Below are 72089 nucleotides of genomic sequence, written 5' to 3'. Positions count from 1 at the left end.
GTATCTGAATCTGTAGACATTTTAATTTTTATTATGAGATAACATATGCATTCATGAAGATTTTAAGGTAAATTTTTTTATAGTAACATATCCAATGGCATTTTATATCACATATATCCAATAGTGTTCTGACAATGATTTGAAGGATTATCCTGGGACTTTTTTTTTAGTTTTATAACAGTATACAATAAATACAATTACTGCAAATTAAATCCCTTCACTTCTTTTTCTTATGCTTTTGAAAATATCTCATATGTATTCATTAAATAATAATATAACATATTATTATTATATAATATATATTAGATATATTATTATTAGTTTCCTTTTTTGCTTCTTTCATTTTCCATAATTTCACCAGATCTTATATACCAAACCCACACAGTATTGGTATTCACTTTAATTTTCATATAGCTGTATCAAGATTAGGTCTGAGGATATAGTACTACTTAGTACCAATTACCCGGCCACCTTGGCATCGAGCAAGCCCCTGTAGGGTCATAGAAGGAGGTCCCTAGAACCTCCACGTCTGTATACAGCAATGCTAAGGGAACCATGTGGTCCCAGTCATTTAACTGGGTTTAGTCACAGACTTGTCATAAACTGCTATAACAAGGAAATAATCACTGAGGGACTTTGCTAAAAAATGTGATAGAAATGAAAACAATATATACCATACACATTTTTTACTGGACTTGATATTGCTAGGCTCTTAACAATTTTTTTTAGCAGACATGTTTTTAACAATTGTTTTTTCTTTTTTCAGGGCCACACATGGTGGTTCTCATGTTCACATGTTCTACTGGAGGCTCTGTGCTCAGGACTGACCCCTCATGGTTCTTGGGGACCATGTACAGTTCTGAGAATCCAAACTAGGTTAGCAATGTCTAGGGTAAGTGCCTTACTTTCAGTACCAGCTCTCTGGAACAAAAAAGTGTCTTTTTAAAATAGTCCATATCTTGACATATTTCTGTTTCATTTTTAAAATTTTAATTGAGGTAAAGCTTGTTTATAAGATCGCATTATTTGTTTTTAATTTTAATGTAGCATTTTACTATACAATACCAGGAGAAAACTTATTTTAACAATATGTGATACATTGCTATACTGTGTCTGAATTTGTACTCTTTTTCGATGTTCTAAACATATCTATACAAAATCTACTAGCACCTTATTTTTTAGTTGGAAATATAATTGATATGTAATATTATATCATATTCAACCATGTGTGAACACAATTTAATATACTATGGTATATTTTGAAATGATCACTATGGCAAGGGTAGCTAATATCCATCACCATACAAACTTCACAATACTTTTTTCTTATAATGAGAGTTATGGAACTACTTTCTAAGCAACTTTAATGTGTGTAGCATAACCATCCTGTGAATATCATTTCTTATCCATTTTAGTTATACTACTACCTATATTTTATGTGTCTATTTCTTTTTTCTCTATGATTCATATATAATACAATGTTTTACCCTTTATAACATTCTTTCATTTTTAAAGCATTTGTGTCATTTCAAATATTTTGAAATATAGCCCAACACAAGACATAGCTATAAGCTCTCCAATGACTAAACCAGGCACATTTTTTTCACTTTTACTGAAACTATCTTATAGTAGAATTATGTGCCATGACTTGAACTTATATCATTTTTTGTTAACAGTATTTATCTAATTGAATCTAATTCAATTCTCTATCATTTTTGTCATTCACCATCGTTCAATCCTCAAGTGCCTTGTTCTCCCATTCTCATGGCCATTAATGCTTGCCAGTCACCAAATCTACAATTCCATTTTAGAAAGTTATTAAATATGCATTATCTGCAAAATCATGTCATTTTATTACCTCATATTAGACTCTTCACATCTATGTAATCGTGCACTTTTACTACCTTATATTAGTCACTTCACATTGTGCCAATATATCAAATCTATTTTCCCAATTATATCTTCTTTTCTACTTCTCTTGCAAGATTTCTACTGTGCTTATAACCCAATTAACTTTCAACATTTTCTGCAATGGAGTTTTAAAAGCTTAAAATTATCTCTAAGAAATAAAATCTTTACAGAGATTGTAGATGCCTAAGAAGTCTGACTTCTTAGTCATCAGCACTATGATATGTATACAATATATATTAGATAAAAGATGTAAGATATCTATATGATATATGTATAGGTAATGATATTTATCATCAAGGTATGTAAAGTAATATAAATAAGTCATTTTATCAGAGATATATTTTCTATCCTATTTTCAGTAATTTGATATTAATTGTATTCATTATTTAATTTACATTCCATCAAAAAGTGAATCTGTGTTCATTTAGAATTTCCTATTATTTTATTCTTCTCCATATTTGGATTTGGTTCAATTATGATATTATATTGCCAAAGCGAGAATGCATAGATAAAGATGGATTTAGTTTGTGACAGATGTCAAAAGCTATTTTTATGTTTTTACCTCATTTTCTTGGGTCCATCTAGTTTCCTATTAAAATCCCCCTAGTTTTGTTGACTCCTCTGAGATTTTGTTGGTCTTTGTGTACACGTTGTTGCAATTACAACCTAACTTGAGTATCATGATAGGTAACGTTACTGGCGCCCGCTCAAGGATATCAATGAGTAACAGGATGACAAGTGATACAGGTGATACAAGTGATTATGATAGGTAATGTGGTCTCTAAGTTTGGTTTCAAACGTAGGCTACTTGGTCTTCCCATGCAAACTTTCTTGTTCGATTTCTTCACATACTATGGGCTCTCCTGCTTTCTAATGATCCAAATATGTTGGCATACTTCTCTTATACTGGAGCCAAGATTCACAATTTATCTCCATTTTAACCTTAATGATATTTATGATCTCCTGGTTTCTCTACGTCTTCTACCCTACCATAGGAAAGATGTCTCCCTCGCCCACCCCAACTTAGTGTGTAAGAGACAGCTACTAATTAAATCAAATCCACTAGTAGTGCAATGTTGATTTCCTTCATTTCTTTGAATGCCATCTGTTGTTGGAAGAGGATATTTTCTTTTATCTCTGCTTTCCCCTAAAGGAATCCTTTGAGGATGAATAGCTTAGTTAAATAGATCAGGGAGAATGAAAAGACCAAAACAGTGATGCTTATCTGAGAAATAAATAAATAATTTAAACCACCTTCTAAATTCATTTTACCTATATCAATTAATTTTACATATTTCCCCTAACCTTAACAGGATTCGTTTTCCCAGTTGTATTTTAATATACTTTCATAGCTTCTTCAGTAGCAAGCATTATAATTCCTTTCCTGTCTCAGATCTTCAATTTTGGTGAAGATTTCTTATGACACTGGATTAAAGAGAACAACTCTTTCCACTAAACACAACACTTATAACCTTATGATTTTCTTCTGCACCTGGCATGCTCTCTTCCCTACTTGCAGAAAATACATGTCACAACTGACAGATCTGAAATTCACCCATATCTGGTCACCAGGAAGGAAGAGGATCGCCCTACCGAGCAGATGTAAAACCTGTAACATTTTTCCAAAGAACATATACGTGAACGTATTTGTAATTTAAGTCATCTCATTATGTAGCCAGAAATTTTCTTCTGGGTTGCTTATAGATCTAGCTACAGAAATATTATTTCTGACTAGAGCTTCTGCATCCTTAGTCTATACCAAAATCACAAGTCAATAAGGTGGAGCCTATTTTCAATAGGATAATTGGTTATGGGTAAAGATTAAATGGTACAGTGGCTTGAGACATAGTTCTTAGAATATAAAATGACTTAAAATTACAGAGGACTTGTGTTATACTTATCAGGTTAAAATTGTGTTCCCAAGTATACATTTATTTTCTTTCTTTTATGGGTGCAAATTGTGTAGGTCAGGTTGTCAGGTAAAATCTCCACTGCTTGAAATACAAATTCTAAATCTTTCAAAAGGCGTTTCTTTTCATTCCTTATAATTAGGCAATTAATTCTTCTGGGGTTTATAGACACCATGTAGTGAGAAAGAGAGAAGTAAAGAAAAGTTGTAAAATAAAATATTTCAATTTTACTTTAAAGGTCACTGAATCATGTAACTAGCTCAGAAGTATTTAACTGGAAATAACTCAGGAAATAAACAAGCCTGGGTGACTCAAATTATTATCAAGTTATGTTATTTTAATTAGTACCAGCGGGTTTGCTCTTACGAACTTTACAAGTGTGTTTGAATAAATAATTTTGAACTATTCTGCAAATACCTTGCACTATGCCTTATTCAGTTTTCAGGTATTTATTTTTGTTTAAATTCTACATTTCTCTTTCTTCCTGAGGAGGTGTAGTCCTGCACTGTCCCCAGCTGGTTCAGGACCTATTCCTGGCTCTAAGCTCAGGCACCACTCCTGCCAGTGCTCAGTGAACCTTATGCAGTGATGGAGATCAAATCAGCACCAGCAGTATGCAAGGCAACATTTCACCCTATGGATTAGATCTCCAGCCCCGATATATGTAAACTTGTGTGATTCATGAAAGCTTTCAATTATTTTTATCATGCAAAATAAAAAGAGAACTGTAGCAATTTGTGCACTTAAAAAAAAAAAAACACTGACATATTTTTTGAAAGCTGTTAAAGTCACTAAGGTTTGGGCATCAGTACTTAGATTTTATTGCCTAAACAACAAAAGTTCTATTAAAAGGTTTATGTTTTGTAGATTAGAAGGAATATAATCTAGTAAACTAAAAGGAATGCTAGAAAGAGTGGTCAGCAGTTAGGGAAAGTCAACAGATATCATGCTTGAGTGATGTTAACTGAGTGTGTAGCATTAAGTATTTCCATGAATGTGTAAGTCACATAAGTAAAAAAAGACCAAATATTTTTATGTTTCATTTTAAATATGCCCTCACCGTGCAGGGCTCAGGGCTTCTTCCCGGCTCTGTGCTCGGAGATCACTCCTTACCATATTGGGGACCATGTATGGTACCAGGGATAGGTCTTGGCTCACCTGTTGGCAAGGCAAGATTCCTACCCTCTGGACTTCACCCTAGCCCCCCCCAATCTACATTTTTAATATGCATATTAAACATTGTGCCGCAATAACATTCTTTGGTGTCATTTTAAATGAAATTTCTTTCTGAGAACAAAAGAATTATTTTGAATGATTTTTGCATATTTGTCCTGAAAACCCGAAAAAGCAAAAGACGTTCAACATATACATAAAAATTGGAGTTGCTATCAATATAATATTGTAAAATAAAGAATGACATGGAGAAATACAGACAGACAGACAGATAGATAGAGAGAGAGAAAGAGAGGTTTCCTTTACTTCATAACAGGAGATGGCAGTATTTGCTCATTATTTAAAATATAAAGATATTGAACAGATCTAGTTATTAAATCCTTAGAAAGTGCCACACATATGCACAATTCTCCTTATTATTTTGAAATTCAGAATATGTCATTATATACTTGATCTGAAGACGCTAGAAAGGAATGCAAAGATGCCATTTACCATTTTTCATAGATATGCTCAATTACAGTACAAAAATCATGCTTATAAATTAAAATAACAAATATTTGAAATATTCATAAAGGTATCCAGATATAAATTTGCAAGTTTCAGTTTATAGTTTTTATTCATCTCATATATGCACATATATTCATACATACAATAGTCATACATACTTGTTAAAATTAAAGCCATTTAACAAGGCCTTTAAAATATAAAAATAGTTCAATTTAGCTAGAATGGTTAACAATTGGCAAAGGAAAGTTAACAGAAAGAAAATGTGAATGCCTTTGCCAACAACTTGCTATTTTTGTCCCTGTAAGTTAATGGGTATTCATCGCAGTGGCACATGTTGTTGATGATCTCTCAAAATACTTTGCCCTTGGCTTTTTTTCCCCCTCTAACAATATCAGACTTTCAAACCATTGTCTTTCTTTTTATTAGAACTTGAATTACTTCCTAGGAGCTCTTACTTCCTAGGAGCAGGAGGCTGGTTGACTAGGACTTCTGAGAATGAATTTTCTTTTCATTTTTTTTGGACAGACAGAGCTTTAATTCACCTCATGGGCCATGTTTGTGAACAGTTTCACCAGCAGTTAACAGACCTTAGTTTGTTTTGTTTTTTTTAATACATAAATTCTTTATTTTACTATTATTATTTTTTATTTTTTATGAATCATCATGAGGTACAGTTACACACTTACAAACTTTCGTGCTAACGTTTCAGTCATACAACAATCGAATACCCATCCCTCCACCAGTGCCCATTCTCCATCACCAATGATCCCAGTATCCCTCCCACCACCCTCACTCCTTCACCCCACCCCACCCCGCCTTTGTGGCAGGACATTCCCTTTTTGCTCTCTCTCTCCTTTTGGGTATTGTGGTTTGCAATATAGGTATTGAGTGGCTATATATTTGGTCTATAGTCTACTTTCAGCATTTATCTCCCATCCTGAGTGGATCCTCCAAGCACCATTTACTTGGTGGTCCCTTTTCTACGAAATGGAATTTTCTTCCTGATAAAAAAGAAAATCATGGGGCTGGAGCGATAGCACAGCGGGTAGGGCGTTTGCCCTGCACTCAGCCGACCCCGGTTCTAATCCCAGCATCCCATATGGTCCCCTGAGCACCGCCAGGGGTAATTCCTGAGTGAAGAGCCAGGAGTAACCCCTGTGCATTGCCGGGTGTGACCCAAAAAACAAAAAAAAAAAGAAAATCACATAGGAAGAAGTTTATTTCCATGTAGGTCTAAAATAAATGAAGACATATTCTTGTAAACTTGATAGCCATATTATGATAATAGGAGAGTGGTAGGCCATATAACTCACAAGAACTTACTTATTCTAATATCAAATTTTTTTGTGAGCAAATTTTGTTGGTCTAGGTCTTCCACATTTGTCTCTTAATTTTTTCCTGATGGTTTCTGCCATTTGATGCAATTCAAAGTAAAGGTAAATGTTTTGATTTATAATTTTGTGATGTTTATTCTTATACATTTTTGTTTAAATTGCAAATAAAAGGATATTTACTATGTATAAAGAATCACTAAAATTACACAGTTTATGTTCCATAGCTTATTTGTATATATATTTCCTACTGGCCAAAAAAGTGAAACCATTAAATAAAACTATATTAATTGTTCATATTTCATTGCATCATTGGCACTCATCTTACCAACACTTACTTCGTCCATTTCTAAAGGAGTAAGAAAATACTGAAAAGGAAAATAACTGTGGTCATCCTATTGTTCCAATTCATTCTGTCATAATTTTATATAGAAGTGGAACAGGATAGCAGTTTAAATAAGGAAGGTCTGAGAGGTTGCATTAGGCATATATGTTTCTTGAAACGACTCATGTTTTGTTTTGTTTTAATGCAAGCATGACTTCTTGAGATTGTCAACATCCTCAATTATAGCTAAAACTTCCATCTGCTTGTTTTGTCTTACTGATTTTCCAGGTGTTGATCCACCATATTTCTGCAGTGTTTTGCAAGTTTTAAAAATCAAAGCTGTAAAGAGAAATATTTATTTTTTATAGCTAATGCAGAATGAAAGTTTAAAGAACAAAGTAACTGAAGAAATAAAATTTGATATAAAAGTGAGAGCAAAAAAATCCAAAGCAATAAATAACACAAGAGTGCCTGATGTATAATATAAATTAAATGAAATATTTATCATAATTATAGAAAACTATAAATAAATACAGAAAATATTACAGAAACTATCTTCAATTTTTAAGGACAGGGAGATGATTCAAAGGGCTGGAGTACATGAAGCACTGATTATATTAAAATTTATATACATATATATTACTCATGCCACTTATCGTTTCATGACAAAATGTGAGAGAACTTAAAGTATCTCTCTCTGACTGTTTAGAACATGCATGGTCTGGTGTAGGATAACATTAGGTTTGTCCTTTTAGCTTGCTGCAGGGAACTTAGTTTACCTTAAAGCAATGTCCTTTCTGCATGGACACAGGAAGACAGTTAATATTATGCTTTGTAACTTGGGAGTTGATTGACTCCAATAATATTTACTCCTAGGCATCTGCTTTCTCGACTCAGTTGCTCTTAGTTGTAGCACCCCAAAAGCAGGGTCCCGAGAGGAACGGAATGGACCCAGCACAAGCTATGAGCTACCCGGGCACCAAAATGGGCCAGGCCAAAGAGTCACAATACTAAACTATAATTTGAGAGCATGGTCATAGACAAATGTTGTCATGATCCAAAAGTAACAACTAGACTAGGACCCTGCTGGGGTTAGAAAGACTAACCTGGCCTGAAGACTGTGGTCTGGAATATAGAGTGAATGTCCTCAGGAAGAACCAAACTTTGAGTTTGATATCTCTCTTACTGTGCTCACACAGACTGACATTGCTAGAAATGTTAGAAGTAGATTTACTACTACTATTTAACTGGATTACTAGCTGAGGGAAGAAGAAAGCAACACACCCTGGATGAGATCTCCTAGTAATCTGTAGGTAATCTCCTTAGATGAGATTTTGTTAATCTCCTGGAAAAGTAGTTTTACCCCTCTTTGTTAATTTGTTAATGTTCAACCCACCTTTGTGTCATCACCCAATGTGATTGCTATATAAACTAATACTGTAAGAGAAGTAGGGAGAAGAAGACACAAAAGCAGAGCACAAAGCGAGAGAGAATCATCGGAGTCATCGGAGCCAGAAGCAGGGTAAAGAAAGAGCACGAACTGAATCAGAAGCAAGAGTGAATGCAGCTCCAGAGGGAGAAGTTGGAGGGCTCTGGAGAGAGAGAGATCAGAAGAAGAGAGATGGGAAGACCAGAAGAGAGACAGAGACAGAGAGAGGTCAGAAGAGACCAGAGAAGAGAATACAGAGACAGAATCAGAGATAGAGTGATACAGAGAAGAGAGCACAGTGGCACACACAGAAGCAGAGCACAAAGGAGCCATCCCCCAATCCGGTCCATACGCAGTGCCTTGAGAGCACCAAATGTGAGTGGCGAGAGAGAGAAAGAGAGAGAGAAAGAGAGAGAGAGAGAGAGACAGAGAGAGAGAGAGACAGAGACAGAGATAGAGATAGAGACAGAGAGACAGTCAGAGAGAGAGAGAGAGAGAGAGAGAGAGAGAAAGCCACCCAAAGAGCTCACAAACAAACATCATTGCACCCCTTCTATGCGCACATTTATATTTTTTTCTGGGACATGTATGTTACAGAAAATGTTTCTTGACACTGAACTGGGCTACAACTCTGTACTGCCAGGGGGTGGATTTTTTTCCTCCCCACCCTGTCTTCCTGCACAGAAAGCAGCTGCCTGGCAGCACCCACGTGGCAGGCGCCATCTTCTGTGACTCCAAACCCACAGGTATTCGGTTTTTACTTTTGGGGCTCCCAGGAACTCATGGGAAGGGGGCGTAACCGGCACGCCCTCGGCCCAGATAAATCTGGAGCCGTTGAGCGCGAATCGGACCCTCTGTGCCTAAAGACTTTGAATTCAGAGATTTCTTACAGCAATGCACTGGGACTGTGAGCTGGGCTATGTAATTTCTGGCAGAATTTTCCCTGGACTTGATACAGAAATCCAAAACCGCACGGACATTTATAATTGTCAGCAATGTGAAACCGTTCCTTTTGAACAGGTCTGACTTGGGGGGGAAACTCCAAATAATAACAGTAAGTTTTTGTTGAAATATTGAAGGTTTTTAATGTAGCAGCCACCTCTCTGGACTGTGAAATAAGCAAAAGCCCCATGCTGGCCAACGCGGCGTGGCGTACACCATGCTATGAGGCGCAGGAAGGGGGATGAGGGGGAAAAAGAAAAAAAAAAAGAGAAAAGGAAAAAGGAAAAAAAAAGAGAGAGAGAGAGAGTTATGTACTTGTAGCAGTGGGGCTACATATCTCTCCATTTCCAGCAATGAAAAACTAATTATCAAATGTAGTAGGTCTGTCTCTCTTGGTTGGAAACTCCAACAACTATAGTGAGTTTTGTGTTGAAATATGGAATGTAATCAAGGTAAAGAAAAAATGAAGTGAAATTCATTAGTTATACAGTAGGGGGTAGGGGGTGGGTGCGGGGGGTATACTGGGGTTTCTGGTGGTGGAATATGGGCACTGGTGAAGGGATGGGTGTTTGAATATTGTATAACTGACATATAAACCTGAGAACATGGTAACTTTCCACATGGTGATTTAATAAAAAGTTTTTTTTTAAAAAAGAAAATATTTCTTATTCTCTATAGGTAGATCTTTTCTGAATCTTATCAGGTCCTATCTTGCACATACATGGATTTATACAAACTCTATTTTCTGGGTAGATCTGCTAGCAATCTCTGGAGTTTTCCTTTTTTATTTTTTTAACAGTAAAGAATCATATTTAATTAGAAAAAAATATTTTACTTTTAAAAAATATCTGTATTCGGGGTTGGAGCTATAGCACAGCGGTTAGGGCAATCTGACTTCACTTGTACGTGACCGACCCAGGTTCAATTCCTGTCAACCTATATGGTCCCCCGAGCACAGCCAGGAGTAATTCCTGAGCATCACCGGGTGTGACCCAAAAAGCAAAAAAAAAAAAAAAAAAAAAAATCTGTAGTCTTTCTAAAGATATATATGTCGCTACATTAATCTTTTGTGATTAGCTGTTTTACCCAAAGAAAGTATATAAAAAAATCTGATCTAATGCAAACATTATTGGAAAAAAATAACTTTAATCTTTATAAATATTTATTACATATATATATATTTTGTATAGTGCCAGGATTTAAATGAAGTAGTTTAAAAAAATAGTTGGAATGTGAAATCTGACTTCACACATGAACTTTTGCTTAACTCAGTTGTATTAAAGCTGGCTGGTCTATTGAATGAAAATTTTACTCATGCATGATCTTGTAATATGCACTGATTTGCTAAAGTATGCAGATCTTCAAAATTTTGACATATTTTATTATCCAATTTGAAAAAAATAAGTCATAGTTATGAATGTTGCCACCAATCTCATTAGAAAAATCTTCTAATATTTGAGAAGCTTTCAAGACACTCTTAGTGGATACAATATTCCAAATGATTATATTTGAATTGCAAGTTGGAAATTTTTTTATCTGAAACAAGGGGATTTTGAGAATAAAACAAATCAGTTATATAACTTTTACAGTGAAGCATAATAAAATGTATATAGATTTTGATTCATAATGCTCTGTATATTAAACTTATATTTTGACACTATATTACTTCAGTATTTTTTTAAGTGATGTAGAACCAGGGCAGTGACTCAGTGGTAGAGCCCTTGCCTTGCATTTGTGAGGTATGAGTTTGATTCCTGGCACCACTTGTTACCTAAGTACCCAGGACAGAGACTACTGACCATAGAGCAGGAGGTAGCCCCACAGGCCAATGGGTGTGGGCCAAAACTTTTTTAAAAAGAGAAAAAAAATAAACATTTTTAGTAAAGAAAGTCATTTAGGACGCAACATAAGCAAATGAAGTTAGTCTGTTCCTTGGTGGAGTTTTGTTCCCTCACGTTCTTCCTCTGGACATTCCCTTTGGAATAGCTGCTGTTCTTTCCAAGCTCTTATCCCATTTTCTTAAGTTCCAGAGACTTCCTGAATTCGACTTTCCTCTGTTAATCTATTTATTCATTTTCTCTAAACAATAAATTTAGGTACTTGTTAAGTTTACCCATACTGTTTCTTTTCCCTCTTGATTCAGTACATTTTCTTTCCTTTTCTTTTTGCTAAATGAATACATGAAAATGTTCTATATTTTTAAATGCAAGTAGGTAAGTGTACATGTTTTCTATTACTCTACCTCAAACACTAGAAGGCATGTATTACTAATCTTTGAATCAAAGATACTTAATATATTGTGGCATTACCAACTATGCATACCCATAATGTTCATCACAGAGTAAGAACATGAAACATAATATAGAAAAGAATCAATTTTACCCAATATTTGCCAGATTCTAGTATCTGATAATATGGATACTTAATTTTCTAATCTCAGAGCTTTTCGAACCTATACAAGAGCATTCAGTATAGTTCTTTTATGTCTGCATTCTAATTTCCCACCTGGGGACTGAAGTAATAGTACAACAGGTAAAGCACTTGCCTTGTATGAAGTTGGCCTGGGTTTTATCCTCGGCACCCCATAGCAAACCCTGAACCTGCCAGGAGCAAGCTCATCACACTGTCAGATGGGTCCACTCCTCAAAAAAGAACTCCATTATTTTTAAGTCTTTAGTACACAGAAAAAAATGCATATAATCTGGACAATGTAAAATATAAGTTATTTAAGAAGATAGATTGGGCTGGATAGGTAACTTAGCAAGAAGGACACTTGTCCTGCTTGTGGTTGGCCCTGGTTTAATCCTTAGCATCCCATATGGTTCCCGGACTCTGCCAGGAGTGATCCCTGAGTGTAGAGCCAGGAATAAACCCTGAGCAACTCTGGGGACAACCCAAGAACAAACAAAAAAAAGTACATATATAACAATTTCATAATTGTTATAGTGATTGTATATTTTTTTAAATATTGTAAAAACAATAAACTTAAAGTAAATAATTAAATCATTGTATCTCTAGTCTCCTCGTAGTCATAAATTACCATTCCTGGATGCTTGCACTTTTTTTTCATTTTTTTAAAATTTATTTATTAAATAGTGAATCATCATGAGGGCACAGTAACAGATTTACACATTTTCATACTTGTGTTTCCCTCATGCAATGTTCCAGCACCCCTTGTTCTACCAGTGTCCATTCTCCACCACCAGTGAACCCAGTATCCCTCCTACCTCCCAATCCCATCTCCCCTCTCCCTGCCTCCCCCTCCCCTCCCTGCCTCTGTGGCAGGGCATTCCCTTTTGTTCTCTCTCTCTCCTTTTGGGTGTTGTGGTCCGCAATAGGGGTATTGACTGGCCATCGTGTTCAATCTATAGTCTACTTTCAGCATGCATCTCCCCTCCCTAGCGGGTCCTCCAACCAGAGCTTACTTGATGTTCCCTTCTCTATCTGAACTTTGGGGAGAAAGGGACCCTTCTACACTGTTGGTGGGAATGCCAACTTGTTCAGCCCTTCTGGAAAACAATATGGATGCTTCTCAAAAAATTAGAAATTGATCTCCCATTCGACCCAGCAATACCACTACTGGGAATATATCCCAGAGAAGCAAAAAAGTATAGTCGAAATGACATCTGCTTTTATATGTTCATCACGGCACTGTTTACAATGCTTGCACTTTTAGAAGTAACTATTAAACAAAAATAGGCTGTCAATTACATGGATTCATATTGCTGTGATGTAAAATTATTATGTGTATTTTGACAGCTATAGGGCAATGTACTATCCATAATTTATAAAAAGAAAAAAATACTCTGTGCCCTTATTTGGTTTTATTTATCTGCAGCAATTATAAATTCCCTTCTCTACTGTGGTAAAGCTTGCAAAATTGTCTCTTCTTCCCCAAACATTAGACCACAGATATGAGGCATTATAATTACTGATATGCATGAACCAATTAAAATTTTTGTAATAGTACTTAGACTCAGTGAACTATAATTTCTATACTTCCTTGGAATGAACTAAAATAAGGAATTCAGTAATAAATTCATGGTAATAAATATTACAATTATTTTTGTCCATATTAGTGACTCTTATAATGTCCATCTAAAATACAATTATTTCCAAGGCATTACGTATATTAGTGAGAAAGAATGTTGGGCACTGTCTACTGAAAATACTCATGAGTTTAATCTCCTGCAAGTAGTGGGATGTTAGGTTTAGCGATGTGTTCCTGCTGTGAATTCTGAAGTTTTTGGTTTAGTAATAAAGTCTGTAACTCTTATTCATCCCTCTCAAAGTCTCATTGTCTCAAGAATTATAAATAAACTCTAACATGGTTCAAATAAAAACTTGAAAAGTGTAACCTGCACAAACGGTATGGTGCATTTTCAAGGCATAGCAAGATTTCTTCACTCATTCAATGACATAAAGTTGTATACTATAAACTAGAATGTCGAAATGGCCAGAAGGATAATAATATTGTAGCGGTTCAAATATTTTATTCTGCTGACAAGTTGGAATCTATTGATAGTTAGCAGGCAAATTTTTAAATGTTAATGCTAGAATTTCTGTGAAATATTGTAGAGAAAAAATGTCTAATGGTTGCAACATATGACTGCATAATTAATTCAACTTACATTAATTAAATTTAAGACATGTCTTCATAAAGGTTTTTAGAAATTTATTATTGAGTGGAGTATCGTAGCTTTTCAGTTTTCTCACAAAATGGGGGTCTCTACGCAGGAAAAATCATTGAATTAAGTGGAAATGATTGGAATCCCAGATGTTAGAGAATGGCTACTGATTTTTCACCAATGACAAAGAAGACGGTTTGTTTTACCAAAGTATTAGCACTGTAGCAATGTCATCTTGTTGTATCAAAGCACTAATAGAAATAAATTTAATGCAAAGAGATCATTTGTGGTAGTCAAATTAACAAAATGTTTCTAGTGAAATACCATTATTTTATAAAGGTCTGACTTATTTGCATAAAAATAAATATGTAAATAAGAAAGAGTTAATACAGTTGAGTCACAGGTCTTATCACATCTCTAGAAATTAATTAATTACAGACTCAAAATCATTAGACTTATTAATGACTGTGTTCCTTTGAAGGAGAGCCTAGCCGTATTTCCAAAATATTTCCAGAAAATAGTCATTCTGATCCCCCCGAAACATAAGAACAATATTATATTTTATGAAAATTTTACAAATTAGCATCTCCAGTGAATATTTACTTTTTACCCGTAGGGGAACCCTATTTCCCAAGTGTTAAAACTAAATAGTAGAAATATGTGACCACTTACTAAGGACACTGAAGAAAGAAACATTGTATATATAGTTGTGTTATTGGACACTTGTCTTGGATTGACAGATTCCTGGTGTTATTATTAGTCAATTTAAACAAAATAAGGATTTTAGGAAGATTATTACTGGGATTATTTCTCAAATTAAACTCATTTGTAGCCAATAGCATTCTTAATATCGTACAACAGTTTGTTCCTTACTTTCAGAATATATAATTAGATACATGCAACTAATGAAAGCATCGGTAGATTAAATGAATCATATATAAACATTTTACAAAAAATTTGCAAATTAAAACACCCAGCAACATATAGCATGGGTAATTTCCCTCACATATACTTAAAATCAAGCTTTCTTTGGTTTCTGAATATAATAGAATATCTTTAGAGTGGATTATCATAATAAAGTTGTGATTCTGTTTGTAAATGGAGTTTCATATTACTTTATTTTTCTTTTCAAATTATAGCTGAAGTGTAGCTATTCCTCTAGAGAATGATTTTTATATTCCTGCTCATAAAGAATAATGAGAATAATATATTTGCACTTGAACAGGACTCATCAATTGAAACCCCAGAAGTATATAAATTTTATAAACCCCTGATATGATTTTAGAAGCAGACATTTCTTATATGCCCTTCTAGGTAGGATATGACATGAATGACTTTGGGTATTTCTTTGTAAAAAGCAAATAAAGTTTAGATACTCACTGGCAACCTCCTGCTCTTCTCCTACTAGATGATGGAACACTGACCAAACTTAGATAAAAAGTAGTATATAAATCAGAACATATATATTTTTTATTATTAATAGTTTATTTTTAATTAGTGAGTCAACGTGAGGGTACAGTTACAGATTTATACATTTTTGTGCTCATGTTTCCCCCATACAAAGTTCGATAACCCATCCCTTCACCAGTGCCCATTCTCCACCACCCGTAAACCCAACATCCCTCCCCCCCTCCCCAGTCCCGTCTCCCCCCACCCCACACTGCCACTATGGCAGGGTATTCCCTTTTGTCAGAACATATATTTTTAAATATGATTCATAGGACAGCAGGTGGGGCACTTGCCTTGCATGCGGCTGACCCGGGTTTGATTCCTCCATCCCTCTCGGAGAGTCTGGCAAGTTACCGAGAGTATCTCATCCACACAGCAGAGCTGGGCAAGTTACCGGTGGCGTATTCGATATGCCAAAAACAGTAACAACAAGTCTCACAATGGAGACATTACTGGTAACCGATCGAACAAATTGATGAGCAATGGGGTAACAGTGATACAGTGATATTCCCCTCAAATTCATGGATCAGAATATAATATTAATATGTTCTTAATTAGATGCAATACATATCAATAATTTACTGAACTAGAAAGACTATGAGCTTGATTAGGGCTAAAATCAGAAGAAAGCAATCCAACACACTTGGTCTTTTCTCCTACATATTTCCTATTGATAAAGTATTAAGTTTTGTGACAGCAAAGCACGCTCATGGAGACCTTGACCAGGCTCTGTATTTGAGTCACAGTGCAGGACCTTAGAATTTTTACAACAAATCTATTCCATAATCTGTCACTGTATCACTGTCATCACTGTCATCCCATGGGGGGGAGGTATACTGTGATTCTTGGTGGTGGAATATGTGCACTGGTGAAGGGATGGGTGTTTGAGCATTGTATAACTGAGACTTAAACCTGAAAGCTTTGTAACTTTCCACATGGTGATTCAATAAAAGAGTAAATTAAAAAAAATTTGCTCGAGCGGGCGCTAGTATTGTCTCCATTGTGAGACTTATTGTTACTGTTTTTGGCATATCGAATATGCCATGGGTAGCTTCCCAGGCTCTGCCGTGTGGGCTGGATACTCTCAGTAGCTTGCTGGGCTCTCTGAGAGGGATAGAGGAATTGAACTTGGGTCGGCTGCGTGTAAGGCAAATGCCCTACCTGCTGTGCTGTTGCTCCAACCTGATTTCATAATCTAAACAAAATAATTTTTCTATCAAATTACGAGACTTTTGTATGTGCTTTTGAAAAGACTGACTGCTGAATAAATGCCACCAAATGAACATGAAACCGAACAATCATGAACTGTACATTAAAGGCTACCCAATGGAAGCAGGAATGTTTTATGAAGAAACTTGATAGGTTCCTCAGTTAATTTATTATTGCACATGCTATTCCTTTCCAAACTATGTCTATAGCCTCAGGAGAAGTTTCTATCACTAGTTAATTCAACCAGAAAAAATTTAGTTTGGATATTTGGATTTTTATATAATACCAGGAATTACTTGAAATAGAATTTGTCTTTTTATAAGCCGGATCAACAGTGATCCTAAAGTATAATGATGACTAAAAATTATTCAAGTACATGAATTTTAGCAAGTAATCTTGTTATCTCTCACATAAATTAATGGATGATAAAGAATGTACTTTAATATTGACTTATAGGTTTTTGTAAAACTTTGAATATCAAGACCACAGAAGGAAAATTTGGGCAAAGGGTGAATGAGCTATTCAAATAGTCATAAAATTAAGAATATTTCTGTTCTAGCTAAATATTTAACAATTGTAATATTTAAAAAAACCTTCTTAATTACAAGCTATATTAAGAAATCAATTACCAGAACACCAGAGTATTTTTTCTGCATTCCTTTCCTCATTTATGTGACATTTTTAGATTATAGGAGCACAAATGCAAGTATAAATGAGTCTATAAATTGAGATTTCAATGTAATAAAGTTAATTTGACTTCCCAGCAACAAATAGTAAAACTAACTGGACTCTAGAAAAATGACCATTCTCCCTTATTTTACAGAATAGTCAACTCTGGTTCATTTCCTGCTACTACATACAGTCGCCTATAATCCCCTAAGCTCAGTAGCAGTGATGCCTGATTATGAGCCAAGAGTAATGCCCTGGCAGAGATGAGTGTGGCCTGAAAACTGGTGCCCATGGCAATGATAGTTGAAGATGATCATTGAATAAGAACTGTATACTGAAATTAGGGAAAGAAACAAGCATGATAACCTCTCAGTATCTGTATTGCAAACCATAATACCCAAAATAAGAGAGAGAGAGAGAGAGAGACAGAGAGAGACAGAGAGAGACAGAGAGAGAGAGACAGAGACAGAGACAGAGAGAGAGGGAAAAGAAAGTGGCTGCTATACAGACAGGCTGGGGTGGGGGTGGGGAAACTGGGGACATTAGTGGCGGGAAATGTACAATGGTAGAGGAATAGATAGATGAACTTTGTATGACTGAAACCAGATCATGAAGAGCTTTGTAACTGTGTGTTTCACATTAATTCAATTATTTTTTTCTTTAATAGTTTATCCAGAAGGAGATTTGTTTTCATAAAATTTCTTCACACATGAAAGGGGAATGCTTTGATTGTTCTTGAAATGATTAAATTTGGTAGCTGGAGCAATAGTACAGAACTGAGTGCAGAACCAGGAGTAACCTCTGTGCATCGCCAGGTGTGACCCAAAAAGAAAACAAAATAAAATAGAAATGATGAATTTGGATATTGATTTACCTTCCCCAAATTCAATACTTCAGTAAAAGTCATCATCAATAAACTTAAAAATATCCTTCTCACCACATGTCTGATAAAAAGTTAATTTCCAATCCTCGATCAATAATGCAGGGCCCAGGGCATTTTCTTGGCATGTGGCCAATCTGGGTTCATCTCCGGTAAACGATATGGTCCCTTGAGCCTGACAGGAGGGATCTTTGAGTGCAGAGTCAGTAGTAAACCCTGACCAACCGGGATATGTTCACCTTACCCTCCTCACTAAAAAGAAAAAAAATCATCATTTTAATTTGCAAGACAGATAAAGCCCTAGTGAAGCTTTTAAAATAGATAGAAGGAATTAAATGGAGCATCAACTTTATCAAAATATATGATGGAGATGAATAGAAATATCATCAAAGAAGATATATAGATGTCCAAAAGGCATATAAATAAAGTTCATCACCTTTTATCATCAGAAAAATACAATGAAAACAACTATAAGACATCACTTTAAACCAATAATATTAGCACACAACAAAAAGAACAAAAGCAACCTGCATTGACCGGGCCTGAATTTGGGTGAAAGGGTCTCTCATCTAATGCTGTCGGAAATAGTCCAGCTGTTTCTTTGCTTGTGGTCACCAGTATAGCCCCATTCTCCTTCCACTCTCTGTTTTAGTCCCAGGATTGACAAAGCAGCAGAGGAAGCATTTCCATAGTAGTATGATGCACAGTCATGCAATGCAACATTTTTCCAAGTTTTACACAACTTCCTTCCTTCCTTCCTTCCTTCCTTCCTCCCTCCCTTCCTTCCTTCCTTCCTTCCTTCCTTCCTTCCTTCCTTCCTTCCTTCCTTCCTTCCTTCCTTCCTTCCTTCCTGCCTGCCTTCCTGCCTGCCTTCCTGCCTTTCTTTCTTTCTTTCTTTCTTTCTTTCTTTCTTTCTTTCTTTCTTTCTTTCTTTCTTTCTTTCTTTCTTTCTTTCTTTCTTTCTTTCTTTCTTTCTTTCTTTCTTTCTTTCTTTCTTTCTTTCTTTCTTTCTTTTTTCTGTCTTCTCTTTTTCTGTCTTCTCTTTTAAATTTTTTCTCACACAGTGGACCATGGACTACTTCTTTTTTTTTAATTTTATTGAATCACCATGAGATAGTTACAAGCTTTCATATTTGGGTTACAATCTCACAATGATCAAACACCCATCCCTCCACCAATGCACATTACCCACCACCAATATCCTGGGTATACTCCCCTTTCCCACCCTCCCCCTGCCTCCATGGCAGACAATATTCCTCATACTCTCTCTCTACTTTTGTGCATTATGGCTTGCAACACAGACACTGAGAGGTCATCATGTTTGGTCCATTATCTAATTTCAGCATGCATCTCTCATCCCATCATTTTCTTAGTGATCCCTCCTATATTCCATCTGCTTTTTCCTCTCTGCTGATGGAACAGTCTTCCAGCTATAGGGCAATCCGCCTGGCTCTTTTATCTACTGTCCTTGGGTGTCGGCCTCACATGTGGTGATTCTATACTTCACAAATGAGTGCAGTCCTTCTATGTTTGTCATGGATTACTTCTGATGTCACTTTGTCAACCAAACCAGGTGATTCAGAGCTCAGAGTGACATTTGCAGTGGGCACCACACTGGCTGTTGAGGGTCACTAGGCCACACTTGGTGAAGCTCATGTTCCACTAGGGGCTAACAATTGAACCCGAGGTCTTGCGTATGTATTTTAGCCCTGTGCGCCATATCCCCTACCTAGAACTTAACTATCTATCCCAGTACTTTGGAATTTTATACTAGTTTTTCTGAATCTCTAACTCTTCTTCAAATGTTTACTTCCTAAGCTCTAATATGCTTTTTAACCTTCCTAATCACATAACACTTGAAATCTCCCTGTTGCTCTGAATGATAGAGAAGATACAATCAACAGTTTTGACTTCCATGAATATTAAAATAAATTTACTAAAATTAGAAAACATAAATATGTCAACTTAGAGATAGATGAAATTAGTGTTGAAGTTCTTTGGTGACTTTTGTTGACATACTTTCAACAGCTGCTTTCATCAAAACTATACATTTAGAAACTGCTTAGCTACATTACCTATACTGCAATGGTTAAAAATAAAATAAACCAAAAACCAAAAACAGAAGGAGGTAGTACTCTTTCTTTAAAAGTGTCAAGTGACAATAGTAGTGGTGACACCATTAATATCCCAGCCAGAAAACTTGATGTGAGACTTGACACATCTAGTCCCAGTTGGGAGAAATTTTGCAATAATAGAATAATCATATTCTTTTGAAAATTCTTCTTTCATGTAAGTAGATTGACTTATGTAGATTGAATTTCTCTTGATTCAAGCAAAGATTAAGATTTTTATATTTTACTGTGTTGTGATGACATTACATCACTTATATTTTATGTTCTGATACATTGGCAGTTATATTTATTTTCCCTAGTTATTCTTTTGCCTAATACATAATGTGTGCATTGGCATTGTCAGTGCCTTTTGTAGAGATTTTATTTTAATGTGTATGCTACTTTTCAAATCTGGACTTGTAAGATTAATGGCATGTGTTAGTTTAATTGCAATAGTCAAAAATGTGGAAAAGGCTTTGAGCCAGTAAGAGCTGAAAAGTTTCAAGTGGAGAAACGTGTAAAATATAGTTTCCACTGGCCTTGAATCTGAAATAAATTGGGCAACATTTATCTCCTTATTTCAGAACACAAAATTATAACCTTTGTGAAGAGCAGAGTTAAATCTGAACAAATTAGAATGAAATTGGAAAATTACCACAACAATTAACAGACAACTTGAAAATGATTCAATAAGGTATTTGAAAATATTAGTTTCAGGAATGTGATTTATTAGATATGTTTTGAAATAGCTCTTGAATTTTCAAATTTCCCCTTCTAATATCTATGATTATCTGCATATAAATTAACATGAAAAAAGATTGCTATATTCAATTACTTAGGTAATTATTAAAAAACTATCACAGAATTGATAGAGCTTTATGAATCAATTTTAGTACAGAAATTTGATTATCGTCATTCCTGATTGTAGTCATTACTACTTTCATAGATATTAACATATAGCACAAGTACACATCGCAGTAGAGAGGAGTAAAACATTTTATCTATTTACACAAAATCAACCGAACAAAAACTAGATTGCTTTAGCTGTTTCATAGAATTCTTAAAAGCAAATATAAATGAACAAATCTGAGATATTACATATTCACTGGGGAAAATGAGCATTGTCAAATAAATGTATTTTGAACTTTGCTATTAGGAAATTAGATGATGTAATAAAGCTATTAGCAAGATTAGAAATTTCTAAATGCTCGCAAAATCTCAAAACGTAATAAGCTTAATAAGTACGCATTTTGAGTAACCCAAATGTAGAATTGAGATTCCAGAGACAGATACTCAAGTATATGGACAGAAAATTTTTTAATAAATGAGTAAACATGTATGCAGAGAAGCAAAAAAATTATCTTCAACAAATGGGTTTGGAATACATGCAAGAAAAATTCAGATAAATTTTTAACATCATGCACAAAAATCAAGTCAGAATGCGTAAAAGTCCCCTATATTAGAACTAAATCTATAAATTGAGGAAACTGCAGGTAGAACACTTAATGACATTAAAATAGTATTATTAATGATTCAATGCAGTTGTCAAGCAAACTGATGCAACAATAAATGGAATTATGTCAAAGAAGAAGCTTCTGCACCACAAAGGAAACAGTGAACAGAATAAATAGATACGCCACAGACTGAATAAGTCTATCTGCCCACAACTTATCTTATAAACAGTAGCTATACAAGGTATCTAAAGCTCTGCTAGAACTTTACAAGAGAAAAAGATATAAACCCCACTAAAAAATAATGAGAGATGAAAAAATTTTCCCTCAAAGGAGAGAGTGGCTTGGAACGCCTTCAAGAGTATCGAAGAAGTTGTTAATAGGAGGAAGAACCTACGAGTCTTGGCACATCTTGTTGACTCCACCGTTCTTCCTGCACTAACGTATGCCTCAGAGACCTGGGCCCTACGAAAACAGGATGAGAACTACTCTATTTGGGTCTCCCAAATATTTAAATAGGTTTTCCCTATTCTAAGCAGGATTGGTGTACATATATATATGTATATATATATATATATATATGTGTGTGTGTGTGTGTGTGTGTGTGTGTGTTTGTGTGTGTGATTAAGCTGTCTGCCTGAAAAAATAAAATCTATGCTCTTCATAAATAAGTTTAACTCAATCCTGCCCAAGCCACATTAGTATACATTAATGCTATATCTTACCAGATAGAGAATTAACACAGGGAGAAAAGGAAACATGGTTTTCACATGTCCTCTGGCTTTAGTTCCAAACTCATAGACTGCAGAATTGTTCATTAATTCAGGTGGGGTTCTGTTGAAAGAAAAATACAAGATTGATTTAAGCTTAACTTGTTTATGTATAAAGACATCTATTTTCTCTTTATTAGTCATCTAATAAAGCAGGACATTGCTTTAATTCCTCTTTATAGCACAAGCATTATATGTTATTCAACAAGATTGTTTTGGTCATTATTGCTTAGTGAGTAAGTTCAAATCTAGATATAATTTTATATAGACTAAGTCCTAAATCCCTGTAGCTACTGAATGTAACAAAAATTTAAATTTTGAGTTTTATATATGATTTGAATCCAAAGCGCTTAATTATTATTTTATATGTATTCCTTCATATTAAAATATATAAGATGAAAGATGTATAGATGTTGGTTAATCAGTCAGAGGCCTTATATAATATATTACATAATCCCAACTGTAAAAGAGTAATACATGATAATAAGGAATAATTTTATGGTCTAATTATGACTGAGATAGAATCTTTCATGTCTGGATCTAATTTAATTAAGGGTGTGTCTCATATTTTAAAATATGGAGATATCCAGATCCTAATATTTTTATTCATATAAAATTTAGCTCAAGATTAAAGTAGTTTGCATTTAATTGATATAATAAAATGCTCATTTAAATTATATTTCTGTAGCATTCTCAGTAATAGGAATACATTTAATTTGAAATGTTTATCAATTGTTCTAAGGACAAACTTTAAGTAACCCTGTACAACTTCCAATACATTTAAACATCTTCCCCCAAATATTCAATTTTGTATATGTATATATGTATGTGCATATGTATATATATGTGTGTGCATACATGTGTATATGTATACACATATATATACATTTATTTATATATATTTAGAGAAATACTAGATTATAAAAACTCAATGATAATGCTAAAGACAATCTTTAGATTGTTTATCTATATGTATATATAGAGAGAAGAAAAAGTGATCTTTCGACCCTTTTGTAATTTATTTAGATAAAAACTACAATCAAATTTCTAACCACGGAATTTTTTTTTAATAATTGTGAAAAATTTTGTTTTTGTAAAGAGCGCTACTCAAGTACTTAAAAAGGGGTTTATTGTAAGAAAGAAAGGATGGTTCTTCTCTTCCATGATAACAAGTACTCTATGTCCCAATTTACAGCAGCAGGGGAGGGAAGATGTTGCTAATATGCAAATTACCTATCCAGGTGCAGAATGTGCATGCAAAAAGATAAGCTGGTCAGTGCCTGAATAATTACAGTAATTCAGGACATGAAAATATATCCCCTGGACAAAGAAACATAAATAGGTATAAGAGAAGTGGTGCAATTAAGAAAATATGCCTTTAGGTTAAATTGAAAGCATTCCAAACAAAGGGCCTACAGGCTCCCAGGACAATCTAAAGGGTAATATGCTCATTTAAATAAAAACTTTTTTAAACCTTATTTCAAAGTCAAATGCAAATGAGAGACAAGTTAGTCGCCACTGATTATGTAAGATTGAAACACATAGAATATTCCTTTCTAAAAATTGCTTCTAAGCATCAATTCTTGCATATTGCCTAGTTTTGTTGGTGGATAATAATGAAACAATCAAGATGATTTTATCAGAATGAATTTCAGAAACAATGGAGAAAAGTGGAGTAGCGCTTCATTTTCAGGAGTAGTGCACTATATTATCTGGCAATTAGTACGCTACTTTTTGCAAGTTAATGTTTACATGGCAATCTAAATAGACAATTAAGCCTATTGCTTTGCCAAACATCTTTAATTGTATACATATTAGAATACTGTGTATTCTATTAAATTTTCTACTTAAACCAAAATCATCTCTATTATCAATCATTAAGAATATTTCTGCTTAGTGTTTTAATAACTTTTTGTCACTTTTATGAATGGAGAGAGACTACCCACAATATATACATATACAGTGATAGAAAGCATTTGTAATAACAGACTCTAAGATAGGGTCTTGCAAACAAGAGAAAATATCCTGACAGTGCATATTTCATGTTTTCTGTAGCAGACCTCACAAAGAATAAATTCATATAAAAAAATCACCAACACATGTTCTTTTTGCTCAAATCTACAGGAACATTGTAAAATAGAACTTCTGAATATGATCCATGACTCTATCAGTCTTTTATAGCCTAATGAGTAACAAATAATGGGCTCTCTCCTCATGGAAGTAATATGTTTGTTAAAATGCCATTAGGATACAGTAGAAGCTTCCCACTAATCTTTCCCTAAATAATTCCCATGGCTGGAAAGCATCAACTTATCTCCTGAAAGAATCAGTGTATTGATGCTTAATCTTGATTTGGGAACTGAAATTGATTGCTCTATATATTAGGGCTTAGGTCAGTTTCTATGAAGCTTGCAGGGAAACTACTTTAATAGGAGTTGAATCTATAGATTTTCAATCTTGAACAAGTTGACCTATAATCACATATAGTTATTATGCCAACAGCATTTGTAACAGTATGCCATGCCTCCTTAATAATGAAAGTATTTAGATTTTGAAAAAGTCAATCTTTGTGTCATTCCTTCAAAGAATGCACATGATTTTATAGAATAACAGTAAAGAGGAGGAGCCATAAGAGTAGTTTTGAGGTTAATCCACTTGCCTCTCGTGCAGTTGATCCTGTTCAATTCTTGACACTGTGTATGGTCCAGTGAATGCCATGAAAAGACAACCCTGAACACAGGGGTAGCCTTGCGATTGACTAGGTATGACCAAAAAGACAATGAACAAGGAATAAGAGTGTAACAACCTAGTTTAGACAATGAAAAATGTTGGGGATCCCAATAGAAAAAAAATCATTAAAAAGATCCTTAAGATTATATGTTGTGGTACAACCTACAGCAGTGATGCAATAAAATGAGCTAATGTGAGCTCACTGGAGCTAACTGTTAAATTTTCAGGGAGATTACAATCAGCTGTGATCATAGTATTTATACCATGCAAATTGAAAATTCTAAAAATCAGTGTTTCTTTACCAACTTTTAGAAGGCTAATTGTTAAACATTTAACAGCATATCTGTAAGTACAAATTTGAAATCAATGCCGGAATTCACTAGTTCTGCAGTTTTCATTTCACTCCATTTTGATTCAGTTTTTATTTCAGAAGCAAGGAAAATTTATATAAATGGCCTATATAATTTAATCAATATTTATTAAGATTTTTCCAATAATAAGGGGTTATTCTTTGATTAAAATTTGTGTACATTTCCAAACCTAATTGGGTATGATGTTTGCAGAATGAAAGCAATATACCTCATCGTAAATCTCTTTAGAGTAATTATGATTCTTAACATTAATAAATGTCAATAATTAGAATAAAGAGATTTTTATTTTATTTTACTATTTCTATAATAATGGTGTATGATATATAGTGTGCTTTTAAAAAAAAGGTAAATTACAAAGACGTCTGTAACAAATTAAATATTGCATCCAAATAGTTTTTTTCTTTCTTAAAATTTCCTGACATTGACAGTCCACACATAAGGAGTAGACATGAATCGTGAAATTCAATTTACAGTTTTTCTGGATAAGCCAGTATAAGAGCAATAACCTACTTTTGGGTGGTTTTGCTGCCAACCTTGGCACGTGGTATCGCACTGATTCAGTTAAGATAATGACAGCTGAGTCTGCAATTGTCTAAAGTCTGGTCTCCTCAGCTCAGCGGGGTACAGGATTCAGGCAAGCAGCGACTAACAAATTTTGCTTGATTCCAAGCAGGTCAAGCCACTCAAATGTGAAAAGTAGACAAGTATATTAATTGACATAATTTTCTTAAAGGGACTTTTACAGTTTTGTGTGTCCCTTCAACAAATTACAAATTTCCCAGTTACTTTGAAATATACACATAGTGATGCATATGTATATATCGTTTATGTATATAAATGTATGTAAATGATATATAAATACATCTATATTACCATGTGATATATGTGTCTCTTTGTCTCTCTCTCTCTCTCTATATATATAGGTGATGCAACATTATACATCTAAAACTCAGCTTTAGGTTCTAAGGCTTGTGTATGTGAGTGTATATATATAGAGATTTATATATATGTGTGTATATATACACACATATATGTGCATATATATGCATATGTGTGTGTTTTGTTTATAGATAGAAATATCTAAAAGCATCTATAAGCAAAGCATACACACAGACACACACACATATATACACATATATATGTGTGTGTTTATATATGTGTGTGTGTATATATATATACATATATATATATACACACAGAGTTATTTTCTGGGGCAGGAATTTTTTGTTGTTGCTTTGTTTTAAGGGCATGCCCTACCAGCTGTACTATCTCTTCTCTGGCTCTGGCCCCAACCAGTAAGCATATGTTTAAGTCTGGCTGCAGTTTGGATCTCAAGCTTTCAGCATTGTTGCCTCTCTGGTTTGGATATGTAGCAATATCACTGCTCGACTCCTCGATACCCAAGGCCTTGAGCCTTCCCATGCCCGTTACCTTTTAGTGTGCATCTTTTACTTCTTTTCTTGACTTCTTATCTTCTATGCCCTCCTCTTCCTATACTCTGCGGTTAGCTATTGGGAACTAGGTAGATAGATAGACAGACAGATGGATAGATGAAACAGCTGGGAGGACAGTTTATGGGAATCTCCTATTCAGAACATTGGGTCTAGAGGTGAGATGCTGCCCTGGAATGCAATCCGCAGTAGAGGTCCTGCGGACCTCTGTTCCTTGACTCCTTCCTTTGGAGAATTTTCTATTGTGGATGCCCTTTACAAACACAATGATTGCTATATATTAATTTGACTGAAGAATGTTGCTCTACTTTTTGTGATAACTGCACTGTAGCACTGTAGCACTGTTTTCCCATTCATCAATTTGCTCAAGCGGGCAATAATAACGTCTCCATTGTGAGACTCGTTACTGTTTTTGGCATATTGAATATGCCACGGGTAGCTTGCCAGGCTCTGCCGTGCGGAGAACTTGCTCTCAGTACCTTGCCAGGCTCTCTGAGAGGGACGGAGAAATTGAACCCAGGTTAGCCGCATGCAAGGTAAATGCCCTACCCACTGTGCTATCGCTCTAGTCCTTTGTGATTGTTAAGCAATAAGGACTATGTGTAGAGGACAGCCAGTGCTCCCAGTCCACTAGGCTGTTAATCCCCTGATACCATACTTTTTTCCTCTTGTTTCTGTCTTTTTTCTTAATATTTGTAGCATGCTTACTTCAGAATGTTCACTGGGGGTCAGTCCCTGCAGCAAACGGTGTTCTAGGTTTTCCCCCTGTAATGCACTACATTCCCTTAGTTAATCTATAAACTACATACGTGAGATGATCCTGTGTTTGTTTTTAGAATACTACTAGATATAATATTGGCTATATTTTAATCTATGAATATTTCATGTTGTAGGTATAATTATAATCTAGGTATTTATTCTAGAAATTAGTCTAGGCAATATGTTAACTATGATGTGCACTAGAAAGACAAGTGCATATCACAATCACTAGTTTGTGATATGACACACACTTAGATTTTGCTGATAAAAACAGTAAGTAGTGAAATAGGGGCCAAAGAGATTATATAAAGGACAAGGTGATTATCTTGCAAACAACCTATTATAGAACCACATATGGATCCCCAGGAACCACTAGAAATGATCCCAAGAACCAGTAGGAATAATCCTTGACTACAGAGTCAAGATTAAGGTCTGTGTGCATCTGGAAGTGACCCAAATCTACCCCTTCTCCTTAAAAAAAAAGTAAATTATAAAGAGAAGATTGAAAAGGATTCATTATAAAGCAGTATTAAGACATAGTTATTTAAACCATGCTGCATTAATTACTGCAATAAAATAATTTTAGTGATGCTTTCTCCAAAAATTTAATGTATATCCACTGTATCACTGTCATCCCGTTGTTCATCAATTTAATTGAGTGGCACCAGTATCGTCTCCACATTGTGAGACTTGTTTTCACTGATTTGGGCATATCAAACAAGCCACATGTAGCTTGCCAGGCTCTGCCATGCAGGTGGGATAATCTAGGTAGCTTGCTGGGCTCTCCAAGAGGGATGGAGGAATCAAACCCAGGTCAGGCGTGTGCAAGGCACCCTACCCGCTATGCTATCGCTCTGCCCATAATGTATATGAAAGAGTATAACTATTAATTTATAACAATTCTCATGTTTTCTTAATTCAATGCTAAAACTCTTATTTCTCCTTCAGTTTATTTATTCCCCTTTCAACTCAGCTTTAATCAATATTTATAGACCAATAAATTGTGAACTCTGTGCTCTGTTAGGTCACAGAGGCATTTGCAATACGTTATCATGCATCAGGGTTTTCTCTGTTAGTCCAGTAAAATTCTGATTTTCTGACACAATGATAGATAGTCAACTTTTCACTTTCACCCCATTCTGGGTAATAAATTTCATGATCATGCTAAATACAAAGCACTCTACTATGAACTTTTTTGCTTCATGTGGCTAACATTGCATATTTTTTATGAAGCTCTAATAAAGGTACTAGAAAAGAAATGTTCACATGTGTCTGTCGGACCATACCTGTGCATATAAAATAGAAACAATCACAAATTCTAGTATTCAATTTTTGAAATGAACTTATTATATTAAGCCAGGGATTCTGGTTTCCCAAGAGGCAAGAAGAACAGAAACACTGACTCGATAATGAAAAAGCAGAAATTTTTTTCCAGTATACTGGGGTCAACTATCTCACTTACAGTGTGGTCTCTTGATAGCGACCCCAACTTCAGGCAGCAAGCAGTTTATACAGTGTTTGATTACATAAGCAGTACATGCTTTATTGTTTTAGAAAAAACAACCTTACCTAGTTACCAAACAAAGATGTTTGGGCAAGTGTCTAGGGTTGTAAAAAACTAACGCTCGCCAAGGGGAGGGTGCACTCGTGGGCTCTCCAGGCGGCTGTCTCACCACCCGCGTTCAGTGCTCTGGAACCGCTGTGTATGGGCTGAATCAGGACAGCCGTTAGCAAAGGAGAGGCAAAGGAAGAACGAAGACCAAGCTGGTTGCTGAGTAGTTACCATTTTTTCAATCTTCCATCTTTTTCCTCTCCCATACTCCCAGCTAGGTCCTCTCTATGGATCTACTGCAGCATCTCTCCCATCTCTCTCCTCCCCTTTACCTCTCTCGCCCTTGCCCCTAGGTTACACACTGCCAGGTAGCAAAATCAACATAAGAAAGCCCTTCCTGAGGGCAGTCAGGTTCAAAGGGAACACAACCTTGGGGCATTCCAAAGCCCTTCCAGACTGCCAGTAGGCAAGATACCTCTTAAGGGTTTTTTCCTCTCCTTATTCCAAACACTCATTAACATCTTAATATTAGTTATTTTTGTATGGATATAGAAAGAAATATATTGAGGCTTGCAAGGCAGCTCTCCTGGCAACATCTTGCCACAGACTCAGAACACAGCACTCAGGCCAGATTAATCATTCCTCACCCTAGCAGAGTCCAAATCTAGTTATCACTATTTGGATCATGACAACATTTGTCCATGATCAAGCTCTAAATTTATAGTTAAGCATTAGGCACTTTGGCCAGGCCCATCTCTATGCCAGGGTAGCACACAACTCACCGCTTGCCCTGGGTCCATTTTGTCCCTCGTTGGGACCCTGCTTTTGGGGTTGCTAGGAAGTAAGGGCAGCTGAGGCTTAGGTCGAAAGAACAGATGCCCAGGAGGAAAATACCATGTAGAGTCAAATGACTCCCAGGTTACAAAAGCATGGCATTTGCTAAGTCTTCCTGTGTCCATACAAAAGGGCATGGCTCTGAATAAACTATGCAAAGGACTCAAGGAGAAGAGAAAAACAATATTTACAAGTCAACAGAACACTAAGAAAGAAGTTACAAATAAACACAGAGGAATGGGAGCACTGTGATGGGAGTAACTCAATAAACCTAAACTACCTGAGGCTATGTAATCCTACATAGGATAACAATGGTTAGGCAATAGTTAAACAATAGTTTCCAGTAACAGTTCATGGCTACATAAGCTACTTATTCTTCTAGGGTTAGCAAAATACAATTTCTGGGCTTTTGGGTTGGGGGCATAGTGATTGATTGAGTCCACTTGCTGGGCCCAGGAACGTTCCCAGGTGAGTTCAGGTTGGCTAGTTACACATTGTTTTGTTGCTGGGAAACTGAAACTGTTTTAGTTCCCGTAACTGAAACTGAGACCAAGGTGATTTTGCTGATTTCTGCTGCCTGTCATGGCGTCAGTTTTGCCCTTACAATTATAGTTTACATAAATATAATAGATATTATTTTTAATTAATTTCCAAATAAGTTCAAACAGGAAAATATTCATTTAAAAGTATACTGCACATTATTCAAAAACACACATTTATTCAGACATTATCAGTGTCTCTGTCACTGTCATCCTGTTGCTCATTGATTCGACCGGGCATCAGTAACGTCTCCATTGTGAAAGTTATTGTTACTGTGTTTGGCATATGGAATATGCCACAGGTAGCTTGCCAGGCTCTGTCATGCAGGCGAGATACTCTCAGTAGCTTGCCAGGCTCTCTGAGAGCGGGGGAAGGAATCGAATCCCGGTCGGCAGTGTGCAAGGCAAACACTCTACCCGTTGAGCTATCGCTCCAGTCCCTCATACAGAATAAACATACAAATTGTTCCTTAAAGACTTCAGCATTAATTTTTTAAGTGGCAGAAGTAGTATGCAGGATTTAAAATATCATATGCAAATATTGAATCATTTAATCAACATTTGGCAAAGTCATTGGCTTAGTTTTATATGCTGGAATGTGTCTGGCTTTGTGTAGTCATTTGTTTCCAGATACTGTTATTGACCAGCTTTAATTTCAATGCTCACTGGCATTTCAGTCACTAGCCTTGTTATATTTCTTGAATATTTTTCTTGGGTATCCTCAGTTCCTTAATTTCTCCACTATCTTAGTTATAAAAAATTCTGGTGATCTTTCTGGTTCTGATCAACTGCATAGTGTCGTTAAATGGCAGGCTCGTTTCTCTTTCTCCTCCTAGCCTGTTTTTCTGTAGACTACATTTTTCCCAATAAATTTAGAGTTAGTCAAGTGATAAGGAGGCTGACATAAAAATCTGCTTCACTACTCTGAAGGTTTCTATTCATCTATATGGATCTGGTTGCATATAAAGCCGTATAGCTTATTTTTTTCTGTTAAAAGATTCCTTTCTCCATGTATTTCTGGGTCCTAGTCATTTCTGATCCTCTGCAAGTTGTTTCATTTTATACACATTGATAAATCTGAAAAACTCTTCTAATGAAAAGTCATTATATTAAGAAACAAAAATAGATAATAAAACACCTTTGGAATTGATAGCAAACAATTCTTGAAATTAGGTGCAAGAATCTAAGTTGTACTTTATACAACCCCCTCAATGGTTCACCACCTCATCATGGTGAGGGGGTGGCAATGGTGACAACTGGGAAGAGCGAACCAACCTGCCACCCACATGGCAGAGCCTGGCAAGCTACTGATGGCGTATTCTTGTATTCTTGTATCACTTGTCATCCTGTTGATCTTCGATTTGCTCAAGCTGCCTCCAGTAACGTCTCCATTCGTCCCTGTTGTGTGCTAGTGTAGCCCAGTGGTATCTGCTCACTTCAGGAACAGGAAGAGCCTCAAACTGTTCATTCAGGGTTTTGACGAAGAAGTCTTACCATCTCATAGGTGGGGGGCCACACAGTCTTTTGACCGCCCATCATAATTTCTGTGAAATCCAGTCGGTAACAGCTCTAATCCAAGGGTCGGCTCTAAATCGCCTTACATGTCTGGTCCATCTGATTTTTGATGCCTTGGCAAATGAGACAACGTCCCTGATTCTTGATTGTCTATGTATTCCTTCTCTTTTGGCATATTCAATATGCCAAAAACAGTAACAAAAATGGGCCAAATGGGACCACAGGGACATGACAACAATGAATGGAGGCGTTACTGGTGTACGCTCAAGCAAATTGATGAGCAACGGGATGACAAGTGATACAAGTGATACTTTATGCATTACATCCATATCACATGAATATACATATTGGGAATATTTTATTAATACTGTTTTTTTCCATTGTACTCAACACAAAAAACAGTATATTTAGGAAGTTGTATAAGAAATATTAAACTTCACATAAATTTTTTAATTGATTGTGCTAGAAACAAAATGCTCCAGTTTTCTAGAAATTGATATGCTAGATGGATTCTACATAAATTCAACAAAACATACGCTACAGATGAGGATACTGTATTTAAAATGCTTTTACATGATTTTAACCGAGTATCCAACTTTCTTAATTTTTTCCCATTAAACATTTGATTTGTTTGTTTTGGAACCTCACCTGGCTGGCTCAGGGATTACTCCTGGTTTTGTCCTCAGAAACTACTTGTGGAAGTGTGATCTTGCAGACATTGAGCTATGCTCAGCCACAAGAAAGGCAAGCACACTGCCCGCTGTACTATGACTCAGATAAGACCTTACACAATAATTATTTTTAAGATATTCTATAGCACTGTAGCACTGTAGTCCCTTTGTTCATCGATTTGCTTGAGCAGGCACCTGTAACATCTCTATTGTGAGACTTCTTGTTACTGTTTTTGGCATATTGAATGCGCCACGGGTAGCTTGCCTGGCTCTGCTGTATGGGCGTGATACTCTTGGTAGCTTGCCAGGTTCTCTAAGAGGGACAGAAGAATCAAACCTGGGTTGGCCACACGCAAGGCAAATGCCCTACCCACTGTGCTATTGCTCCAGCCCTTTAAGATATTCACAGAAATAATATTTATAGACAAAAGTTCAATGCCGCTCTACAATTGTAGGTTCTCATTTCTATTTACAGAGTCTACAGTTGGCTCTTGGCAGTTCTTGGGGGACGATGCAATGCTGGGGATTAAACCCAAGTCGCTTTCATGCAAAACATATGGTCAGGGTGCCCGGTACTCTCTTTGGCCCCAAATTCAGGCATCATTTATGCTTCAGATGAATTCTGGACATAATTGGAGATATACTAAAGAATGTTCAAAGATATCAATGTGGTTTTAAAGTGGAAAATATATTTAAAAATATTGTCTTAACTTACATATTAGGTATGTATTAAATGTACCCTGTATATATTCTTTTCAAAAGTTAGGTCATTAGAATTATTTAAATGAACTCAATTTTATTCACTTTTTTAAATAAAGGGCTGGAGTGATAATAAAGTGGGTAGTTTACTTGTCTTGCATGTAGCTGACATGAGTTCAATTCATGGCAATCCCTACAGTCTGCTGAATCCACTAGATGTAACCGCTGAATGCAGAATCAGAAGGAAGCCTTGAGCAGAACCAGGTGTGGCCCAAAACAAAACAAACAAATTAAATAGGTTAATGATTTTATAATCTAGTTATATATCAATCAATTATTTCCATGCAATAAATCATATATTCAATACTATAAACATTTATGAAGTTATTTTATACTTAATTTTTATTTAATTTTTATTACTTTTAGAGTAGTTCAAATCTTATTGTATATTTATTTAAGTTATATACTATATTCACTCAAATAATAAAAGCATCCTTTGTTCCCTTTAAATGATTTAACTCTATACATTCTCAGTCAGCTTGTCTTGAAACAATTTAGCAATTGGGACCAGAGTGATAGTACTTTTGGTTGAGCATCTGCTTTGCATGTGGCCAAACCTGATTCTGTCCCTGGTACCATCAATGGTACTCCAAGTCCACAAGGAGTGATCCCTAAGTGTAGAGTAGCCCCTGAACATTATCAGGTGTGGCCCAACAATAGCAGCAACAACAACAAACAAAAAAGAAGAAATATCAATAGTATAATAATAAAAGTGATTATATATATGTTTTTATGTAGACCATCTACAGATTATGTGACTCTCTATACAGAAAATATTGAAATATCAAAAACGATCCCACTTGAGGTAATAAACAATTATAGTAAGATAATAGTATAGTATATTAAGTATATAAGTATAGTAAGATAATAGTAATAAATACCTAAGTAAGTTTATTTTCCCTGTTATAATAAAAATGACTTCAAAATTAGATATGAAATACAATAATAGTATAAAGACACAACATATATTAATATGACATCAAATATTTAATAATATTTTATAATAAAATTTACAGATGTCTGTTATATCAAAGTATTGCATATTTTTCTTTACTTTCACCTTGATTTTTCAGAAATAAACCAATTAATTTACTATTTTGTTATAGATTACTCACACTTTATATTAGTGGCCATTCTTTTAAAAAATCTCCATTCTAATATCATATTTTATGATATGAGCATTTCACCAGTCTTAGCTTTTTCTAAATTCTTCCCAATCTAACATTTTTATATTGCGTTACCTAGACTCTTATTTATCATTATTGTAAGGAGTAAAGTGGATTTTTACTCTTGGTTTTTATAGCAGACACCTAGACACAAGTCATATGAGGAAAAGGCATCTTGGACTGGAGTGATAGCATAACAGTTAGGGCGTTTGCCTTGCACTCGGCCAACCCAGGTTTGATTCTTCTGTCCCTCTCGGAGACCCTGGCAAGCGACCGAGATTATCCCCACCCGCAAGCCAGAGCCTGGCTAGCTACCGTGGTGCATTCAATGTGCCCAAAACAGTAACAAGTCTCACAATCGAGATGTTACTGGTGCCTGCTTGAGTAAATCGATGAGCAACGGGACAACAGTGATACAGTGATGGAAAGATGGATTATTTGACTACTTTTTAACGTATTGACTGCGATTTTTCTATACATTCCTTTCCTTGTGAACTGTACCAGAAATGGTTTTGACTGATCAGATGAAGATTTGTAGAGTTTAGGAATTCAAGGATAAGAATCTAAATCTTAGGTTAAGGTGAAGGTTAAATGGCTTAGTGCATGCCTGGAACCACAGGATCTTGAATTAAGTCTCAGGACCTTAATTCACGTGTCCTTCATGATCTCTAGCACTGCTGGGTAGGCGTAAACAGGAAATAGAAATGCTATAAATATTAACACATTTTAAATGAATTTGCTAATAGTTGTCTGTGCGTTTAATGAATATTGACCTTGCATGATATTGCATTATCTGAACATACAAGACAAATCCTGGTAGAACATTTCATAATTGGCCTTTATTCCTCAGTGATCATTGGGTTCATAGTGGTAGAAAGTGCTCAATATTAGTGCTCAACTCAAGAGCTCAATTCACTGTGCTGAATATTAAGTTCTATTTACAAAAATTCTTTAGCTAAGCAGTATAAGGTCTGAATGACAATTCTGATACTCACATTGGATCACTGGCTCTTGGAATATTAATCATGGCCAACCAAGAGATTCCAATGTGGATCTGGAATGATTCTTAGAACTTTCAAAGTCAAATCCAAAGCTTCGCTTTTGAGTTCCCTTAACTGTTATTATTTTTTTTTATTTTTAATAAAAGCTGACATCAGTTGATAATTACTTAGAAATTAAGCTAACATAGAGAATTACTAAGAGGTATAAAATTAAGTCTGAAGAACATTTGAACAAAATGAAAACTAAGTAAGACCAGTCTAACTACAGAAGGTCAGAGGGAAGGAAGGAGAGAAGAAAATGGATGTTTATACATTTTGTTCGGATTCGGAGCAAGTTGTTCAGGCATTTTCTTGAACCAACCCCTATTCTGATAATTATCGCTTCTCTACAGGACATATTAACCTGAATTACAAAATCCTTTTTCGAATCCTAGGAAATCTCTCATTAAGGTAGGATAGCTCTAATAGATTACCAAAGACCATAAGCTGAGGTCTATACAACAAAAAACTACTTTCTCACAGTTCTGGAAATTGGATTTGTGAGATCAAACAGTTGCCAGGTGCAATCTTTCTTTAAGGCCTCGTCTTTGGCTTGAGGGTATCCTCATGGTCAACTGTCTCCTTTCCCTCTCTGTCCTAATCAAAAGGACTACAGACACACGCATGACTATAGTCCCTCCCGAGTGACCATTTTAAACTATCTACCAGTAAAAGAACATCCTGTTGATGCAAAGGAGATAGTACAAAAGATGTAATGCTTCTTTTGCACGTAACTGACCCAGGTTTAATTGCTGACACCACATGACATGGCCCCAACCAGCCAGACATAAACCCTATTCACTATCCTGTGTGTCCCCAAGGCTTTCCCAAATTAAAATTTTAAAATATGTATTTTTTTTCTCTTAATAAGTAATATTTTCAAGTACTCTGTGTTGAAAGTTCAACATGTGAATAAGGAACAGAAAAAATTGAGCTGGTCTTTGTCTCCTGCATATTCTCTCTCGGGTTCTTTGATAGTGTGGGAAAACGAAGGAAGACACAGTCCCAAACTCATTTCCTGCACTGCCATGCTCCTGGCATTCGCTCTTTATTTGTGAAGCTTTACCAGTCTCTGCAGAGAGCATTTGTTCCCCACTAAGCTTAATTAGCAAGGACTTTAAAAACCATTTGATAGAGAAAATCAGGCCTCATCTGAGCTTCTTTATGAGGCAGAACAATTCTTCATTTGAAACATAGATGAGATAATGTTCAGATCACAAGAGATCATTGAAAGTTTAGGAGACACATTCATCTATTAATTTTTTTCCTTCATCTTTATTTCTCTTTTTAACACAATTTACAGTTCTTGCTTTGTAGGATATGTGCCCTACCAGTGCATATGAAAACGGGAAATAGAGTGTTCTAGATAGAAGAGCCTTAAGAAAGTGCAATGGTGTTATTACATATATTAAAAATAGAACTGGGGAATGGCACAAGGCTCATAATTTGTTTGGTGGATTCTGAGATTTGATCCTGGACCAAAAAGTACCCCGAGCAATACCAGCATTGGGTCACGCCAAAAATTTCAAATGCACTCTTTAAACAAGAAGAGTTTCTTGTCATAAAAGAAGTTACAAGTGGATAGCGATTTATTGGTAGTAAGCAACTCATTAAACCTAAGGCAACAATGGGAGTCTCTAGCCTTTCAAGTAATTAAGATGCGAGTCATTAGATGACCCTGGGATTCAAGCTGACTAAATCTTTGTAAATCATCAGCCCCTTCATCTGAGCCTCAAACTCACATTTTAAATGAAGTATCTTGTGTTTCATAGACTTAAAAAATCTTTTTTGTTCTATTTTTTTCTGCTATGCTAATATAAAGCTAATTTTCTTATTTCTAAAAAATCTTTTCTTCTTTTCTTTGAACAAGCTTTAATTTAAACAAGCTTAATCGGTGATTTGGGGTGTTTGCCTTGCATGTGGCCAACCCGAGTTCAATTCCTCCAATTCCTTTGTCCCTATCAGAGAGCCTGGCAAGCTACCGAGAGTATCCTGCCCACATGGCAGAGCCTGGCAAGCTACCCGTGTCATACTCGATATGCCAAAACAATAACAACAAGTCTCATAATGGAGATGTTACTGCTGCCCGCTCAAGCAATTGGTGATTTACCTTAAAAATGAGTTTTGACAATAATACTACTATCAGTGGATTTTGAGCTTTTTTAAAGAAATGCTGATAAAACATCTGGCAAAACACTGCATGGCCTTGGAAGATAATGTTGTAGTTTTATAACTGCTATGTGTATGTATGTAGACCCATAAAAATAGTTCTAAGGGAAGTTGTCCTATTCTGCCATTCTTCAGAAAGAGGAAAACAATCAACTACACACACACATGCACACACACACATTCATACACCTATATCTATATATCTCTCTATACATATATGAAACTCAAATCATTAGATTTCACTACGTTCTTATAGATGATATAATGATATTTTATCATTTCTATGAAGATGTATTCTACATCATTTTGAAGAATAATAAATGATTTTTAATCTTCCAAATTTTCGCCACATCACTACATGTTAAAATTAGTTTTCATCAAAATTTAGCTGGTCTTTTTTTTTTCTCTTTTAACTTAAAAAAACGTATTTTTTGTTTAATTTTGGTTTTGGGACACATCAAAATTTAGTTGGTCTTTGTTTCTTTTAATTAAAAAAGAAGTACTTTTGTTTGTTTTGCTTTTAAGGCCACATTCGGCTGTACACAGTTCTAACTCTTGGCTCTGTACCCAGGGATCATTTGTGGCAAAGCTCGGGGAACTGCTTGGAGAGCCAAGAAAAGAACCTAGGTTGACCATGAGGAAGGCAACCACCCTACATGCTCTACTAATATTCTGGCTACAAGCTAGCCTTTCAAAACTTCAAATGTAGTGATCCTCTTGCCTTGATATTATTAGATACACACTAGATAGATAAACTCACTCAGCATAGCCAATTTAATTAAAATTCAATTAAAAAAAATGAGGATAGGAGAAATAGTACAAGACAGTTTAGCTCCAAGAGTAATTGCCTTGACTTCAGTCAGTCGGGGTTCAATCATTGGCATCTCAGTTGGTCTCCCCAACCCAGAAAGAAGTGTTTCCTGAGCACAAAGCCAGGAGTAAGCTCAGAGCACTGCCAATTATGGCACCGCCAATTGAAAACAAACAAATAAATAACACAAAGATTAATAATTTCACTTGAGGAAACTGAAGCTGCCCTGTGTAAATTTTCTCCTATTTAAGATTTTTATTAGAAATTTACCTTCATTTTTCTTTGCTGTTTGAATAGTTTTCTAAACAAATGAGTTGTGTTCCCCTTTTCTGAGTGTCCCTATAAACTTTTCTATAAATAAGCAATCTTGTGTTTCAGAATATAGGTTGAGTTGCCGTATAATTAAATTATAATGCCAAATGGAATGATTAAGAAATTATTTTCCACTTTGTTTTACTGTAATATTCAGCATTCCTACAAAATAACAGTGATGCCATTGTCTGAGTAATGCATTACTACACCACTGTTCTCAGAAGGCAACTTTGTGCTTCACAAAATTGATTTTAAAACGAAGAACACAAAAGAATATTAAAAAATTAAAACGAAGACATTTTTATTCTTCAAACTCTGTACTTAATGATCAGGATATTGTCAGGAAAGATGCACCTTTTTCCTTATTTTTTGCCTGTAAGTCCCCAAATAGGAGATTCTTGATTTAACTGCTAGTGAACCTTTCTTCTTAAATTAAAGCTCATTCAAAGATGTAAATTATCTGGTAAGCAGACTTTGATGAGAGAGTACAAACTGAACTGCTTTTCCAGCAGTTGATTTGTGATAATTCAGATTGGGTGCTTTCAAAGAATTGCACATTATTGTGATATCCATTCTTGTCTTCTCTTTTTTTTCTATCCTCTCACTAATTATTTCACTTTACCTTTTATGGTTTTTAGAAAATTTTTGAAAAATTGCATTAAAGGAAAAATGATTATTTTTTATTTCTGTGAATAAGAAGACTGAAAAGAATATAAAAAAGCTAATGTGTAAAATTGTGAATGGTTGGTATATTGGTATTGTCATATATAAGGTTCACATAGCGAAAAGATTTTTCTCTATTTATGATCACAGAAGGAATGCATTGGGGTATAACTAACATCCTTGAAACTGGCATCTTAAGTATAATCTGCAAAAAAGGGAAAATGAAGAGAAAAAGTATGCTGAAGTCATGGGATACTGAGGAAGTATTTTGCAATTAAATTTATTCAAACTTTTAAAGAAAACTGTAGCACTGTAGCACTGTCATCCCATTGTTCATTGATTTGCTTGAGCAGGCACCAGTAGCTTCACCATTGTGAGACTTGTTGTTACTGTCTTTGGCATATCAAATACACCATGGGTAGCTTGCCAGGCTCTGCCGTGCGGGCGGGATACTCTCGATTGCTTGCCGGGCTCTCTGAGAGGGACGGAAGAAAGAAAACAAAAGCATAAAAATTGATTGTCTGGGACACATTATTTAAGGTTAATGGAGATTATAAGGAAAAACCAGTGAACATGAGATTAATTAAAAGCTACCACATTTTGAAATTAGTTCAAGAGAACCAAAATAAAATTCATTGCTTAGCATCAGTGAAGTGCATGAGAAATGAAAGAGAGAATCTTAAAGACAAATTCTTCAGTGTAGTGAAAAACAATGCATCCTTACTAATATTATTTATTCTGAATTTTATTTAGGACATATAAAAAACAAAAAAAATGAATATAGCATGTTAAAGTTTCCAATAACATGTTAAGATATAATATGGTGAAAATGATAAAAAAAAATGTGTATAGTTCTTGCTAACAGAGAGGCCTGGTTCAAATCTCCAGGTTCACTGCATGATAAGTGATGACCTTTGTTTTTCAGTTACTGAATTTGCAAGAGTGTTCAATGCTCAATTACATGTGGCTGACATTCAAAGCAATTAAACAGTAAAATTGGTGTTCAAAGTGTTTGGTAAATGGAATAGTACGCCTATAAATGGCAAGAAATGTAATTGAATCAACTATGAAAATTAAGCCTAGTTTAGGTGTTTCATTTGAATGCTTCTCAACAATCAGATACAGTATAAACCAATCAAATAATATGTCAGAAAATGAATGTTGGAATGGAGAAATAGTAAGGCAGATAGGGTACTTGCATTGCACAAAGCTGACGTAGATTCACCCCATAAAATCCCCCTGACCCCTGCTAGGAAGGATGTTGAGCACACAACAAGGAGTAAGTCCTGAGCTGAGTCCCCAAACAAAACAAAACAAAACAAAATAAATGAGACAACTCAATATGGTCTTGAAGTTATTCACAGATTCTAATATCACTTCAGATGTTGATTGTTGCCAATTTACAACTTTAACTCCTTTTTCTTTTATTGGCCCTGGTATTCTCTTCCCAATGTCCTATACACTTCTATAGAAGTATCAACATCAGTTCTATAAAGATAAGGAGTATACTAACAAGAAGATTTTTATGTTTGCTAAGGTACTTTAACATTTAAGCAACATTTACTACTAAATTGTCTTTAATGCAGAGAATGAACAAGTTGGATGAAAAAAAAAATAACTAGAATTGGAGAGAGTGGGGCTGGAGCTATAGCACAGCGGGTAGGGCATTTGCCTTGCACGCGGCCGACCCGGAGTTCGATTCCCAGCATCCCATATGGTCCCGTGAGCACCGCCAGGGGTAATTCCTGAGTGCAGAGCCAGGAGTAACCCCTGTGCATCACCAGGTGTGACCCAAAAAGAAAAAAAAAAGAAAAAAGTTGGAGAGAGTATGATGAACATTTTCAGTAACATGCTATGTAGAACTGGGCATTTAGAAGGCTTGAGGGAAAAGGAAAGAGGAGACTATGGGATTGTAGTGGAGGGAATCTTAAGACATTGGTGAAGAGATTGATATAGCTATGCAATATCAAACAGCAAATGTAATAGTACAATAGCTATGATATCTCAATAAAATTAATTTAGAAATCAACTGTGTTGCACAAAACATTTTGTGCCTCAATGAAAAGATATCATTATATAGCAATTCATAGATACTCTGAATTTGGGCTTTCAATTATGAAAGATAATAGAGATAAAAATGCTGGAATTAGAAAAGGGTCTTAGCATTTGAGAATCAACAGGGAAGAGAAATTAAGGAAGGTTGTAAGGGGAAAGCTGTTTAGTCACAGCAACATTTGTTTCTAGTTAAGTTAAAACATATGCTTATTGATGTAGGCAAGTTTTTGCAAATTTGTAATGAAAGAGACATAAGAGCTATTGTTCCTTACTAATAAAATTGTTTTCTTTGGATGTTGCAAAATGGAATCCCTGGCAACAATTAATTTTGAAGGAAATTTTGGGGTATGACATTGTAATTAAAAGTGGGTGAAGTGAAAGAATCAGAACTGGGTACAGAGATTAGTGAAGCTACTCCCAATTGACTTGACCTTTTAATAACCCAGGGGTACTTGGGAATGGGGTCAAGCTGTATTGGAAAAAGTGATTTGGACTTTTAGAACAGCATATTCATCAGTAATTGCATGAGGGCTGTCAATAATGAAGGAGAAACACATTTGCGTGTGATATAGGACAACTCAGAAGCTGACCAAATAGTTCTTTCAGGTTTAGAAGTGGATAATGCAACAAATCACAAGTCAGAGATTGAATACGAAAATGAAGAATATCAGATCACAGGTGGCAATAGGATTGAACTCGCAGGAACAGTTTCAGAAATTCAAATCATAATTTCTGCAACATTGGTCAAAGAGTAACAGGACTCTTTGTAATTATTAATGTAAAATAATTACATTAAATCAGTTATTATTAACCAACAGGACTTGGTTAATAATAACTGATTTAATGTAATTATTTTACCCCATTATTAATTGCAAACTTGTAATGAAAGAGACATACGAGCTATTGCTCCTTACTTATAATATTGTTCCATTGGGAAAACAATGAAAACAAGGGATCAACAAGAAAAGAGAACTTTGCTTTCAAATATTAATGGTGTGATTCTGAAAAGGCCAACCAGCTACATAGCACTGCCTAAAGCCTCTCACATATTCTTTTTTTTTTTTATTAGTGGATCACCATGAGACAAAGTTACAGACTTACAGGTTTTCATGCTTACGTTTCAGTCATACAATGATCGAGTACCCACTCTCCACCAGTGCCCATTCTCCACCACCAATGGTCGCAGCATCCCTCCCACCACCTCCACCCTCTCCCCTTCACCCCACCCTGCCTCTGTGGCAGGGCATTCCCATTTGCTCGCTCTCTCTTTTTGGGTGTTGTGGTTTGTTACAGAGGTATTAAGTAGGCATCATGTTCAGTCTATAATCTATTTTCAGCCTGTATCTCCCATCCCTAGTGGGCCCGCCAAGCACCCTTTGCTTGATGATTCCTTCTCTATCAGAGCTGCTTCTTCACCTAGCATGTGAGTTCAGCTTCCCAGATGCTCTAACATATTCTTGCTATTTTCCTTTATCACTGTCTAGATAGACATTGAGACTGTGAAGGGAAAATGATAGTGGTTGAGCCCTTATTATAATTACCAGGCTTTTGAATATCTGCTCTCATGTGTATCATCATATCAATAACCTGCTCAAATTTCAATCAATCCTAACCAAATATCCCCTTTGTTCTTCCATTCAGGTAATATGCACAGATTTTGTCAACATAGGAATTTATGGTAAATAAAGGTGATGGAACATGGTTACCATTATTATAGCAATTGTGTAATCGCCATGAGTCTAGGGAACCTGCGGCTCTCTCTCACCATCTGTGTTTGGTGGTCTCTCACCTGTCTCCCACCAGGGACGGCCAATGTCATGGGCGGATGAGAGGGAAATGAAGGCCAGGCTGGTTGGTGACCAGTTTCCATTTATTCCATTCTCCCCACGTGCCTGTTCCAGTCTCACTAAGCCCCTCATTCTACTCTCTGAAAGCCCCTCATTCCAATCTCTTCCCCTCATTCCAGTCTCCTCCCGTGTCCCTTGCTCATCTCTTTACATTCATCTCTCTGCCTTTGTCTCTCTCTAGCTTCTCTCCAACTCCACATTGGGGATAGCCAATACACCCCATCTGGTAGCACAATCAACATATGAAAGCCCTTCTTTAACACTCAAGGGCAAAATACCTCCAAGAGGTGTTTCTCCTCTCCTTAGTCCAATAACTTAATTAACATCTTAACTTACATCTTAATTCTACTTCATAATATTAGCTATTTTGCATGGACACAATAAGAGATACATTAAGCTTGTAGGGTGGCTCTCCTGGGGATATTTCACTATAGATCTCCTACTGCAGTACTCAGGCCAGATTAATCTTTCCTAACCCTATCAGAGTCCTAGTCTAGTTGTTAATTTTTGGATCATGGCATAATTTGTACATGGCCATGCTCTTAACTTATAATTAAACATTATGTATTATGGCACCTTGGCCTGGCCCATTTCTAGGCCAGGGTAGCTCACAGATCCACCTAATCCCTCATTGGGATGTTACTTTTGGGGTGCTAGGAAGTAAGGACCACTGAGGCTTAAGTTGAGAGTACAGATGCCCAGGAGTGACTATCATTCAGGGTCAATTAACTCCCAAGCTGCAAAAGCATAGCATTAACTGTCTTCCTGTGTCTATACAAAAAGGACATTGCTCTGAATTAACTATGCAAAGGATGAATGAGAAGAGAAAAGCAATATTTACAAGTTAACAGAGTCTGATTAGTAGATAAAGGTGATTGACCTGTTGGGGAAGCAGAGCACAAAGAAAGAGGTTACAGAGGAAAAAGAGGAATGGGAGCACTGTGATAGGAATAACCCAATAAACCTAAGCTCTCTGTGTCAAGGTAGGAAGGACAAACCAATGTTATCCTACAAAAAATCAGGATAAATAGCTTGGATTTGCTTTTACTTGGTCAGTCTTTGCTTATTTCCTCAGTTTGTATGCATGGTCCACTGAAACAATATACTTGCTTCTCTTAAATATTATGTAATATAGACTTCTCTTTCCATATGATAAGTGAATTCCTTCTACTCCAACTTAGACAGAAATCATGCAATACTTAATCTTGATTAAATTATTTTTTTAGATATTAGGCATCTTTCTCACATCCCCTCACATTTAGGAACTTGGATATTAAAATAAAATTAAATATCTGCTGCATTAATCTTTATGGATAAATTATTCTATTTTTTTTTTTACTTTTAGGAGTGGTTTAGGTCACATTTTCCTCTATCTCAAGCTAAATTGCTTTTACCTCTCTTTCTGACTCATTGTTTTTTCTTGCTATAGTATTTAGGTGAATTGAATTCACATTTGAAAGATTATTCAAACTAGAAAATTTTAAGCCATCTATTTTGCTATTATTATTATTGCTGCTGCCATTGTTGTTGTTGTTAATGGTTTTGGAGCCATACCCTGAGGTGTTCCGGGATCACTCCGTTCATGGGTGGGACCTCCATATGAAATTCCAAGGATGAAGCCCAGGTCTGTTACATTCAAGGCAAGTACCCGACCCATTGAATTATCTTAAAATTCAAGAATTCAAGAGCATTTAGACAAAATTCACATTATTTTTGCGTGTTCTTTCCCTTCCACACACTGCAACAAGCCACATAATGCTGATTTTCAGCAGCTCCTTCCATTAATTTTTGCAAGTTTTACAAGTCACCACATTCTAAATTCTATGTAATTTATTATTGTAATTACTATTCTGTTAGTTTAATAGTATATTATAGCTCTGATAACATTGCTTGATCTGCAATCTCTAATGAAAAAAATAAAACATTGTATTTGCTGTTGTGTTGCTTGATTTCACACCATAGTAATAAATAATTCCTAATTTCATCTGCAAAACAACTGATTTCCTTTCATTTTAAATAATCTGTTCAAATTGTCTCTATCCAAAATAGATGAACTCAGTCAAAGATTGGCAACGTAGTTATGAACTAAAAAACTTACAACATGAAAGCATAGAATTTCCTATATCAAGTGTTCAGAATATTGCAAGCACTTGGCAAAATAATTTTGCTATAGAGTAACTATTCTTTGATTGTCAAGATTTTATTTTATAGGCCATAGTAAGAGTACCTGGAGTAGGCTGCTTGCCTTGCCAATTGGCTGTCCTTGGTTCAATCCTCTGACCATATATGGTTCCCGTCAGGAATAATCTCTGAGTGAAGAGACAGAAGTAAATTCTGAGGACTGCTAGGTGTAGACACAAACAAAACCAAAATAAGACAAAACACACAAAAAAGAACAGAAAAGATGAATTCCTTTGAACATCATAGAATTATGAGGATATAAAAAGGACACTTTGGTTTTCCCAGAAGGATATGTTCTACTTTGTTTTATTTTATCTTTTTGTTTGTGACACTTTATATATGTATTTAATATTGCATTTGTGTTGTAGTATTTCCTTACAGATTTTGGATATTAGAATTTCCAGATATTTTCTCCCATATTATAGATTGCTGTATAGATGCCCTTTAGTCCACCAATAATAAAAATTCTAAAGCCTCTTAAGATAGTTAAACAATTGAACACTTAAAAATTGGATAATGTAGAACAAAAGTCTAACTTCCAAAAGTATGTAGCCATCATTACTGAATCAAAAAGAAAGAGAAACACTGAGTAATCTAATAATAAATGATTAAATTATAAATATAAATCTCAAGACAATGCAAACCAAAAAAAAAAAAACCTTTCAGCAAAGAAAAGTCTGGGGTTTGGTGTACTCACTGAAGAACTCTATTGAGCATTTAAAGAAAAATTAACAATAATCTGCTTTATTTTTTACATGAAATTTAAAAATAGTGAAAACCAGGGACATATGACTTACTGAGCAGAGAAGCTATGTTCTCCCAGAAAAAGCCACAGGGATATAGAAATGCAGTCTCCAACTTCCTTATTTTAGCAGAAATATCAACCCACAGAAGGACTAAAATTCCCCAAATATCCAACACTTTGTAAAATGATAACCCTGTTACATGAAACAATTATTAACCTCCAATGAAGCTAACAACTCCACGACCTTTATATCCAGGCTAAGGAGTTGCTCCAAGCCTGCCAGACCCTAAAACCACCATAAAAAAATATGTTGGCTACAAGGGAGTAAAAGGAGGTAGAAGTTCAATTCCAGGTAAAGAAGATAAGTTTTCCACCTTCTTTGAATTAAATGTTCTACCTGAAATAGAGAAATGAACAAGTGTGATTGTCCTTAGAGAGTCTCGGAGCTTTCTGTTCTTTAGTGGTACACGTGTTCTCATGAAATGCATCCTTCTCCATCTTTCAAGAAACTCAGCAAGTGTTAAGAGACTTATAACATTAGTGTGAACTCTTTAGTGTGTCCTGTGTGGTCAGTCTGTCCCTGCTATCAGAGATAAAGAAGCTACACAAAAGTAAACTTCAGGTAGTAGTCCTGATGGCTAGTGCTACAAAATCTTTGAACAAAATAGCTAGCACAATAAATTCATTAACACACTGAAAAAATATACAAGGAAGAATTAGCTTTGGGAGGCAAGGGTAGTTTAGTATATAGGAATCAATAAATAAGACACACACTGTTTGTGGGTGATGGATTAAAATCATGTGATTATCTAAATAGGTGCAGGAAAAGATCAGACAAAACTAAAGACACATTCATGATAAATATGGTAATCAAGTGTTTCATAATCTTGACTGTAGACTCTTCCAATCTGTCTTTTTCCAGTGACTCTGACCCCATATGCCCGTAATTGACACCCTTGTCTCATGCCATGGTGCCCCATTGTGATTTTCAAATGTGACTTCTTTGTAATAACCTACTAGCCCACAGGGGGCATGCATCATATGGTTGAAAATTGTTGGTCTAAATAATCTAATATTGAAGAAACTTTTATAAAGATAATATGAGTTAGAAAATGTTTATGATCAGGAACAAGACACAAGTGTCCATACACTACTGATATTCAACATATACAATAGAAGCCCAGTGAAAACAACTAGGCCAGATGCATACATATATAAATGCATCCAGGGGATCAGAGAGATATCTGAGTGAGCAAAGTACTTGCCTTGCATGCATTTGACTGAGGTTGGAAATTCTGCATATGCTTTCCTAAGCACCATTGGCCGTGATCTCTGACCATTGAGCCAGAGAAGTCCTGAGCCACTGTCAGCTGTGGCCTATATTTCTCCCCAAGTGTGTAAATCTAAATATTAAATAAGGAGAAAATACATTATTTCTGTTTATAGATGACAGTTCTCTCTCTATAAAATTCTAAAGATTACACAAGAGTGCTGAAACTAATGAACAATTTACTATCGGTGCATACCTCACACAAACAAATTGCACTTGCATCAAAATATGTTTTAAAAGAAGGAAAGAAACACAGTGAATTTAATTATGGCGTTTGTACTGCATATGGCCAACTCAGTTTGGCCACTTTAACCATTTACATTTTCCCCAAACTGCTAGAGAGTTAGTCTTAAAATTTGGGCCAGGCTTAGACCCTAAATATCACCAATTGTGACCCAAATCCTTCATCCCCTCATAAGAATTAAGAAAATAGTCTTATTTATAATAGCATTAGATAAAATGAAATATAAACTTCAACAATCAAGTGACCTCACTAAAAAGCATTAAGCATATCTAAAGGAAGTTAAAGTTGTCACAGTTGAAAGTCACCCACAACCTCTGATTGGAAAATTAACAATTTTAAAGTCCTATGTTGTCCCAAACAATGTACACAGTCAATGATATGTTCTTCAAAATCCCAAACTGTTCCTTAATAACATACATCTTTTTCGAATTATACTACAAAATCTGCAGTAAATTCAAATGATATGTTAGTGGCATAATGACCTAGATGCAATTTTTGTACCATTCCACAGAACTGTATAGAGAACCCAGAAATACATCTACACATATTTGTTAGAACTATCTTTGACAAAGGTGCGATCACACGGGGGGGGGGTGAAAGTCTTTTTGACAGAAGATGCTATAAAAATGGCTATCCACATATAAAGAAATGAAATTAGAATTCTTATTACACTATTCATAAAATATGAATGAAAGATATAAATACTAGGTAGCTGGAGCGATAGTAGAGCAAGTAAAGTGCTTTCTTTTCAAGCTGCCAACCCAGGTTCCATTCTTGCACCCCATAGGGTTCACCCAGGCATGATCCCTAAGAAAAGCTAGATAGCCAGGTATAAGTCCTGGGTACCACCGGGGTTGATCTTAAAACAAGAATAAAAACAAATTTTTAAAATACATAGATACCTGAGACTATGCAATGTCTAGATAAAAGAGAGAGAGAAAGCTTGACACTGGTTTTGACAATAATTTCTTGGATAATGTATTAAAAGCAAGAGTAGCAAAACCAAAAATAAACATATACATAAGAGGTTTTTAAATATTTACATATCAAAGGGAGAGAGTAAAGAGTTTCACATGCAAATTTTCTAACAGTAAGTGCTAAGAATGAAAGAGGTCATAGTCTTAGAAGTAGAAAAGCTGCTTTTTTCCCTGTGTTAGTTCTAAGATTTTAAGTGGAGGAGTTTTTAGCTCAGAGGGTGTCAGTTTCCTTGAATCAGACATTTCTTTACTGCATAAATAAAACAATAAGATTATCTTAGTTTGGGGCGTTGAGGTGGCAGGCACGCTTTGTTGTACTAGGGGGTTATTGGTCTCTGTGTTTAAGGATTATTCATGGTGGCGCTTGGTGAACCATATGTGGTGCCAGCAATAGAACTGAAGGAGGAAGGGAGCAACTATGTCCAAGGAAAGTCTTGAAACCTTCTAATATCTGTCTCATCATATCAATGATAGTCTAAGAAATATAAATCAATAACAAGCTCAACCCCCTCTCAGAGAGCCCCGCAAGCTACCCAGAGTATCTCGCCCTCATGGCAGAGACTGACAAGCTACCCGTGGGGTATTCCATATGCCAAAAAGAGTAACATCAAGTCTCACAATGGAGATGTTACTGGTGCCCGCTTGAGCAAATTGATGAGCAATGGGATGACAGTGACAGTAATAAGCTCTCCCACATTTTAATTTCTATGAGTTTTGATCATTAATGCCAAAAATTATAATACAGAAGAGCAAAAAGTGCAGAAGGTAATTCATATATTTGTCTCTCTCAGGGCTGCCTTATACATTGGTAAATCAAAGGTAAGAAATAGTGATGGAATGTAAAAATCAGAAGTCATCATAACAAGAGGTAAAATAAATCATGCCAGTGAGTGATCTGTCACCACCTTTACAATTATGGTAAGATCGCTGCTATTTGCTAGCTATTAATATTAAGTTTGTGTTACATATGACACTCACACAAAATAAATATTTGGTTCCAGGGGGTCACTTCCTGACTGGAGATGAATTTTCTTACATGAGAATCTTACACTGGTTTTGTATAGTGTAAAATGCTGATCATTTAACTTTAAAATTCGTATTCAATTAGAATGACATTAACTTGTAATTAAAAGAACCTCGCAAATCTAAACAGAGAATGCTCTATTTGATTACATTGAAGTGAATTATTTTCCTTTTTTAAGACAAATGGTCCAAATATTTTCCTCCTTTCACTGAATCCTACACATTATGTGTCTGGCCCTGGAAGCAATAAATACTTTTTGAATCTGTGATCTAAATGGCCCCTGCAACAATGCTAGGTTTTTATTTAGCCCTAGGACCTTGGTTGCTTTTGGTTGGATTGTTCCTTGATAAAGAATGACTTCTAGTTTTTAACACCGTTTATTATCTATCTGATATTTTTCTCTTCTTGTGCTTATATGTTCATTAATGTAAATGTGACTCTTTCATTGAAATATCAAAGGGGATCAACGTGTATAGACTTGGGGATTCTGAAACTGCCTGGAAAAAACTAAGAACTAGACTCAAAATTAAACGCAGCAAACTGCTCTTGACCTGGGCTGTGGAAAATATAAATTATTCCACCTTTATCTCCCCCTTCTCACCAAGGCTGGCGAAAGTTAAAATGCAGCTTGAATCCTTTTATCTTAGAGGAACAGCCCACAGGGAGCTGACAGCCCGGGCAGCCAATAGCAGCAACAGGCCCTTCCTGAAAATAGATGTCTGTATTCCTTCTCTCTATGAACTGCTTCTTGTGACAATTCACAATCGATGGTTTCCTAGAATGTGAATCCACCCTCTCCCAACCTGCTAGCTTGTGGCTAAAGCAAGCTATTTCTCTACAAGTCATCTTGCTTTCGAACTGACTAGGTTCAGGGAGTGGTGAAGGATTCAATCAAACTTATAATTCTGTCTTGGGGTTTACCAACAAAGACATTAGAGCAATGTACTTGGGCCGTGTTACTGCAAATTACATGTTTAAATAACCATGGAATTCCACAACAATGAGGTATAATATTTTATCTCCAGTAACCGCACTTTGTTCGAAGTTCTGGATTTGAGGGGATCGCAGTTATTGGCAGTTGATAATTGATCAGGTGCCAGTGATCCATAGTTGCACAACCGATAAAATACTGAGTAGAATTGAAACTCCGCTATTTTAGTCTGCATTGTCTTTGGGTTAATTGTTTCATGTTTTCTTGGCATAATTTTAATAAACATATTGAGCTTCCCAGTGATTTACTTAAGCAACAACATTTTGAAATGTTGGTATAAGGGAATTTTATATGCAAACAAATTTTGTCTTGAAATCTGTCTTATATAATAACAAAACAGCATAAATTATTCAAGAACCTGCATTTTTCACTGGATGCTATAACCTCCAAATACAATTATTCTATTAAACTGCTTTTATACATGACTTTCCAGATCTCATAATGAGACTAATCATCCTCATTTGAAAAATCTTTACCTTGTCCACTAAAGAAACGTAGCATTAGGATATCATGACCTGCTGCTTAATCTTTGAGATATATTTTAAACTCTATAGTCTTTAAATTTACTCTGCATTTAAAAATAATATCAGAAGAATTTATAACACTGCATAGATTTAAGGAATGCAATTTCACAATTTGACTAATGCATATACAACTCAAAAAGTGAATTAAAATTCTTCACCCAATTAACTCTGTATATTTGTTCCATTTAACCCCAATCCTCTCAACAATGATTTACAAACCATGCAGTCTTGATGAAATTATAAAAGAATAAAACATGTATTTTATAATAGTAGTTGCAGTAAATTTTTACTTTGCTATGAGCTATTTATATCCAGTCTTGTTTTATAACATATATTGGAATCATTTGGTATATTTTTCATTTATTATACTTTATTCTTTTATTCTACCACTTAATTTATTATCTTAAATTAAAGTTTTTACAGCTCATCTTTTTCAGTAATTGCACATTCTAGAACCAGTTAGTCAAATGATAATACTTTTCACAGAAAGAATGAACAGAAAGCAAAATAATTTATTTCCTACAATAGTTTTATTCTTTAAAAAAAATGTAGAAGTTACAATTTTGTAATTCAAAGCAGAAATTTCAAATGTGCATTTGGATAATGCTTTTGCTTAAAAAATTCAAGAGGAAAGTGGCGCCAGAGAGTTACTGAGTAAGGTAAAGTCATTTTAATAATATACAATAGACAATAGAAAAAAATATTCTTTTTTTTTCCCGTGGGGGCAGGGAGTCACAACCAGGGATGCTCAGGTGTTACTCTTGGCTCTGCACTCAGGAATCATTCCTGGCAGTATGTGAGGGACCATATTGGAATTGCATCTGGGTCATCTGTGTGTACGACAAAAGCCCTACCCTCTCTACTATGGCTCTGGCCCCCCAAAATAGGAAAACTATTTCAACATATATTATTTGATATTTGAGCAGTTCAAACTAATGCAAAACTCATATTTTTAAACTAGAAAACAGCTATTGTACTCCTAATTAATATATTATTTTTTGGATAGAGAATAAATTCTTTTTAACTAAAAAAAAATTATTGTTTTTCCCTGAACACTTCTCAACTGATGATGGTGATCCCATATACTGAAGGCCCTGTCTACAATTTTTTAGAATGCAAATGCTTGGATAGTATGGTGGATACATATATATGCTTAAATATGTATAAATATGTCTATTTACAAATTGATTAATAATTATTTCTCTAGAGTGGTGAATAAATGCATATATCAATCATCTATAGCTTTAGATTGCCCATCAATCACTCTATGAAGGACATGATGTCAATAAGAAATCTACTACCTTGAAATGACAGAGGATGTCACCAGCACATTTTGCTTGCTATTTTCGATCAGTTTGAATTTGATATCCACCAATAACTTTTAATTGCTGTTTTGAAATTTATTTTAATAACATCAACATTTTAACATTATTTAATAACTAAACTCTATGTAACATAATATTCATCATTCTAGTGGAATTGAATAAATGTGTTTGCCTGCATTAAGTCTAATTTGTCACTCAATTGACGAATTATCACTTTTAAGTCATCAATTCTTTTGCTTGAAATTATTTTTCTCAATTTGTATGAAAAGATTAAATCCATAAATAACAATCAAGAGTTTGTGGTTTGAATTATGCTTTTAAAAAGTAGGTTATAATGGAATACTCAGTACCTTATATGAATAAGTGAACTGCAAACTGAAGGAAAGTGATGTTGTTATAGTTAATAATGCTTATAAAGGTTTAATTAGTAAAACATTATACTTAGAGAATTTTTATAGTGTTTTTTAACTACAATGATAGTTATAAAAATTAAATTCAAAGGTATATATATTAGACATTGATTATGTCTGACAAACTGAATGATATATTCATATTTTAAATACTAGATTTTTTATAATAGTGATATTTTTAAAAATAAGCAATTTATATCAATAAGAGCCTTTCCTCATATACACATGAATATTGAACGACTAATTAAATGATTCCAAGTGCTATTTCTGGCATAATGCTGTACAAATAACCTACCATCTGTTCCATTTACAATCTTCATAAAAATAAAGGATAATATAAATCCCATTTTTGAATCTTATTTAAGATACTTGCAAGAAATTTTTCTAATTATGAGTAAAAATATTCATGAGCAGAAATTACAAAGAATACTGGTGACTTAATGCAGGTAAAATCTTTTAAATTCAATTCCACTAGAAAGAAAAGATATTGTAATAAAACTAAGGTTTAGTAATATATACCACAATTAACAAATAATTTTTCTAGCATCCTCTTAAATTGTAGGTTGAATATATTTTTATCTTCTTATCTCCTTATCTTTACACATATAAATTATTCTTCAAAGTATAATTTACTCTTGTTAGTAAATTATAAAATAAATTAAAAACATTAATGGCAATCTAAAGAATCACACACATAGTGTATAGTCTCAAAGTCTACTTATAGGTTGCTAAATATGTTTGCTATTCACTATGAAAATATCTTATGTATTTTCTGATGTTTTATAAAATCACATAAAAATGAAAAATGAGTAAAAATTTAGATTACTGGAAAAATGATGCCTGGAAGACAAAAAAAATTTTATTATATGTATAAATATACATATGCATGTGCATGCATGTACATTTACATGACTATAATTTTTCTATAAATATCTCTCAAGTTTTTGGTTCTTCAATCTCAATAGATTTTTTGGTTTATATCTAATTGACATGTGTACATTATATGTAAATTTTAAATACTCTTACACCAACTTTAGTTATTATGTCCTATATCTGTCTACCTATCTCTCTACATGTATGTACATACATATATATGAAATGTACCACATAATAATAATCTCATATACTTCAATTTATGTGCATATACATTTTCCAGTCAGCCTCTACTCTCCTCAAATCTAAAGCTTTTTCAATATTGTCATCATAAATTTATTAGACTCACTTTTGGAAAACCAGCTAACTAATACAAAATGAAGAAAGAGATTATGCTAAGGCTTTGAAAGCATACTTTATCATTATACTTTCTACAGATAATATAATTTTCTTAACATTGGCATTGGTATTGAAAATATTATTAGATGATGTTGATATACTGTGTCTGAAGTAGTTATGCTTCTGATTCTAAGAGAGTAAGATAAATTCCCAAAATTATCAATCAGAAAAGAAATCACACACACTGTAGTTTTTAGTTCATGAAAGGCGGAGCACCCATGTATCCCGAGGGGTGATTTCATTCATATTCTAATCTTGGAATTTTTGAAAGTAAACATCTGTCACATTCTTACTCTTCATAGTATGCAAACATATTAGTTTATAAAAAGCACAAAAGTCCAGAGATTAAGGCTAGAGAGATAATACAGATGTTAAGATATTTGCCTTACATGTGGTCGACCTCCGTTCTCACCCTGTCACTGCAGATGGACGTCTAAATAAATTCCAAGAGTGAATCCTTGTGCATACAGCCAGGAATTATCCTGAGCACAGCATGGGGTGCCCCCAAAATAAAACAAACAGATAAGAATTCCAGAGGCTAGAGGAAAAAGATAGCAAGATGAAGAATTTTCAAAATACTATATATCTCATTCTGCCAGAGAGTAGAGTCGGTATGTACCCGCCTTGCACATTGCCAACCCCAATTCATTACAGAGGGTCCAAAATGGTGCCCTGCAAGGAGTGATCCCTGAGCCAAGTGGCACGAATAAGCCCTGAGCACCTGTGAGGGTTCGAATATAACCTTAAGAAATTCTTGTCCTTTTCTTCAGCCAGAAATGCTGTTCTCTAGAACAACTTAGAACAACTCTCACTGCTCTACCACCTCAACGTTTATATCTCTCTACAACTCGTTTTGCTTTGCTACTTTGCCTTTATTTAAATTTGTTTCTTGGAAGGAAGGCTGCCAACCAGAATCACCTGTATCAATGATACATATCACTTTTCTTTCCTGCAGAGAGCAATTCCTTGCTCCAGCCTGAGTCCAGGGATTTGGGGAATTTGGATGGTGGGGACCAGTCTGGTGCAGGGCCAGATCAGTCTGGTGCAGGGCAGAACCAGTGGCTTTCAGGAGTGGCTTGATACCTTTATCTTGGGTTCTAGAGGACAAAAGTTTCAGTGCCACATAGCACTAAAACTCAGAGCAGGTTCTACCAGTCCTGATCCATGTCAGGCACTTGCCTGGGTAGCTGAGATGATTAATGCAGAGAGGTAAGAGCACTCTTTTCTTGAGTTTGTGCTTTTTATAAACTAATATGTTTGCATACTATGAAGAGTAAGAATGTGAGAGATGTTTACTTTCAAAAATTCCAAGATTAGAATATGAATGAAATCACCCCTTGGGATACATGGGTGCTCCGCCTTTCATGAACTAAAAACTACAGTGTGTGTGATTTTGTCCAGAGATGAGTCTTTGTGATTTATTATTAAAATAAAATCATAAGACTGGAGAGATATTCAGGTATTAAGGCATTTCCCTTGTATTCATATCACCTTGGTTTGATCCCCTGCACCCTATGACCTGAACACAGCCAAGCCCAAACATGGCATAATGATGATGATAATAAGGGTGATGATGATGATGAGGAGGAGGAGGAGGAGGATGATAATGATGATGACAATAAAACCAAAACCATTCCTAACTTGGAGATTTAATTATTATAGACGTTAAACACTTAATAATAAGAAGAACAAGAAAATCCAAGTCTAAGTAAAGCCTAAGATCAATCAATTGGAGCCAAGGACATTTATGATGGTGGAGCTGGTGAATAATGGGTGACTTGCACATTTTTAACATACTTCATAGTGACAATCATGCTCAACTGTGCTCTGAAAGTTTACACTGCCAGGAGGACTCGACAAAGTAATCAAATATGGTTAGAATCTAAGCAGCATTTTGATTTCAGGAAAATCACTACACAAATTCCTCCATTTTATTTCAACCATCATGGATTTTGACTCCTTGTTAATTTGTCCTATATCCATACATGTATACTTAGAAATTTGTATATTATCAATCTGTTGTCTTTAACTCTGCCTACTCTAACTCTGAGTGTGCATTGGTACTTTTAGTGAACCTCTCCTCTCACCTAGAAGGGTTATTACTCATTCTTTGAGCAAGTCTATTCTCTGATTCTCAGGTGCATTTATTTATTTAATAAACCATTATCTATGTTTGACTTGTTCTGAATTTGTTACTGCATGAATCAAATGGACCTGATTTAGACTTATCGTGTAAACTCTGTCCAGGATTTCCACAAAGCATCCTCAGATAAAGTCAAAATCTAATGGCAAAAGGGCAAGAGAGATTGTATAGTGGGTAGGGCATTTGCCTTGTATATGGTTGGATAAGTGTTCAATCCCCAACACCACCTTCTGGTTCTCTAAGCCCTCGAACTGTGATTCCTGAATGCAGAGGCAGGAGTAAAACCTGATATAACTGGATGTGGCATCAAAACAGAAACAAACAAAAACTAAAATCAAATGGCAAATAATGTATATGAATCCATCGATCAATAGTTGATTTAGTCTTTGCCAGAGGCATCCATCAATTAATCTAAACATGCAACAAAGAAAACAGTCTAAGCATGGTAATCTAAAGCTAAGGTCTAGGATAATTGAACTTCATGTAGTAGTTCAAGCCAAATCACTATAAAAATACAAAATTACCATAGAAATAATAACAATGGCACTAACTTCTCAGATAGTAGGGGATAGAGTGGCAAGGGGGGGAGCTATCAGTATCCACAGTAGCAACAATATAACAATCTACTTTATGATATGTCAAATGTTCACAAATATGAAGAGACTTGTAAAAAGATAGAAAAATTAAATTTCAAGTAAACAAGAGTTGAGAAAATTTATCAGTAGCATATTTGCCTTATAAGAAATTCAAAATGAGCTTTCTGTTTTTCAGGTTGAAAGCAAGATATAACAGACAGTAATTGGAATGCACTGGAAAAGGCAGAGAGATGCAGTAGAAATAATTATTTGGGTCATCACAAAATACATCATAATTGTGTGTTCCATCCTTTTGTCTTTTAGCTCATTTAAAAGGCAACTGCATAACAATAATATGTAGATAATTTACCGTGCCATACTTTTAATACATAAAATGTAACATATCTGCCAAAATGACACAAATATGATAGATCAGAACAAAGCTCTATTTCTGTGAGAAAATGAAACCAGATTGTAACTAGAATACAAAGGAATTATTAAGGAAAATTTAAAAAGGGTAATAAGAAACTTACTATAGCGAATAGTAAATATGTACTTGCTATTGAAAGGTATTTTATAATATATAAGTTGTTTAGTGTAAAAAAACAAAAACAATAGTAACATAATGTCAGGTACATACAAGCATAAAAGGGGAATTATTGGAGATAGAGACAAGGTCACTTCTATCAATCGTTCATAATAATTTATTTGATAAATATTGAAGTGAATATATGTATAAATATATACACATATAAATACTTGGAGCAACAACTCAATACCAATTTCATATGTAATTGAAATTTATACCAATTTCAATATAATTATTAAAATGCTTCAATAGAATATATTTCTTAATACAAAATGACAACAAATGAAGAATGAATAAACCAAGAGATGTTTGAAATATACAAAACAAATTGCAGGTTTGTCACTTGTTAATTGATAGTATTCAATACAACCAAGTGAATAAAAGTCAAAAGTATATGATATCAATCTGATCTGAAAAAATATTCCAAAAAAAAAGAACGTTCCTTCAAGAAGGCATGTTGGGGCTGAGGGAAGGGGATGGGAGTTAGACTCGGACTCTGGTGCAGGGAAGATGACACGGGTAGTGTATTCCTACCAATGTTGGTATGCATGTACGTATGAAACATCTGGTGCTTATCAACCTACTCTATCCTAACTGGAAAATTATTAAGAGAATTGACTAACATGATTATGAAAATAAAAATGGCATGATAAAACTAAAATGCCTAAGAAATCTCATATTTTTCAGATGTATTACTTACCCCTTAGTTTCATTATGTAAGAGTAAACAGATTTCCCTTTAATTTTCAATTAAATTAGCCAACACCGATTTCTGCATAAATATTTATAATAGCATCACTTTTTGCTAATACCAGATTATTTTTGTCTGTTACAGTGAGCGAACAAAAATAACTCAACACATCAATTTAGAGCTTGGTCCATAGACTATGGACTATCTATCCCTAAAATAGAACATTGTTCAACAATATTAAAGAATGTATTACTAATCAATAGTACAAACATACTGCTTTAAAGAAGGCAATGCATATCAAACATTTAAAGGAGGCAATAAATGTCAAACATTACATGACTCACAGTCAAGGAAATAATAAGGCTAGCAGTGACAGAGTAGATTATCTGATTGCTAGGACTTAGAGAACAAAGCTACTTAGGGCTTGCTATAAGGTACTGTTTTCTTTAGAAGTAATGAAGATGTTCAACATTCAGTTTCTGGTGATGCAAAATTCTTTTTTTTTTCTTTTAACTACTTTTTTTGCTTTTTTTAGTTACACCTGCAGAAGCTCAGGGGTTACTCCTGGCGCTGTACTCAAGAACTACTGCTGGTGGTGGTGAGGAGACCATATGGGATGCCAAGGATTGAACCCAGGTAAGTACATGTAAGCAAGCGCCCTACCTGCTGTAGTATTGCTCTGGCCCCCAAATTCTTGAATATACAAAATTATACATTCCAGATGGGTGAACTTAAGTTTGCAAGTAATATCTCAATATTAAGATGCTAAGATGCAAAACAATCTTTAAAAATATTCCCTCATTTTCTGTTACTGGAGAGGAAAAGGAGAATACTTATGTCTATTGTTCCATCTGCTTCAAGCATACTGACATGAGAAGACATTGTTTTATTGATCTATTGATTCATTTTGTTTTGGCCTCCACCTGGCTGAATGCAGGGATTAATCCCGTTTCTGCACCCAGAGCTTAATCCTGACAGTTCTTGGAGAAACATTTATAAGGTTATGAATTGATACCAATTTGATCCTGTTAAGTCATGCAGTATATGCTGAACTCTTTGTTCATTGAAAAAGATATTTATTGAAAATATGGATATGAAATATTTATGTACATTTATAATAATTTATATAGTCTGATTTATATAATTATGAAGAATATGTATCCCCATTTTTTCTATGATAAATGAGTTGGTATTCACCATGTTTATCGGAAGCATTTTATTAAATGGGGTTATAAGGAAAGCCATAGTACTGTAGCACTGTAGCACTGTCATCCCCTTGTTCATGGATTTGCTTGAGCAGGCACTAGTAATGTCTCCATTGTGAAACTTAGTAATGTTTTTGGCATATTGAATAAGCCATGGGTAGCTTGCCAGGCTCTGCTGTGTGAGCGGGATACTTTTGCTAGCTTAACAGTCTCTCTGAGAGGGATGGAGGAATTGAACCTGGGTCAGCCTCTTGCAAGGCAAATGCCCTACGCACTGTACTATCAGTCCAGTCATAGTGCATATATATAAAAAAAAATGGTGTATATAAAGCTTAATCTATTGTAAAAGACACAGGTTTAAGTAAAACTAATTCCATAAAGGAATAAAATTATTCCACTTCTTTAAAGCATTATCTAATTACATAAGATAATTTTGATTATATCTAAGTCCTCAGAATAGAACTTAGCATATAGAAAAAGCAAAATTATCTCTAATAGGATAAAATGGGCTGGAGCGATAGCACAGCAGGTAGGGGGTTTGCCTTGCATGCAGCTGACATGGGTTCGATTCCTCCACCCTTCTCAGAGAGCCCAGCAATTTACTGAGAATATCTCACCCACACGGCAGAGCCTGGCAAGATATGCATGGAGTATTCGATATGCCAAAAACAGTAACAACAAGTCTCACAATGGTGACATTACTGGTGCTTGCTTGAGCAAATCTATGAGCAACAGGATGACAGTGACAGTGACAGTAGAATAAAATAAAATATATCTAATTGAAGTGTTTACACATCTAGTGAGAATTATTTACTCATTCAATTTTAAAATTATTTCGAATTATATTACAATATTTTATATGGGTTCAGAGTGAACCTAGGCATCAATCTAAGTAATATGTCAAAATAACTTATTATAATTTTATAAATAAAGTGACTGTTACTTATATCAGTGGTCCCTGTCATTTGGATTATATCCAACCCATAATTGGGGAAAAATTCGATGTCATCTCTGTCAATATAAAAGCAAACAGGAACCATCTGCCAGTTATAGGATCTTTGGTATCATCTGTTCTGCTAAGGTTCTATTTATCTTGAGAGAAATTATTCTAGCCTTCTGTTTCTTAATTTTTTTGTGTTTTATATTATAGTGTATAATTTGTGTGATTAAAACTAAGAATTGCTTCTCTCAATACATGAGTCTTCATAGTTCTAGGACAGAATGTATCTATGACCAAATATTTTCTTAGATCGAAAAACAAGGGGGTAATTAAGGACATGAAGAGACAGAGCAGGAGATTTTGGTGATAGATACTACATTATTGAAAAATAAGACAATATTTTTTTGCTTCTTTATAAATCAGCACTGCTAAAAAAATTTGTGGGTGTAAGACCTGAGGGAAAATGTGAGGGAAATGTTACTCCACACAACTGAATTATGTAGCATGTAGCAAGTGTCACAAAGTATATTGACCTCTACAAATAAGGCTATAAGTGCATTTAATTTTTATAATCAAAGGTTCTCATACATTTGAATAATTTCTAGCAAAAAAATATATGGTCACATGATTTTTAGTTATCATTATATAATAACCATCCTGGTTTTGTCATATATGAAATCAGAATATTAGCAGCATATAATCAATACTGCAAGAAGATAAGGGAATAGTATATGTTAATTGCACATAACTAATAAAATATGAAGACCAGGATTTTGAAGAGATTTTGCTTTTTATGTGATTCTTGAAATTGAATATGAACAGGATCTGTCACTTCCTTTTAATTTTAAGAATATGTTAAAAGTGAAGTGGGGATGGAATCTACCACAAGTGTCTGTGGGGCAGAGAATAGGTGAGAGATTTGTGTGTGACAATAATAGTTGAAAATTATCACACTGGACAAGAACTGAGTGTTAAAATTAGGTAAATGGATATACAAGACAACCTTTTAGTGTCTGCTGTATTGCAAACCGTGATGTCCAAAATCAGGGAGAGAGAGAGAGAGAGAGAGAGAGAGAGAGAGAGAGAGAGAGAGAGAGAGAGAGAGAGAGAGAGAGAGAGAGAGTCTGGAGGTGAGGTGCAGAGTCATGGGAGGAAAATTGGGGACACTGCTTCTGGAATATGTACACTCCTGGAGAGATGAATGTTGGAATATTGTATGTGAAACCTGAAACCTAATCATTAACAGCTTTGTAAGGATCTATCTGACAGTGATTCAATAAAAAATTAGGGGGAAAAAATGTGGCGTGAGATCCTTGATCATAGTTAATTCATATGAGGCTATAGCAATCACATTTTATTTTTAGACTCATTATCATTTGGTTGTCTGAATAAAGCAAAGAAGTTCTGTTGGAAGGTCCACATGGAAAAAAACAAACCAATTTCTAGCTAAGACCACCAAATAATTAAAGTCCTTAATTCTAAACTCTCAAGGAAATAAATGCTGCAAAAACTCAATTAAGCCTTGGAGTGGACTCATTTTCAATAAAACCTTGAGCTGATAAAGCTAATGATAATTTTTTTTTATTGCAGTAACAGAAAACAGTGCAGTTATACTAACATGGATATATTGGGTCACAGGGTAGAAGATGGAACACAGGAATAGAGTGAAGAGTAAGGAAGGCAGTAGGTTTCTCTTAGTTAATAATATTTTGTGATTGTTCAGGGCATTCATCCAACTGAACACTGGCAGTGTTTTTGTACTATAAATCCAGTCATTAGATTATCAGTTGAACTATTGTTTCTGAGTCCTTTGTTCCCAAAGTGGAAAGTCTGGAACATGAGGACACATTAATTTGCCCGACCTGAAGGACAATTCATAGAGGAAATGCTAAGAAAAGTAATAATGTCATATTTAAAAGGGAATAGAGGTCTTGAAGTATAATCTACCTAAAATAGCTTTTAGAGAAATATAAGCTTCTTTTAAAATATATCATAGGTACCAATTTAAGAACTGTAATTCCATTATTTGCTAAAAACATTTCAAAATAATTGAAAAGATAGGGAGAACGTTTGAATGCTTTTCATAAAACTCAGATTTTTTTGAAGATTATAAATAAAACTCTTTTAAGTTATCAGGATGCCCTTTATTTTATTACTGAGACTTATTTTACATATATACAGAAATTACATATAAATTCTTAAAATGGCATTTATTCTAGCTCGTATTATTTTCAGAATAGAAAACCGACAACTACTGCAAGTCATTATCATTATTGCCAACATTTTAACACATAGTCTGTCACCACATAGAACTTCTAGCAATATTTTCCTTTTCTATCATTATATTTAGGTGACAATCACACATACAAGTGCACAAATGATAAATACATAAGTTAATGAATTTTCTAAAAATGCATATATTCATGTAATTGCCTTCCATATGAATAAATGGGATTTAAAAATATATCAGAATCTCAAAAATAATCAAAGTTCCCTGAGCATATCACTCAGACTCTAGCATTATAAGTAAAATATTCTGTATTTGAACTTCATGTAAATGAAGAAACAAACAGAAAATAGTGTTTGTATTTGACATCTTTTAGTGCAATTTTGTTTGTGAATGTCACTCACGTGTGCTGATTATACTTAGAGATTTCCTCATTCCATTACATTTCCAAAGCAGTTTTAGCATCTGTTTTGTTGGTGGTGAGAATTGAGACAGTTTTCAGATAGGGCAAATAATGCACTGTAGCACTGTAGCACTGTCATCCCGTTGTTCATCAAATTGTGCTGGAGTGGGCACCTATAAAATCTCCATTGTAAGACTTGCTGTTACTGTTTTTGGCATATTGAATACACCACGAGTAGCTTGCCAGGCTCTGCCATGAGGGCGGGATACTCTTGGTAACTTTCCAGGCTCTCCAAGAGGGATATAGAAATCGAACCCTGGTAGAACACGTAGAAGGCAAATGCCCTACCCGCTGTGCTATCGTTCCAGTTCTTAATTATATTGAGTAAAACATGACATACTGCTGCAAACCAAGATATTCAATAGTAGGCTACTAATGCCAAGGAACACACTAGGAGAGCGAGAGTTTAGAGATATTAATTTAATATGTACTTAAAGAAACAGCTAGGTTATTTTGACAATCAACCAAGCTAAATCAGGCTAAACCAATTCAGTGAGCAGAACCATTAGCCGTGAGCTAGTTCTGGTAGATATTGCACCATAAATTTGTTAGGAGAGGAGATATCTGTCTATCTACCTGTCTATCTATCTACCTGTCTATCTATCTATCTATCTATCTATCTATCTATCTATCTATCTATCTATCTTCTATCATCAACCTATCTATTTTGTATAATACATAATGTGTACATATATACATATATCTACACACACACACACACCATACAGTACAAAGGCAGAATAAAGAACAATTTGGACACTGGGAAAGGACAGAGGGGGACAATGTCAAATGCTGTACTAGCCGTAAAGGTACTGTACCCATAGACAGATGCTGTGCCAGGCACAAAAGATAATGATTGGATTGCTAGTTAATATTTCCATTCTCACCCTGGGAATATTCAGCTGTGCCAATTCCAAAGACCAAGTCTAGATTTTCACCCAGAAGGCTGAGACATGTGGTGAAAATTTTTCACTTTGTTTTCCCCACAGGAGTATGTTGCAATTTTAAGTCACTGGAAATTTGCATGGATACAGATGGAATTTGCAAACTGTACCAAATAATATCCTTACATGCACTGTCTCATGTTGTCATATTTTGAAGCCTGGTATGAAATCCAATCATGTGTACAGTATTAAAAACATGGGAAATAAAATTCTAAAGCAATTGGATAAATATAACCATATAGACACACAATTATTTTATATTCATATTACAGATTTTTGTATAATGAATTTTGCATAATTACCTAGATCACAGACTAATAAAATTTCAGAACCAAATCAAAGAAAAAGCGCTCATGGAAAATGGTTATGCCAAACAGACAAAGGAAGTATAAATATGTTTTCAATATCTCATGGGGAGTTGTAAAGACTAAATGATAGCCAGATGTTTGGTAAGTTTCACTTTTGATTTGAATCAACTACTGTGAATTTTTCCTAATTTATTTTGAAAATATAGATACTTGCATGAACCATTACTCGTTTCCACAGCACAGTGTCTCACTTATCAACTACTGCAGAAATTGTGTGAGGTCTAAATTTCACAATACTGCTATGTTAAAGTGTCAACGAATCCTTTACTGGATAAATATTTCAAAAATATAACCAATCATATTTTACTTTCTCTGTTTTTCTTTTGAACTCCTCTGTTTCACCAGCCCTACCTGGGTGAATCTTGCCATGCAAACACCTTACCAATTGCTTGACTTGGTTTCTCTAGACTTTAACTTTGACTGAACATTTTTTCTATAACTGTCCTGGATATTTTACTATATGTTTCTTTTCTTTTTTTTTTCTTTTTGGGTCACACCCAGCGATGCTCAGGGGTTACTCCTGGCTTTGCACTCAGGAATTACTCCTGGCAGTGCTTGGGGGACCATATGGGATGCCGGGGATCGAACCCGGGTCGGCCGCGTGCAAGGCAAACGCCCTACCCGCTGTGCTATCACTCCGGCCCCTATACGTTTATTTTCTACCACATTATGTCCAGTAACTATGGACAGTTTTATTCATCTTTCTTCAAGTTTATTTTCCTACAGTTATGAAGAAGAAATGATCATTGTAATGTATAAAATGTGTATTGTATTTTAAAATATATATCATACATGTGAATAATTACCAAAGCAAAAATAACTAACACATACACCAATTCAGGGAATTAAATTTAATGTATGCATGTTGCTGATATTAAATATACTAAATTACTTTGTGAATAAATATTCCATATATAATTCCATCCATCATTGGGCTATACATGAGATCCTTGGAAGTTACTTTTCTTAACCATCTGTTTATTACTGGACTCATGGCTAGCACAGGATCTTGGAACATTTTGCTATCATTCCTTAAAACTTTTGGAGTTTTCACTTAAACAATAATAAAAACAGTCGAAGCACAAATTGCTCAGGGAGACTGGAATTTGTAGAAAAATATAAGAACACTTGTGACTTCGGTGGCCTTTCGGAGGGAAATTTTTCTTATGATAGTATCACTGGAAATATAAATGTATCTCCAAAGTGCAAAATTATTTTGAAGGAGCATGCCAATTTCAGTTCTGTGAAGCCTAACTGGCTGTTCATAAAAATTTATTCATAAATTCATGTTTTCCCTACAACTTGAGCTTCCTCTTCTTACCACCTACATTTAAGCCACTATCATATGCATTCTACACAGCTTTCAATATACAATCAAAAGGTTTGCATATATTTAATCTATACTAACCTAGATTTACCCACGTATATCACAAACAATAAACATAATTTTCTTTAAACATATAATAATGAGATTTGTGTAAAACTATATAATTTGTTTTAAATGAATTATATAAAGTAAAAACTAGAGTAAATTATGAAATGAAAATTACAAATATTAAATATAACTAGACAATCATAATCTCAGGGAAATTGAGCCAAGCACTGTTAAATTAGAAAAGAAATTAGACACCTGTAGCGTTACTCATACTATTGATCTTCAAGTCTGTTAGTCTATGACTTTAACAAGGGTCCATTGATGCTGGGGATTTGGCCTAAGTGTCAGACAAAATTAACTCTCATGTTACATGTGACTAGAACAAAGTACTGTGGGGCCAGTAAGATAGATAACTAGGCTCAAGTACAATTTTTGGGTGCAAGATATTAGTAGAACTGGGTTCCACTCCCGGTGCTGCATGGTCCCCTGACACAGCCTGAAATCTGTTCCTACACAGGAACTACTACAAAGCACGTAGTTCCTCAGCACCACTAGGAGGAGTTCCAAATCACCCCCCCCCAAAAAAAGCAGTTATAGTTGCTGAATTATTTTATCCTCTCTTTGTCTCTGTCTCTCTGTCTGTCTCTGTCTCTGTCTCTCTCTCTCCTTTCCGGTTCTATTCTCAATTATCACTCCTGGTGGTCTCAGAGGACCCTGTTGGTTGACTAAGATATCAAACCCTGTTTTTCTGCATGGCAGATCAGTACGTTACCACTATACTATCTATCCAGCCACTCATCATTATTTTTAGAACCAACATTCAAATCTAGCCAATAAAATATTTGAACTTAAAAACTTTTTGAGGCCATACCTTTTGGTGGACGGTCTTTACTCCTGACTCAGAAATCACTCCTGGCAGTGATGAGCCCTATGTGTGTGCCGGTGACCAAATCAGCGGTAGCCTCATGGAAGGCCTCGCTCTGCCCCCAAATCTTCAGCAGTTGTTATGGAGCATTATTTGCTTCTCTAAATTCCCTTACATTTACATAACTTTCTATTGACTCTTTTCATGCAATATTTAATTTTTTTACTTTATGAGTTTTTGAAAAGAATTTGCAATTGTAAACCTTGTTAAGATTCTACAGTTGTGAGCTAAATAAATCTTAATATTTACTGAGCAGATAGAGAGATGGCACAGTGGGTTTGGCACTTTTCCACGACTGACCATGGTTTGATCTCAGTTACCACGTGAGTTCTCCTGAGCCCTGCTAGGAGGGATTCCTGAACACAGAGCCAGAGATAAGCATTGAGTACCACAGGGTGTGCCCAAAACTAACAAAAAAAAATAACAAAGGAAAAACTATTGAATTATTGCATCTTCATGTAAAGGACTGGGAGCATTGGTTCAAGATCGAGGGAGAGAGAAAGTGAGGAAAACAACAGGATATCAGTGAATCACAAGCCACATGGGTAAGTCATAAATATAGAAACTAAACTTTATATTTATTTTTTTAAATTTTTTAAAAAATATTATTGATTCACCATGAGATAGTTATAAGTTTTCATGTTTGGGTTACAGTTCTACAATGATCAAATACCCATCCCTCCACTAGTGCACATTCCCCACCACCAATATCCCGGGTATACCCCCCCTTTCCCACCCTCCTCCAGCCTCTATGGCAGACAATATTCCCCATACTCTCTACTTTGGGACATTATGGCTTGCAACACAGACACTGAGAGGTCATCATGCATGGTCCATTATCTACTTTTGGCATGCTTCTCCCACCCCAACTGGTTCCTCCAGCCATCATTTTCTTAGTAATCCCTTCTCTATTCCATTTGTCTTCTCCCCTTCGCTCATGAAGCAGTCTTCCAGCTATGGGGCAATCCCCCTGGCCCTTGTATCTATTGTACTTGGGTGTCAGCCACATGTAAAGTTATTTTATACTCCATAAATGAATGTAGTCCATCTATATCTGTCCCTCTCTTTCTGACTCATTTCACTTAGCATGATACTCTCCATGTTTATCCATTTATAAGCAAATTTTATGAATTCATGTCTCCTAACAGCTGCATAGTATTCCATTGTGTAGATGTACCAAAGTTTCTTTAACCAGTCATCTGTTTTAGGACACTTGGGTTGTTTCCAGATTTGGGCTATTGTGAATAGTGCTGCAATGAATATATAGGTACAGATGTCATTTCTACTGTGCTTTTTTGCATCGTTGGGATATATTCCCAGAAGTGGTATTGTGGGGTCATATGGAAGCTCAATTTCTAATTTTTGAAGGACTGTCCATATTGTTTTCCAGGAAGGCTGGACCAGTTGGCATTCCCACTTAAAGTGAAGGAACGTTCTTTTTACCCCACATCCATGCCAGCACCTGTTGCTTTTGTTCTTTTGAATGTATGCCAGTCTCTGTGGTGTGAGATGATATCTCATTGTTGTTTTGATTTGTATCTCTTCCTGATGACTAGCGATGTGGAGCATTTTCTCATGTGTCTTTTGGCAATCTGTATTTCTTTTTTGAGGAAACTTCTGTTCATTTCTTCTCCCCATTTTTTGATGGGATTGGAGGTTTTTTTCTTTCTTTTTTTTTTTTCTTTTTGGGTCACACCCAGCGATGCTCAGGGGATACTCCTGGCTTTGCACTCAGGAATTACTCCTGGCGGTGCTGGGGGACCATATGGGATGCCGGGGATCGAACCCGGGTCGGCCGCGTGCAAGGCAAACGCCCTACCCGCTGTGCTATCGCTCCCTGCCCTGGAGGTTTTTTTCTTACGCAATTCTACTAGTGTCTTATATATCCTTGATATTAATCCCTTATTAGATGGGTATTGGGTAAATATTCTTTCCTATTCTGTAGGCTCTTTCTGTATTTTGGTCACTGTTTCTTTTAAAGTACAGAAGCTTCTTAGTTTGATGTAGTCCCATTTGTTTATGTTTACTTCCACTCACATGGTCAGTGCTGTTTCGTCCTTAAAGATGCTTTTAGCTTCAATGTCACGAAGGGTTCTGCCTACATTTTCTTTTATGAATCTTATAGATTCATGTCTGATATTGAGGTCTTTAATCCACTTTGATCTGACTTTTGTGCCTGGCATTAGACAGAGGTCAGAGTTGATTTTTTTTGCGGGTAGCTACCCAGTTTTCCCAGTACCACGTGGTGAAGAGGCTTTCTTTGTCCCACTTTGCATTTCTTGTAAACCTTATATTTCTAATATATCATTGCATTAATGTGTCTCTCCTCATGTACATTAATAATTTCCTTTTAAATGTTCTGTTATCTTTCTAAGACAAAATTATTTTCAGCTTATCATTTTTATCTGTCCATCTTGGAAGGCTGAACCATAAATATATTTTCCTTCTATTTACACCATGGACTCTTGATTTTTTTTATCGTACTTTGGAATGGTTGGTATTTTTATTTTCTTCTCTAAATCTAACAAAAAGAATCCCTATTATACAGAATATTGAAATTCGACCTTATTGGTGGAGAATTCAGTTACACTATTGATATATTTTGTTTAGGCATCAATACCTTGTTTTCGTTTTCATACCTGAGTGGAAACTTGCTATTATAATTGGATACATAAGATGCAATCCATGTGAATTATTGTCAATATGCATAGTCATGAGTATGTTTCTTTTTTTGATGTTTAAAAAATTGATATACTAGGTGACTGCATATGTTCTTGTAATATTCCATAACATATGTTATCAAATATAATAAAATACAATATGTATATGTTTATTTAGGTTATATGCATACATGTATTACAAGTTTGCTCTTATATTTGATTTATAAACTAACTTGTTAGTGAATAAATTTTATTAAAATTGTGAAGAAAAATGCTAATTTAAATTAGCATAAGTAACTATGCTGTGTTAAATTATACAACTTGTTGACATACTTCCCATCCTGAGATTAAACAGTGCTAGGATCAAGTGAAATAAATTAGCTGCTTTCTCTAAGATATACCGCCCACTAAAGAAATAGTTTCTACTAGAAACTATATTAACTCTTGAGAACTAAAAAGAGATAAAGTTTAAAAATTCTGAAGTTGAGAGATTCTGTATCAAACAAAGTGATACTTCCTCTGAGGTTTGCATGGGAAGACACTTTCTTGTCTATTCAGTCCTACTGGTTATCCATTACTGAACAGTGCTGGCATTTTTATTTTATTTTATTTTATTTTTATTTTTTTTAATTTTTTATTGAATCACTGTGAAACACAGTTACAAAGTTTTCATATCTGATCCACCACCAAACCCCCGCATACCTCCCCTCCCACTGTCCCTCTGCCTGTGTGGCAGACATTTTTCATTTTACTCTTTCCTTACTTTGATTACATTCAATTTTCAATAGGAATCTCACTATCATTATTTGGAGGTTTTCCTCCAACAGTCAGACATGTTGGATGGCATCAATATATTGTATGCTTTCATTTTTAAGATGTCCCAGTCTCTCATCCTGGAGCCATGTTAGTAGCTGCTCAGTGTCGCCAGGGCTCCATCTGGAGAAGGCATACCAGCTATACCTCCTCCGTCTGGCTTCCCGGTGTTGCTGGCCCCGTCTGGGGTCCAGAGCAGTCTCCGGCCTGCATTGCTTACCAGAACACCCGGATTCTTCTCTCGCATTTTTATTTTAAAGATGACATTTTCAAGAACTTTTATTTCTGTCTCTAAACATCTCACCACACATGATGTCATACAGAAATATGTGTGTCTTTGTTCTCTTTGTAGGGACACTAGCCATTGGGTTATGGTCTATTTCACGATCTCATTCTGATCAATAATACCTGAGAAGAATTTATTTGAAAACATATCCACATACACTTAATGTTAAAACTTTATCAGGAGGGGTGGCTAGTTTTTGCCAATTGACACTCCAGGAATTTCTACCAATTGGCACCCAAGGAGCCAGTGATATTCAGACAACAAGGACTGGTGGTTTAGTGTCTGGGCCGGACTGGGGAAATGGGGCAGCCCACATCCTACCATGCTGAAGACCCCAGGCCTATACCAGGTCAAGCTCAAAGGGATCCAGGATACACCTATTCATGTTGGGTAGGGCATGAGGTACCATAGCCTGAACATTAACCTGAACATTAATCCCAGAATATTTCCTGTGCCCAATATCAAGTCTTTAAAATAACTCTTCCACAGACTATGAGATACCACCTCACACCACAGAGATTAGCACACATCCAAAAGAACAAAAGCAACCGCTGTTGGAGAGGATGTGGCGAGAAAGGGACCCTTCTTCACTGCTGGTGGGAATGCCGACTGGTTCAGCCCTTCTGGAAAACAATTTGGACGATTCTCAAAAAATTAGATATTGAATTCCCATTTGACCCAGCAATACCACTGCTGGGAATATATCCCAGAGAGGCAAAAAAGTACAATCGAAACAACATCTGCACATGTATTTTCATCGCAGCACTGTTTACAATAGCCAGAATCTGGAAAAAACCCGAATGCCCCAAAACGGATGACTGGTTGAGGAAACTTTGGTACATCTATACAATGGAATACTATGCAGCTGTTAGAAAAAAGGAAGTCAAGAATTTTGTAGTTAAGTGGATGGGCATGAGAAGTTTC

Source organism: Sorex araneus, chromosome 2, assembly GCF_027595985.1.
Source record: "Sorex araneus isolate mSorAra2 chromosome 2, mSorAra2.pri, whole genome shotgun sequence".
Classification (NCBI taxonomy): domain Eukaryota; kingdom Metazoa; phylum Chordata; class Mammalia; order Eulipotyphla; family Soricidae; genus Sorex; species Sorex araneus.
Note: the sequence above shows the minus strand (reverse complement) of the source record.